Genomic DNA, 72,089 nt, shown 5'->3' with positions numbered 1-72,089 from the left:
GTCAGTTAATAATTAAATAATTAAAAAAATTAAAATTTAATGTATTTTAAAAGTATATTAAATATTATTTGTGTACAAATATGAATACGTATATACGTTAACCATATATGATTAATCCTGGTTAAATATTATATTTTATTAAAATTAATACAAAATAAAAAAAAACTCTTCTCCTTACCCCCACTTTTCCCTTACCCAAAACACGAGTAAAGTTCTTCTGAAACACTTCACCTTCAACCTTTAGATCTGAACCTTCGCCGACTTCTCTCCCACCACCACCGTTCACTATCGCTCACCAACACCACCACATCTCTTCTATCTTTCACTCCTTCGTCTATCTCCATCTCCATCACCGTCTATCCCATCCTTGGCCTCCGTGACCCCGATTTTAACGCTCCTGTTTCTGCCTTCAACACTAGCATCATCGCGTCTCGTCACCGTCTTTCACATCCTGAGCCTCCGTGACCCCTGTGTTCGCCTCATCTGATCTACTAGCATAGCCACGTCTCTATCACCGTCTCTCACGTATACGTGTGACCCCTGTTTGCACCGCCCACATCTGGCTCCTCCAACAGCGCCGTTGCGTCTCGCCATGGCCATTGCATCCGTCATCACTGCCTGCAGCAATCTATTTCTCCCTCCTGAGCCAAGAACACAGAGCCAACGGTGATATTATGTTAGGTTTTCATCCTTCAAATTATTCTCTGTTCACCCTCTGTTCAAACAATGAATTTCATTTTGTTTTTGTTATCTGGGCTTGTTTCGCTTCTCGCATGTTCAAACCATGAATTTCATTTTGTTGACTCCTTCTAGTAATTACCAAATCAATTATTAAGATTGTTATTACATTTAATTTATAGATCAAACTTGCTGCCATGAATACAATTTTTTGAGTTGTATGTCTATATAGATTGATCTTTTAGATTAATTATTCTTTTATAATTTTATATTTAGTTCTACGCCTTCTGTAACTTTGGCATGGCAGATGATTATATCAAGTCATTTAAATAGTTGTTAATATTTTTTTGTCTAAACTTTTAGAAATTTGGTATTTGGCTTGCTGAGATAAAATGGTTTGAGTTCTTGTTGAAGCTTGCATATAAGTATTAGATCTCGAAATCACCAAGAACAATGTACATGAGAATAACCTGTGAAAGTAGACTTTTAAATTATAATTTATATTCAGAATGCATTTGTTTTAGCTTGTTTTTCACACATTTGTTGTAAACTTTGTAATATCTTAATTAATTATTTTGGCCACTTCTATTGTAAGTGAAAATTTGATTAAGAAGGATGCAATATTGAAAAAATATTGTTCAAGAAAGGTAGCTGGACTTAAGTTTTCTTTTATTAGTTGGTGATGTACTGTTCTATTGAGGCATTGACTATGTAGTTGATTGATCTTAGGATAATAGATATAGCCACCACATAGAATTTATGCTCTGAATCATGGTTGAATGCAGCTGAGTTAATCCTTTTCTATTTTTGTTTGAAGTTTTAGAATTTGACATATCATAGCTGTCTAAGTTGTGGCTTTTTATTTGTCTAATATATGGAATTTTAGGGAACTATAGTCATGGAATTTATGCATATTTCATTTGATCTATGCCTTGGATTATGTTTTTTGTGTTTGCTTCTCTAATATAGCATAATTAGCATTAAAAAAAGATTTGATTTCTTTACTACAGATCATTAAATTTGTAACATATTTAACTTTATTCAAATTTAATTTAACTTTAAATTTATTTTTTATCAAGTAGCAGCAAGTATTTGAAGTTATTCACTTTCGAAACTGATTAGTAAACTTTCAAAGTACAAGAGATTAACCTATGAAAGTAAACTTTCAAGTTAGAATTTATTATTCCGAATACATTTCTTTTAGTTTGTTTTTTTTTACACATTTGTTATGATTTTTTATGGGGGTTTTTGAATATGGGGTTTTTGAATCTAACGGATTATAATTGCTTAATTTATGATTTATTTTATTTTGTTAAGTTACCTTTTGTAAAGTTTGTTAGTATCTTAATTTAATATTTTTTTATTTTTTGAATAGAATTTCATCATAAGCATGAACATCGATGACAATAAATTTTTAGAGGAGTCTATTGAATGTGATGAGTTATGTTTTGGGTATGATAGTAGTTCTGATAAAGAAGAGGAAGATATTATCAACAATGAGGGTAAAATTAGTGAATCCATAGAGGTGTCAAATTATAGCTATAAAATTCAAGAAGTTGAGAAGAAGTTAAACGAATTAAGTTATGATGACATGTGGGGTATTGAGTTTGACACCGTTGATCAATGTTGTGATTTCTATAGAAATTATGCTAGAGTGTATGGTTTTGTTGCGAGGCTTGACGAAAAAGTACAAGATTTCAATGGAAACATTAATATACGACATATGGTTTGTAACAGAGAGGGTACACGTAGAAAAAAGTACTTGGAGATGGAGAATAGAAAAAAGGATCATAAGCCAATCACACGTGTAATGTGTCAAGTAAAGATTAGATTTCACTATTACTTGGTTTTACAAAAGTGGTGGGTCACCAAATTTGAAGAGACTCACAACCATGACCTCATCCCACCTAAGTATATCCAGTTTGTTCCGGCATATCGAACAATGACCGACGCTAATAAAGCACAGGCTGATAGTTTGCAATTTTATGGTGTTAGAACATGTCATAGAATAGGGTTCATGGTGGCGCAAAAAGGAGGTCCGAACAGGACGGGATTCACAAAAAAAAATTATACAATCATTTTGACAGATTGAGGCGTGCAAAGATAAAAGATGGTGATGCACATGCAGCATTGAGTTACCTAATTTCTAAGGCAGATAAGGATCCACTATTGCAAGGGAAGTTTACTTTGAAGGATGGTAAGCTTGATAATTTAGTGTGGGCCCGATGGATCTAGCATCACTGATTACCAATGTTTTGGTGATGTGTTGGCCTTCGACACGACATACCAAAAAAACAAGTATAATAGGTTGTTGGTTGTCTTCTCAGGAACAAATCATCATGGACAAACATGCATTTTTTGTTGTGGTTTATTATCCGATGAGAAGCGGGAAACCTATGTTTTGGTGTTGAAGATGTTCATTGTAACACCCTAATTACCCTAAGCTTTACCTCGCGTCGTAAAGCAAAGGTTAATCAAAGGTTATGACAGTTCTAAGCTCATATATATAATATATAGAAGAAAATAATATAATCTAGAAGCCCGATGAAGGATATAGTTCAAAAACAGGATTTGAAAAGTGCAAAACGTAATAACGGAGCTACTAATTTAAAGCACAAGATATAGATATAATATACAAAAGATAAGAGTATAATATCATAAGAATCTAGCCACGTCTCGCGGAGTTTAAGCTGGCTAGCTGTACACAGACATACAGAAACCATACAGTAAAATCAGCTTATACAAGTTTTTCTCTCTCAAATACAAGCCTCTAGGCCCAAAACAAAATACAAAAGTGAGAGATTATAAATAGAATAAATCAAAAAGACTCCAAAATGCATCATGATCCTCTGCTTCTGTCACCATCCAAATAACTCACCGAGGTGGGTTGCGACCTGCATCTAAAAAATAAAACAGAAATATGGTATGAGAACTGGAGGTTCTCAGTATGGTAACAGTGCCCAGTGATGTAGGATATAAGACCCCGAGACGCCAAAGGCAATCCTAGAACTCCATATCCATCTCAAGATAATCTTAAGGCATAACTAAAGTAGTAAAGCATATATAAAACCTTATCATAATAAAAGGGTAATCTAACTTAGGGGATACTCTATTCTAACAGTTTCCGCTATCCCACAGCCTTCACCAACCTATCCTCCATGCGATCCCATCGCCAGCACCTTCTGAACCTCCTCAATCCCAGTAGAAAGCACAATTATATACAATTCAAGTAAAACACAAGTATTGGCATGTAAGGCAAGTAATTCAAGTAGCAATTAGGCATGTTATACAAATAGGCATACAATTACAAGTCGACAAAGCAAACAAACAGATAGAAAATGCACATGATGAATGCCTGTCCTACTGGCTATGATATCACATTATCGGTTCAACTGCCAACCCGACACATCTCCATGGAGATGTCGCCCTTCGAAATCATCATTGGGAACCCCTGAGATATGGTGCTCGGATCACCATTAAGGATTTTGTGCCTACACACTCTATTGATCCGAAGGGATGCGAGCGGGATACTCTTGCCACAGACCTCACATCTCAATGTAAGCGGGATTAACTACCGTCCTTACGCTGCCGCCGCTACCTCGACAGGCGGGATTAACCACCATCCCTGCCGGGCGCATAGCGTCTCATCAATCTCAGTATAAAACAGTAGTTCAGTGGTTTTTTAGAAAACATTTTCAATACATCAATGATTCATCATTACACATTCGAGTCCTAGACTCATCTCAACCACTGTCAAATTAACATTTCCATTCTGAGTCCTCGACTCATCTCAACTACTGTTAATTCTCATTTTCGTTCCGAACTCAACAGTTCATCAGTTCTCATTTCATATACCAATCTACCTTCACACGCCATCAAGCCCATCCTCAATACACCAGAAACCTAATCCTCCGTTCTCTAATTTTTCATAATGATATCAATTAAATCCCTTAGGTTCTTTTCCATGTTCTCATACCCAAACTTAAGCCCAAGAGTCTTAAAATGGTCTCACAGAAGCTTACAATCTTGTTTGGAAGGTGAAATAGTTGAAAACAAAGTTTAAGTTTGAGAAACAAGGCGTGTGCGTGCACACAAGGCTGTGCGTGCGCATGCCCAAGAGAATTTTTAAAGATGTGCGTACGCATAGGCGTGTGCGTACGCACAGGTACAAATTTTTATAATTCTGTTCGCTCACACAAGCTGTGCTAGCGCCCCCAACAGACTGCCTTCCCCAACGTGTGCGTGCGCACAGGTTGTAATTCTTCATTGGTTATGTGCGCGCGCTCGAGCTGTGCTAGCGCTCTAAACAGATTGCCTTCCTCTGCGTGTGCGTATGCGCAGGTCTGTGCGTGCGCACATGTTTAGAATTTCACAGGGGTGTGCGTGCGCATATACCAGAAATCACAAAATTCTGCAACTTTGCAGAATTTCAGATTTTGACACCAAACTTTGAATGGTCATAACTTCCTCTACAAAAATCCAAATTGTACAAACTTTATATCAATTTGAAGAGTTTTCAATATGCTTTAATTTTAAACAAATTTCAACCAATTTTGAAAAGTGAGGCATAAGTTATGATCAGACAAAGTTTACCAAAAACTAACTTTTACCAAAAGTTCACAATTTACCAATTTTCCCATTTTCACAACTCAAACCAACCAAAACCAAATGAAACCTTTCCAAAATTCATTTCCCATCAAAATCTATCCTTTATATCATATTACACCATTATTACTAACTTTTTCTTTACATTTCATCATTCTCAACCTCAACATCAAATGTATCACATTATAATCAATCCTCATTCACATTTTCCAACCACATTACCATTTCATCAATCTCAACATCACCTATATCATTACTATTCACTTTTCAATCCACATAATCATTCATCATCATCATATTATCATCAATCATCATAAGTACTCAAATTCATTAACCCATCATAAATAATCATACATCATCATTCAACAACTCAACAACCATTTAAATTTAAACCTATCATATGGGTCACTAGCCTAAGTGTCCATGAATATTATATACTACATAAAGAAAACCGAAACCATACCTTGGCCGATCCCCAATATGCCAAAAACCCAAAATTGAGCACAATCTATGCTTTCAATCACAAGCAAGCCTCCAATTCCACTCCAATAAGCACCAACAAGCTCCAACAATCTCCAATGATCACAACTTCAAGCTATAACACATAATTTACAATAATTCAACGTAGGGCTCAACATAATTAAAATTTCACAAGAGTTTCAAGATCTCTTACCTTGCCCAATAGTTTTGACAGCCAAAACCAAAGCTAATCAAAGGTTAGAGTGTACCTAAACACCCAATAATTACAAAATTCCACTTAATCTCTAGGATTCAAAATTTTGGAGAGAAGAACTGAGAAGGATTCGTGGTTTCCTTACCAGTTTCTTGGGTTGATTTTGTAGAGCTCTTCGCAAAGAACGTGTAGTAGCAAACGGTGCGGCGATCGGAACTCTGTAGCTCAAGATATGGGCTTGGGAAGATGATGGTGAATAGTGTTTTCTCTTCTCTTCTCCCCTTTCTCTTTCAGCTGGTGGTGTTGTGTTTTGAGTGTTGTTGCTGAAATGGGTTCATTAAATGAACCCTTATATATGTTGGGCTTGGGCCCAACTTGGGTCCGGTCCAACTCGTTAGCGTTTTTACCCCGTTCGACCCAACTTTGGGGCAAACCTTTAAAATTAATGCCCGGTTTTCTATTTCTAGTATTTTTCTAAGGTTTTTGACTGTTTTCACTTTTTCTCGCGCAGTACCGGGCAAACTTGAACCGGTTCGACCGGTTCAACTGCTGGTTCGTGGTTTTTCTTGGTTTTTCGCAGAAAACACATTTTCTGACTCATAAAAATCTACTGAGTCTGAAAATCATATTTAAATCCTTGAATTCTCATGTTAAACTTTCGGATTCTATTTTGAGCAATATTAGTTAAGCTCAGTTTTTACATTCATGGAGATAATGGGTAATAAACAACCTATAGTCATGGTGAAAGATGGAGATCTTGCAATGAGGGAGGCAATAAAAGAAGTTCTTCCAAATACAGCACACCAACTTTGTGCATGGCATCTATACCATAATGCCTGTGAAGCTATAAAGAATTCAAAATTCTTAGATGGGTTAAAGCACCTAATGTATGGAAATTTTTTTCCTGAAGAGTTTGAGAGAAGATGACATAACTTGATATCTGAGTGCGGGCTTTTTGAGAATGAATGGTTGCAAAAGACATACAGGATCAAAAAAATGTGGGCTTCTTCATATTTAAATGATAAGTTTTTTGGTGGAATCAGGACTACGTCACAATGCGAAGGTATCCACTCCTTGATAACGAATTATATTAGTAAAACGTGCTACCTTTTGGAATTAATACACAATTTAATAAGCATTGACGCAGTATCGGACAAATGAACTCTTATCCGATTTTAAATCATTGTTTACAACTCTTGTGTTGACCACGTGTCTTCAAGACATTGAGAAGAAAGCAGCCGATATTTTCACTAGAAGTATGTTTAAAGAGGTAAGGTGTAAGATAGAAAAAGCTGGCAAGTTAAATGTTATAACCCATTCAGTAAGCAACAATGAAGTTAAGGTGAGAATAAATAAATATAGGCAACCCAGGAGGGAATGTGAAGTACAATATGATAAAGCCACTAAAAAATTTGCTTGTCATTGTCGTTTGTTTGAAAGTCGTGGCATTCCATGTTGTTATATTTTCTGTATTATGAGACATGACCACATCGATATCATTCCTGATACTCTTGTCTGCACGGGGTGGACTAAAATTGTTAAGAAGGATTATGTATGTTCAGTTACATCTGCAGAAATTGACTCTGAAAATATTCCAAGTATTAGATATGGTGCTCTAGCAACACTGTGTTTCACATTATGTGAGTCGGCATCAAAGAATCGAGATGACTTCATGGAGATTAGAGATGACATTTTTGGGCTAATCCAAAAGCTTAAAAAGTGACGCGATCCTGACTCCGATGTTCTTTTTAATACGTGTTTGGTCGGTGACCCAACTGTTGTGAAGACAAATGGAGCCCCTCGTCAAAATAGATAGGGGGCAAAATCTCGTAAGTGTTCTCATTGTACACGTGGTCATACGATTCGAAGGTGTTCAGAATTATATAATAGAAACATCCTACATAGTGGTAATCACCAATCGAGTGATGAACTCAATGATGCAAAGGTAATTTTAATTTTCTATTTTATCAAAATTTTTAAAGGTTTCTTATTTATTTATTTAAATATTGTCTAATGTATTTTATTATATTGTAGAGTTATTATGAGGAAAAAACAAATCACCAAAGCAATAATGAGAGCAATGTTCAGAGTGTAGATCACAGATGTTTTAGTGACAATGGAACAAATAAATTAACTACACAACAGAGTAAGAATGGAGTTAAGGCTACCCAAGGTATGTTAATGTGAACTTCAATATATAAACTTGCCTTTCTATTTTTCCATTCTTATTTTCTTTTTTTCTATCTTTACTTCCCTATCTAACCTGAAGTCTTGTATATAACTTTTGTAAAAAAAAAATTTCAAAAACAGTAATTTGTAGCCATTTTATTATATATACATTTTATTTTTAGATTTCATTAGACATATATTTTGTTTTTATTTAGTTAAAATTATACTTACTTAATCATGTCATGTGAGATGCTTGTATGTAGGATACAAGAGTTGATGACACAAGTTTAAAGTCCAAAAAGTATAAGCGAAGGTGTTTTAATATAAATAATGTGCATAAGGTTCGTGTCGGGAATGGATTATACATAATAGTAGTGTTTTTTTTTTTTACTAAAAAGATATTGAAATTTTGTTGCGTGCATTTTTTTAGAATAGGCAACCAAATAGCCATGACATTGGAAAAACATGTCAACTTAATCCAATAGATCCTGTGAAGTTCTAAAACTAGCACTTGAATGGATTGTCTGTATATCTTACATTTTTAGGATTTGTCATTCCACCTTGTCATCCATATAATGGAACACCATTGTACCAGTCATATTCTCTATATTATTATAATGTGCCTAATGGAAATCTATTTTGGAATGGTGTGATTCATGATCTTAATGGAAATAGAAAGCAGTGACCCATTGTTTTTTTTCTAGGTATCAAGAAGGAAGAACATACGAAAAAGTTTTTTTTACGTTTTATATGATGACATTTTATTATTTCATAAGTGGAATTATTTGAATTAATTTTAATGGATAGATTATTGAGATTGATTTATCACTTATTACGGGAATTTTATTTTTTTTGTCAAAATTCTTTGCCAGTTCAAATGTGGCCTATATAAGGTTGGACTTTAACTTAGTTTATGGTGGGAACTATAATTTCATTACCATCTTACGTTTTCAATTTCGTTATCGAGATTAAGCCCATTTGTAACACCCTAACTACCAAAGCTCACGCTTCCGGCTGCGCAATTCTGATAGCTCGGATATTACGACAACACTTATACTATTTAATACTAAAATATGAGCCTGTTTGAAACTTTAAACCGCAATACCGCTCCCAAAAATACTTTCGTTCGATAACATACATCCATAAATATACATAAATATATATAAATAATATTACAAACATAATCCAATACAATCCCTATCCCTCTTACAGAATATATTAAGATAAAGGCGAGGGTACAATAAACCATAACTAAAACAATACAGAGCATCTCAACAACAAATAAATAAACTCTTCGTAACTTCTGCGCCCATATCCTGAAAGGGGAAAAAATGTAGGGGGGTGAGAACATCATCCTCGAAAGGGTTCTCAGTAGAGGGTTTTTGGGAATTACTGTAATAGGATACGTGAAGATAACCGCACCAGTGATTCATAACCGTCTTATGCCTCTTTTCAAAAACAACGGTTTACAATGAAAGTAAAGTCGGAAATCTTTTCGGAAAGAAGAACCGTTCAATTCTCAAAAACTCAAAAGCCTTTCAAAATGGTTTATCTATGCGGAACCAAAATAGCCTTTCATAATTTTATTCCAAACCAGAAACACAAAACCGAAATCAACCATAAGTTCATCCCTTTCCAACCACGGCCCTAGGCCCAAACAATCCAACCAACAACCAATCACCACAATCCAACAGAGTCCCAGATGCAAACACAGATAGGAAGTTCAAGCACAAACAAACAGTTATTACAAGTAGAACAGTTAGCAATTAATCACATAGGCAAACCAAGTATAATATGCACACCCAACCAATGTCACACAAATGCATATGATGCATGCCTGTCCCTAGTGGCTGATGATATCATCTGTCGGTTATAGAGCCAACCCGACAAGTCCTGGTAGCTAACCATTGGACTGTCCCTCTGTCGTGCATCCCCAACTCGAGTTATACTCATCATAAACTTGATCATAATCATGATCCATATCCATCACCCTCACTGGTGAATATTTATCCATCACCATCACTGGTGAATATTTATCCATCACCATCACTGGTGAATATTTATGGGGGCGAGCTCATCCGGACCTTTCACAGTGCCCGGCCACACTTACGACATTGGGTTAACAGAGCTTCAAGTCTCAACCTGGAGCACATGGTGGCTAGCCATTGCTACTACCCAGGGAAACCCTCATCTCCAATAGTGGAAGTGCAAAAATCACAATTATCAATAATTCAGCATATACATGCATTCATTTTCATCCATGGATCAACATCCATCTTAGCCATCCGGCTTACGGTTCAGTCCAGAACCAGCCAATATTGATAATCACACACAACCATTCCGGCTCACGGTTCAATCCAGAATCAGTCAATATTCATAATCATACATAGTCATTCCGGCTCATAATAAAACAGCACTTCCACCATTCAAAATCATCAGATTTATGAAATCGGCATTTAAGCCATAAATCATTTTCTCAATTCATTTCACTTTGAAATCAAGTTTCAACTCTTTTCAGCCTTAGCTTTAAAGATCTCATTTCTCAAATCATCTCAGGCTCATAAGCCACTTTTACTCAAGGTAAATTCCCCTTTTAAAATAATGCCACTCCCGGCATCCTCTTTCCAAAACTTCCATAATCATGGCAAGTTAAAAGCCTCTTTGAGATATTCAAAATCACCCATCCAACAATGGGATTTTATAACAAAAGTTTCTCGGCAGAGTCCCAAGTCTTTAGGGGAGAATAACATAACTCATTTCGCCAAATTCATTTAAAATCATTAAAACATTGGCTTTCCGATTTGAGTAATAAAATAGGATCTAAGCCAAACCGAGTCACATAATCATTTACTTCTTTCAAAGCCGTTTCCTTTACTTAGGAAAAACCAACTTCAACCCCCATGATAAGTTCTAAAGCATTTCAATTGTTCAAGATTGTTTTAGTCTTGCAAAAATTCAGAATTCAAAGAGTACTTAAAACCTTTCTCAAAACATTTCAAAATAAAACTTGTCAATAGACATTCAGGTTCTTTCAAAGTCATTGAAACTTCTTTAATTGAAACCCCCAAGTCAAATTCAAAGGCATAAACCCTTTTCACGTTTAAACAGCTTTAAAACACAAGTTTCATCTAAATAACTTTCTCTTGAAAGAGATACAATGCCTTTCTTAAGAAGCAAGACTAAATTACAATTTCCCCTTTTTCTAACTCATTTCAAAAGCATGAATCATCATTTTCTTGATAATTCAAATAAAATAGTAGAAGTCTTTAACTAATCATTCTCCAAACAACATTTCAATAAGGACTCGGATTTTATAGAAATTTCGGCAGCACCTCCCCTAAAACTTGGACTTTGCCACCCGGTTCGGGTCCCAACTAAACCGTTTCACAATCCTTTTCAACAGCCCAAATTTCAAAATCAGTCCAAGGCAAGCCAAAATCCAACAGTCATCTCAATTCCATATTTCAAGAAAGCCGTTTCAACATCAAATCATCATCAGCCGAATAAACTCATTTTTAAAGCTTTAAAGAAACGGTTCAGCAACAATCATTTATCAAAAACCAGATCATTTAAAGCCAGCCAGGCTGAAATCGAGAGTGTATTCTATTTTACACATTCTCAAGAAAATCCATTCAACTCAAATCAATTTTCAAAGGATTCAACTCGATCTCAAAGCTTTAAAAGAATCAATTTCAAAAGCATTTCGTTTCACAAAGCCACACAACAGTCGAGTTAAACCAACACCCATAATCATACAAAACAACCAAACAATACATAGGACTGATACAATCACCAAATACACATCCTCACATCAGTACCCATATGTAATAATTCCAATATACAAAATATAGTTTTCGGAAAGCGCCCCTACCTCAAAACGCAATTCCATAACCCAAACGCCTCATCAAGTTCTTTTCGCCTCAACTCGAAATCAAAGGCAGCTTCAAAGCACAGCCCCACACATTTTCGCAGCAGCATAATCAGCTCTAATTTACAACAAGCAACCTCAGTTACTAAACTCTAGGAACATTAATAACGTATAGGCTTTAATACACGTACGAGACACTAACGTAGGGCTTTCGAAACATAATCCCTTACCGGAATTTCAACACGAAGCAGTTACAATTTCAAACCGGCCCCGACAACAACTCTGGCAGCGGCCAGAAGCTTCGGTGGATCAACTATAACAAAACCGTGCAACATTAAAACCTTCTCAAGATCCAAAATGACCAAAACTGCAATTTAAAACCCTTACCGGCAGAGTTCTCCGGCGACTGAGCTGCATTCTCCGGCGGCAGAGACGCGGAGCAGTTCGAACGGCCAGCAACAGTGGCGGTGCTAACCTAGCACCAACATCCACCACCGTCACCACTTCCCTCTCCGGTCAAATCCAACGGCCGTAAAAGGATCAGTCCCAACTCGCGACGCCATTTCCTCCTCCGTTCATGCTTGACGGCGGCAGATCTAGTGGAAAAGGGACCCTCGGCGCGGCGGAACGGCGGCGGTCAGTGGCGCATTGACGGCGACTGGACGCAGCTTCTCCAGCTCGCGTCTCCTTCTCTCCCAGCGTCGCCGAGTCTCGGCCTTCCTCCTCCTTCGAGTTCGGCGAAAATGGACCCGCGGCGGCGCTGTGCTTCCTCTACGATTGCGGGCCCGATGGTGGCACAGCAGTGAGGACGACGGAGCTGGCGGCGAGTCCCTCTCTGCGCGACACTGACAGTGCAGCTTCTCCCTTGCTCAAAGCTCGTCTCGATCTCTCTCTTACTCAGGCTAGATCGGTGGCTTCATGGTGGCAATGACAAGGAGGCTCGCGACGGTGACAGGCGGTGATAGACCATGGTAGGGACGAGCTTCACGGCGGCCGGGCGAGCAAGACTGGTGACGGCGCGGCGACGCGACACGATGGGCTTCCCGCCTCCCCTCATCAGCCGCGACTCAGCCTCTCACTCTCTGCTCTATTTCCGTTGGAGGGGTTTGTGTGTGTTGCTACGCTGAGGGAAGGAAGGAGGGTCGGGGTGTGGCTGCTAAGGGCTAGGGAGATTAGGGTTTCATTTCCAAAAGTTAAAATTAGGGGCATTTTAGTAATTTCAAATGAAATTGGGAAAAATATAGTAATTGAAACCCAAATTAAATCCAACACTAATTGTATGTAGAAAATACTATTTGCTCATCAATTTTACAAATTATTTTCCGTAAAATGCCCAAATCAAAATGATTTGAGATAATATAATTAAACTCTTTATTTTTCAAAGTAGCAGTACTAATATTTAAAATATTAATTATTTAATCCAAATCATGTAAAACTCCTATTATTTCATAACTGCTAAATTTATAATCTAAATATAGAAAATAATCCAATAATTATAAAATTGGATAATAATTATAACTTGTCTCAAATCCAATAAATCAAAACTTGCCTTAATCATCTTTAATAAAATGATTTCCGAAATTAAGGCTATAAATAACTATATGATTTGAGACTTGATCATAATAAGACTTTTCAAAAGTTCTGGGTCTTACACCATTTATAAGCACAAGGTTAATCTTGATTTCACGGTTGTTAAGTAATAAGTAATAATCTATGCATCAGTTTTTCGTATCTCCCATAACTCAAAACCTATCACACGATATTAATAATGAATTAATGTGAGGTTAAGCTATAAAAGAAAGAATTAATTAAATAATAAAGTAATTGTTGACCACAAATTGATCTCCAGAGTTGACAATGAGACATTTTTTTTTGGTTTCCCACGGTATCCCCCAATTCGGCAGGCTAAGGACTAATCCGCTGCGGTACTGAGCTCCATTTAAGGGTTTGCCGCTGGCCAATGGGTTGCTGCATGCACAAGGTAGAATTCGACTATAAGACAATTAGTTGAATGAATTGACAATAAATGCATATCTCATAATTGCAATAGCAACTTAATTGTAACGTATTAATAAATTAATAAAGTCTTTTTTAAAAAATAAATAAATCATTTATTTATAGTCACTATCATAGTTATTATTATGTATAAGATTATTTAACATCTATTATTGCATAACACTACAAGAAACATCGTTAAAATCGACGGTTTGTCGTCGATAATATTAAAAATCGACGGTAAAATCGATGATGTTAGCCGTCGCTTTAAAGCGTGTCGATTTTTCAAAAAGCTAATAAAATCGACGGCTTTTGGGACTGTTAATAAACTTTCAATAAAATCGTTGATTACTGTGTCGATAATATATGTTTAGGATTTCTACATATTTAATAAAAGCGACACCTTGGTTGTCGATAATATTATTTAAAATCGACGACAATTTTGTCGATATTTAATTTATTAAAATTGACAACATTGCTGTCGATTTTTATCTATATTAAATTTAAAAAAGCGACAACATTACCGTCGATTTTTATCTATATTAAATTTAAAAAAGCGACAACATTGCTGTCGATTTTAATAGCTATATATTAAAAATGAAAAGTGACTATACTGATTCAAAATAATTTAGTTCAAGTGTTCAACCGATAAATGGTTGGTTGGAGTAGAATTCAGCAAAGAATCAAAGAGGATAACTATGATTCCACCAAGAGATAATTAAGTATATGTAGTTTCTAGGCCTATTGCTCACTCAGTGGTGGTGTTTGGGCAAAATACCTTCCAAAAGCTACGACATTAGCATTAAAAGCTCTTGAATAAAAATTTGCATTCATAAATTACCTGGCAATGGGTTGCAATCCACTTCCCCTGTGACGTACTCTTTAATACAGAGAGCCAAAAACTATATGCATCAGTGGCGGAAAGAAGATCCTATAATAGTTTTAAGTTCAAAATCAAATTACAGCAATAAAAATTCTCTTAGAATAAGGACAAAAGTGTGTATTTCTAAACCACCTATGACTTGGAAGAGTTAGCTATCACAATTTGCTATAAAATAGTGAACCTTTTATGTCTAATGGGAATAAAGAAAACAAAAACGAAAACATCATATGAAGCATGTCAATCATTTTGGTAATCCAAGTCTTCAAAGTTTAAAACATAAAACAATCCTGGAGTATATTTTGGTATAAGAAAAATAATGATAAAGAAGTCCTATTAAGCAAACAAAGTGCACACGAAAAACACCTCTCGCTATCATACCACCATGAAAGTAAAAGAATATCATCCACTCCAACTGGTAAACCTCATCTCAAAATTGAAATTTAGAGCAACAATTTATCAAAAACAAAAATACTCGCCTAGTAGAAAAACCCAAGAACTTTACCACCAGCATCCTTTCTCCTGGCCTCTTCGTGATCCATGATGCCGGCAGAGGTAGTCAACACAATATATCCAAACTGCACAAATTGAGGGATCAATTTCAGAAGTTATGCAAACAATATATATTCAATAGAATGGAGTAATGTATCTCATCAGGTTCAATGATACAAAGTTTAAACTAACTACCTAAGCAACCCAAGTTTTGACTTTTGACTAATCTAGTTCACACATTCATAAGTCTTGCACAATATCACAATATGCAAACAAAAACTATGGAAACATTGTTGACCTGTCTTGAGGGGAGGAGTCTAGCTGCTCAACTTTCGATCTCTTTAACACCGACATCGAATCGGAGACTGATTACGCCACACTTGTTAAACCTGCCATTCAATTCGACGACAATTTTGCCAGTACTATGGTCATCAACATACTCATCAAGTTCCTCTAAAATTAATTAATTGATTACCTTTAGATTTGAGAAAAACCTTAGCTCCAGCATCAAGTTCCTTATTGGCTTCTGCATCTAACATCTCCATTGATGGGGTTGTAGGTTAGTTCATCACAAATCCCTTTCTCACTATCACTTGTATCAACTGTTCCCATCATTGCTCTTATTATAATTATGCTTCTTCTGCACAGAGGTTTATTTGTTTCTTTCTCTGCAGCCAATATTCTAAAGATTCAAATAACCAATAATGTATTAATCATCACATCATATGTTATATATATATATATATATATATATATATATATATATATATATATATATATATATATATATATATATATATATGTATGAATTGTGATGATGGCGTGAACATGGAAATAAAAAGAAAGATAAAGAATGGAGGTTCAAGTTGACATGAATTTTGAAAGAGACCCAACTTAGTTTAGGTTCAGATACATTATTAACTGAACAATATTAAAAGTGATGGTCAAAGAAATAAAACTACACTATTGGAAACTATCTTGGACTCATATTCATATATTTTGAATTTTATATGCGACAAACACATACATGCCAACAACTTGCCACATGATTGTTTTTGTTTTCAGATAAACTATTGCATCACATATTAGATATTTATTTTGTGTGCTTATTTCACATTATTAATATATTGCATAAATTGACCAAATGAAATGGTGCAAGAAAGTTAACATTACCTTCTCTAAAAAATCATGAATCTCAGCTACTAAGAGATCAATGCTAACAACAGATGAGAGACATACTTCACTGCCACTGCAAAAAGGCCAAACACACAGTTATTGAAAAATAAACTTAACTAAGCAACTAACAAATTAGTATTAATGTATTCTAATAACTTTCCAGAATTCCAAGCACACAATCGAGAACATCAGAATAAGTCTGTGTATACCATACAGTGGTGCAATTTGTCAAATAAAAGAGGGATCATACTGTTGTTGGAGCAGATCATGATAACAAAATGTGTTTTTTGCTATTTTAAAATTGGAAAATTCTATATGTACTTAATACTTACACAACTTTTGGTGACGTACATAGATGAAGCATTTGCCAAAACGTATATTCGATGTCTATTTGTTGCCACTATAATGCATAATGAAATCACAGAGAGAAAATAAAGAGTTAATAAAGTAGAAATTAGAACTAAAACATATATCAAGATATATAAATTTCCAGTGTGCTGTTTGAATTTCCTTATTAGAATCATAACACAGAATCCACAACAACGAAAGGCATGCACCTGCTTCATCAGACACAGATGAGCAGTGAATTATGACTATTCAATTCAGAAATTCAGAATCAAATTACTTAATCGAACCTTTTTAGAAGTCACAAAAAAGCACGAGTATTAGAGCTGAACCTATTCGATTTTCCATGCTACTTGAGACTCGAAGAGAAGATGAAGATCAAGCGAGAATCACCGAGAGTCTACATATCTGCTCTAATAATTGACATCTCTGAAATGCTGAAGATATTAACTGAAATCACATACTCACAAGTTACAATTAACAAAACGAATCACATAATCTGAGAAGAAAACGAAACTCAATCAATTATGCAGTGATGAGCGGATAATTTATACGCTTTTTGACATTGTTTTTAGTATATTTTTAGTAGAATCTAGTTACTTTTAGGGATGTTTTAGTTTTTATGTTAAATTCACATTTCTGGACTTTACTATGAGTTTGTGTGTTTTTCTGTGATTTCAGGTAATTTCTGGCTAAAATTGAAGGACTTGAGCAAAAATCAGATTCAGGGGTTGAAAAAGGACTGCTGATGCTGTTGGATTCTGACCTCCCTGCACTCAAAGTAGATTTTCTGGAGCTACAGAACTCGAAATGGCGCTCTTCCAATTGCGTTGGAAAGTAGACATCCAGGGCTTTCCAGCAATATATAATAGTTTATACTTTGGCCAAGAATAGACGACGTAAACTGGCGTTCAACGCCAGCCTTCTGCCCAAATCTGGCGTCCAGCGCCAGAAAAGGATCCAAAACCAGAGTTGAACGCCCAAACTGGCACAGAAACTGGCGTTCAACTCCACAAATAGCCTCTGCACGTTCAACACTCAGGCTCAGCCCAAACACACACCAAGTGGGCCCAGGAAATGGATTTATGCATCAATTACTTACTCATGTAAACCCTAGTAGCTAGTTTATTATAAATAGGACCTCTTACCATTGTATTAGGTATCTTTGGTCTCAGTTTTAATCCATTGTTCATCTTAGGAGACTATTGATCTCGTTTAGGGGGCTGGCCATCTCGGCCATGCCTGGACCTTCACTTATGTATTTTCATACGGTAGAGTTTCTACAATCCATAGATTAAGGTGTGGAGCTCTGCTGTTCCTCAAAGATTAATGCAAGTACTACTGTTTTCTATTCAATTCTTCTTATTTCGCTTCTAAGATATCTATTCACACCCAAGAACGTGATGAAGGTGATGATTATGTGTGACGCTCATCACCATCTCCCCTATGAACACGTGCCTGACAAACACTTCCGTTCTACATGAAATAAGCTAGAATGAATATCTCTTAGATCTCTTAACCGGAATCTTCGTGGCATAAGCTAGAATGATGGCGGCATTCAAGAGAATCCGGAAAGTCTAAACCTTGTCTGTGGTATTCCGAGTAGGATTCAATGATTGAATGACTGTGACGAGCTCCTAACTCGCGATTGCAGGGCGTTAATGACAGACGCAAAAGGATAGTAAATCCTATTCCAGCATGATCGAGAACCGACAGATGAATAGCCGTGCCGTGACAGGGTGCGTGAGCATATTATTCACTGAGAGGATAAGATGAAGCCATTGGCAAGGGTGATGCCTCCAGACAATTAGCCGTGCCGTGACAGGGCATTGGATCATTTTCCCGTGAGATGACCGAAAGTAGCCATTGACAGTGGTGATGTATCACATAAAGCCAGCCATGGAAAGGAATGAGACTGATTGGATGAAGATAGCAGGAAAGCAGAGGTTTAGAGGAACGAAAAGCATCTCCATTCGCTTATCTGAAATTTCTACCAATGATTTACATAAGTATCTCTATCCCTATTTTATTATATAATATTCGAAAACACCATTATCACTTTATATCTGCCTGACTGAGATTTACAAGGTGACCATAGCTTGCTTCATACCAACAATCTCCATGGGATTCGACCCTTACTCACGTAAGGTATTACTTGGACGACCCAGTGCACTTGCTGGTTAGTTGTATCGAAGTTGTGACAATTATGAATTAAGATCAGAGCACCAAGCTCTGGAGCCATTACCAGGATTTGTTCAAGCCTGGAGATCACAATTTCGTGCACCAAGTTTTTGGCGCCATTGCCGGGGATTGTTTGAGTTTTCGGCAAGCTTTTGGTCCGGTAACATCAGTGCCAGATTCCCTTTTGATCCGGCAACAGCACCAAGTTTTTGGCGCCATTGCCGGGGATTGTTTGAGTTTGGACAACTGACGGTTCATCTTATTGCTCAGATTAGGTAATTTTCTTTTTTTTCAAAAATATTTCTAAAATTTTCTCATCTGTTTTCGAAAAAAATAAAAAAAAATGTTTTCAAAAAATATTTTTCTTCAGAATTTTTAAGAATGAATTCTAGTGTTTCATGAAGCATGTGAAGCCTGGCTGGCTGTAAAGCCATGTCTAAATTTATTTGGACTGAGGCTTGCAATTTGTTATCAAGAGCAATATACTCTGGTGTTAAATGCTGAAGCTTGGCTGGCCATTGGCCATGTCTAGTGTTTTGGACTGGAGCTTTCTTTGAAAGCTTGGCTGGCTAGTGAGCCATGTCTAATTCCTGGACTGATGCTTTAGACTAACATGGCAAGATTCCTGGAATTCATGTTAAAAATTTTGGAATCCTTATTTTTTCTTTTTCAATTAACTTTCGAAAAAAAAAATCCAAAAAAAAAATTAGAAAATCATAAAAAGCAAAAAAAAAATAATTCATGTTTCTTGTTTGAGTCTTGGGTCATGTTATAAGTTTGGTGTCACTTGCATATGCATCTTGCATTTTTCGAAAATTTCATGCATTCATGGTGTTCTTCATGATCTTCAAGTTGTTCTTGGTAAGTCTTCTTGTTTGATCTTGATGATTTTTTGTTTTGTGTTGTATCATGTTTTTCATATGCATTCTTGAATTCTTAGTGCGTAAGCATTAAAGAATTCTAAGTTTGGTGTCTTGCATGTTTTCTTTGCATTAAAAATTTTTTCAAAATTGTGTCTATGATGTTCATCTTGACATTCATAGTGTTCTTGGTGTTCATCTTGACATTCATAGCATTCTTGCATGCATTCATTGTTTTGATCTAAAAATTTCATGCATTGCATAATTTTCATGTTTTTCATAAAAATTTCAAAAATCAAAAAAATATCTTTCCCTTTTTCTCTCATCAAATTCGAAAATTTGGATTGACTTTTTCAAAAATTTTTTAAAATCAAATTGTTTCTCATGAGTCAAACCAAATTTTCAATTTGAAAATCTTATCTTTTTCAAAATCTTTTTCAAAAATCAAATCTTTTTCAAAATTCTTAGTTATTTTCGAAAATTCCAAAAATATTTTTCAAAAATCTTTTTCTTATTTTTATACCAAATTTTCGAAAATAACATAATCAATTAATGTTTTGATTCAAAAATTTGAAGTTTGTTACTTTGCTTGTTAAGAAAGATTCAAACTTTAAGTTCTAGAATCATATCTTGTGATTTCTTATGAATCAAGTCATTAATTGAGATTTTAAAAATCAAATCTTTTTCAAAAACTAATTTCTATCATATCTTTTCAAAAATATCTTCTCATCTTATCTTTTTCAAAAATATCTTTTCAAAATATCTTTTCTAACTTCCTAACTTCTTATCTTTTCAAAATTTGTTTCAACTAACTAACTAACTTTTTGTTTGTTTCTTAACTTTTTCAAAACCACCTAACTAACTCTCTCTCTCTCATTTTCGAAAATATCTTCCCCCTTTTTCAAAATTTCTTTTTAATTTATTAATTATTTTAATTTTTAAATCTTAATTTTCGAAAATTACTAACATTTTTTCAAAAACCATTTTCAAAAATCACTAACTCCTTTTCAAAATTAATTTTCGAAAATTCCCTCCTTCTCTTTCATCCTATTCTATTTATTCATTCATTAACTAACATCTCTTCCTCACATCATCACCAAATTCGAACCCCCTCTTCTATCTGTGTTCGAATTTCTTCCTCTTTTCTTCTACTAACAATAAGGATCCTCTTTACTGTGACATAGAGGATTCCTCTTCTTTTCTTTTTCCCCCTTCTTTCTTATGAGCAGGGACAGAGAAAAAGGCATTCTTGTTGAAGCTGATCCAGAACCTGAAAGGACTCTGAAGAGAAAATTAAGAGAAGCTAAAATACAACAATCCAGAGACAACTTAATTGAAAATTTCGAACAGGTAAAGGAGATGGCAGCCGAACCCAACAACAATGCAAGGAGAATGCTTGGTGACTTTACTGCACCTAATTCCAATTTACATGGAAGAAGCATCTCCATTCCTGCCATTGGAGCAAACAACTTTGAGCTGAAACCTCAATTAGTTTCTCTGATGCAGCAGAACTGCAAGTTTCATGGACTTCCATCTGAAGATCCTTTTCAGTTCTTAACTGAATTCTTGCAGATATGTGATACTGTTAAGACTAATGGAGTAGATCCTGAAGTCTACAAGCTCATGCTTTTCCCTTTTGCTGTAAGAGACAGAGCTAGATTATGGTTGGATTCTCAACCTAAAGACAGCCTGAACTCTTGGGATAAGCTGGTCACGGCTTTCTTAGCCAAGTACTTTCCTCCTCAAAAGCTGAGCAAGCTTAGAGCTGATGTTCAAACCTTCAGACAGAAAGAAGGTGAATCCCTCTATGAAGCTTGGGAAAGATACAAACAGCTGACCAAAAAGTGTCCTTCTGACATGCTCTCAGAATGGACCATCCTGGATATATTCTATGATGGTTTGTCTGAGTTATCTAAGATGTCATTGGATACCTCTGCAGGTGGATCCATTCACCTAAAGAAGACGCCTGCAGAAGCTCAAGAACTCATTGACATGGTTGCTAATAACCAGTTCATGTACACTTCTGAAAGGAATCCTGTGAGTAATGGGACGCCTATGAAGAAGGGAGTTCTTGAAGTTGATACTCTGAATGCCATATTGGCTCAGAACAAAATATTGACTCAGCAAGTCAATGTGATTTCTCCGAGTCTGCATAGAATGCAAGCTGCATCCAATAGTACTCAAGAGGCATCTTCTGAAGAAGAAGCCTATGATCCTGAGAACCCTGCAATAGCAGAGGTGAACTACTTAGGTGAACCTTATGGAAACACCTATAACTCAACATGGAGAAATCATCCAAATTTCTCATGGAAGGATCAAAAGCCCCAACAAGGCTTTAATAATGGTGGAAGAAACAGGTTTAGCAATAGCAAGCCTTTTCCATCATCAACTCAGCAACAGACAGAGAACTCTGAACAAAATGCTTCTAATTTAGCAAATCTAGTCTCTGATCTATCTAAGGCCACTGTAAGTTTCATGAATGAAACAAGGTCTTCCATTAGAAATCTAGAAGCACAAGTGGGCCAGCTGAGTAAAAGGATCACTGAAATCCCTCCTAGTACTCTCCCAAGCAATACAGAAGAGAATCCAAAAGGAGAGTGCAAGGCCATTGACATAAGCATCATGGCCGAACCTGTGAGGAGAGGAGAGGACGTGAATCCCAAGGAGGAAGACCTCCTGGGACGTCCAGTGGTCAATAAGGAGCTTCCCTCTGAGGAACCAAAGGACTCTGGGGCTCATTTAGAGACCATAGAGATCCCATTGAACCTCCTTATGCCCTTCATGAGCTCTGATGAGTATTCCTCTTCTGAAGAGAATGAGGATGTTACTGAAGAGCAAACTGCCAAGTTTCTTGGTGCAATCATGAAGCTGAATGCCAAACTATTTGGCATTGATACTTGGGAAGCTGAACCTCCCTTGTTCATCAATGAACTGAGTGATCTGGATCAACTGACATTGCCTCAGAAGAGACAGGATCCTGGAAAGTTCATAATATCCTGTACCATAGGCACCATGATCTTTAAGGCTCTATGTGACCTTGGTTCAGGAATAAACCTCATGCCCCTCTCTGTAATAGAGAAAATGGGAATCTATGGGGTGCAGGCTGCTAAAATCTCACTAGAGATGGCAGACAGCTCAAGAAAACAGGCTTATGGACAAGTAGAAGATGTATTAGTAAAGGTTGAGGGCCTTTACATACCTACTGATTTCATAGTCCTGGATACTGGAAAGGAAGAGGATGAATCCATCATCCTAGGAAGACCTTTCCTAGCCACAGCAAGAGCTGTGATTGATGTTGACAGAGGTGAAATATTCCTTCAATGGAATGAGAACTCCCTTGTATTCAAAACTCAAGGATCTCCCTCTGCAACCATGGAGAGGAAGCTTGAAAAGCTTCTCCCAAAGCAGAGTCAACCAGAGCCCCCACAGTCAAACTCTAAGTTTGGTGTTGGGAGGCCACAACCAAACTCTAAGTTTGGTGTTGAACTCCCATATCCAAACTCTAAGTTTGGTGTTGGAAAGTCTCAACAAAGCTCTGCACATCTGTGAGGCTCCATGAGAGCCCACTGTCAAGCTATTGACATTAAAGAAGCGCTTGTTGGGAGGCAACCCAATGTTTATTTATCTAACTCTATTATTATTGTTTTTCATATTTTCTTAGGTTTATGATCATGTGGAGTCACAAAATAAATAGAAAAATTGAAAATGGAATCAAAAATAGCAGAAGAAAAATCACACCCTGGAGGAGCATCTGTCTGGCGTTCAGTGCCAGAACAGAGCATGGTTCTAGCGCTGAACGCCCAAAATGGGCAGCTTCTGGGCGCTGAACGCCAGAACAGGCATGGTTCTGGCATTCAACGCCAGAAATGGCACACAGATGGGTGTTGAACGCCCAAAATGGCCACCAACCTGGCGCTGAACGCCCAGAGTTGGGTACAAAGGCATTTTTTACATGCCTAATGGTGCAGGGATGTAAATCCTTGAACACCTCAGGATCTGTGGACCCCACAGGATCCCCACCTACCTCCACTCACTTCTTCTCACCACACTCTTTCACACAACCCCATAAACACTCTTCCCAAAAACCCTTCACCAATCACCTCAATCTCTCTTCCCCATCACCTCTTCACCACTCACATCCATCCACTCTTCCCCATAAACCTACCTCATAAACCCCACCTACCTTCAAAATTCAAAACCAATTTCCCACCCAAACCCACCCATATGGCCGAACCTTAACCCCTCCTCCCTTCCCTATATAAAGACCTCCATTCTTCATCAAATTCACACAACACACCCCTCTACACTCTTCTTGGCCGAAACCACATCTCCCTCTCCCTCTCCATATTTCTTCTTCTTCTTCTTCTATTCTTTTGTTTATTGCTCGAGGGCGAGCAATATTCTAAGTTTGGTGTGGTAAAAGCATAGCTTTTTTGTTTTTCCATTACCATTGATGGCATCTAAGACCGGAGAATCCTCTAGAAGAGGGAAAGGGAAGACAAAAGCTTCCACATCCGAGTCATGGGAGATGGAAAGGTTCATCTCCAAAGCCCATCAAGACCACTTCTATGACGTTGTGGCCAAGAAAAAGGTGATCCCTGAGGTCCCTTTTAAACTCAAAAGAAATGAGTATCCGGAGATCCGACATGAAATTCAAAGAAGAGGTTGGGAAGTTCTAACAAATCCCATCCAACAAGTCGGCATCCTAATGGTTCAAGAGTTCTATGCCAATGCATGGATCACCAAGAACCATGATCAAAGTAAGAACCCGGATCCAAAGAACTATGTTACAATGGTTCGGGGGAAATACTTAGATTTTAGTCCGGAAAATGTGAGGTTGGCGTTCAACTTGCCATACATGGAAGAGAACGCACGCCCCTACACAAGGAGAGTCAACTTTGATCAAAGGTTGGACCAAGTCCTTATGGACATATGTGTAGAAGGAGCTCAATGGAAGATTGACTCCAAAGGCAAGCCGGTTCAACTAAGAAGATTGGACCTCAAGCCTATAGCTAGAGGATGGTTGGAGTTTATTCAATGCTCAATCATTCCCACTAGCAACCGGTCTGAAGTTACTATAGACCGGGCCATCATGATCCATAGCATCATGATTGGAGAAGAGGTGGAAGTTCATGAGATTATACCTCAAGAACTGTACAAGGTGGCTGACAAATCCTCCACTATGGCAAGGTTAGCCTTTCCTCACCTCATCTGCCACCTATGCAATTCAGCTGGGATTGACATAGAGGGAGATATCCTCATCAAAGAGGACAAGCCCATCACTAAGAAAAAGATGGAGCAAGCTAGAGAGCCCAGCCATGGAGCTCAAGAGGCGCAAGAAGCTCATTTCCATGAAATCCCTGAGATGCCTCAAATGCACTTTCCTCCACAAAACTATTGGGAGCAAATCAACACCTCCCTAGGAGAATTGAGTTCCAATATGGGACAACTAAGGGTGGAACATCAAGAGCACTCCATCATGCTCCATGAAATAAGAGAAGATCAAAGAGCAATGAGGGAGGAGCAACAAAGACAAGGAAGAGACATAGAAGAGCTCAAGGACATCATTGGTTCCTCAAGAAGGAAACGCCACCATCACTAAGGTGGATTCATTCCTTGTTCTTATTTCCTCTATTTTTCGTTTTCTATGTTATGTGCTTATCTATGTTTGTGTCTTCATTACATGATCATTAGTAGTTAGTAACTTTGTCTTAAAGATATGAATGTCCTATGAATCCATCACCTCTCTTAAAAGAAAAATGTTTTTAATTCAAAATAACAAGAAGTACATGAGTTTCGAATTTATCCTTGAACTTAGCTTAATTATATTGATGTGGTGATAATGCTTCTTGTTTTCTGAATGTATGCTTGAACAGTGCATATGTCTTTTGAAGTTGTTGTTTAAGAATGTTAAATATGTTGGCTCTTGAAAGAATGATGACTAGGAGACATGTTATTTGATAATCTGAAAAATCATAAAAAATGATTCTTGAAGCAAGAAAAAGCAGCAAAGAACAAAGCTTGCAGAAAAAAAAAATAGGCGAAAAAAAAAAAAAAGCAAGCAGAAAAAGCCAAAAGCTCTTAAAACCAAGAGGCAAGAGCAAAAAGCCAATAACCCTTAAAACCAAAAGGCAAGGGCAAATAAAAAGGATCCCAAGGCTTTGAGCATCAGTGGATAGGAGGGCCTAAAGGAATAAAATCCTGGTCTAAGCGGCTAAACCAAGCTGTCCCTAACCATGTGCTTGTGGCGTGTAGGTGTCAAGTGAAAACTTGAGACTGAGCGGTTAAAGTCAAGGTCCAAAGAAAAAAAAGAGTGTGCTTAAGAACCCTGGACACCTCTAATTGGGGACTTTAGCAAAGCTGAGTCACAATCTAAAAAGGTTCACCCAATTATGTGTCTGTGGCATTTATGTATCCGGTAGTATTACTGGAAAACAAAGTGCTTAGGGCCACGGCCAAGACTCATAAAGAAGCTGTGTTCAAGAATCATCATACTGAACTAGGAGAGTCAATAACACTATTCGAAATCTGAAATTCCTATAGATGCCAATCATTCTGAACCTCAATGGATAAAGTGAGATGCCAAAACTATTTAAGAGGCAAAAAGCTATAAGTCCCGCTCATATGATTGCAGCTATGTTTCATTGATAGTTTGGAATTTATAGTATATTCTCTTCTTTTTATCCTATTTGATTTTTAGTTGCTTGGGGACAAGCAACAATTTAAGTTTGGTGTTGTGATGAGCGGATAATTTATACGCTTTTTGACATTGTTTTTAGTATGTTTTTAGTAGAATCTAGTTACTTTTAGGGATGTTTTCATTAGTTTTTATGTTAAATTCACATTTCTGGACTTTACTATGAGTTTGTGTGTTTTTCTATGATTTCAGGTAATTTCTGGCTGAAATTGAGGGACTTGAGCAAAAATCAGATTCAGAGGTTGAAAAAGGACTACTGATGCTGTTGGATTCTGACCTCCCTGCACTCAAAGTGGATTTTCTGGAGCTACAGAACTCGAAATGGCGCGCTTCCAATTGCGTTGGAAAGTAGACATCCAGGGCTTTCCAGAAATATATAATAGTCCATACTTTGGCCAAGAATAGACGACGTAAACTGGCGTTCAACGCCAGCCTTCTGCCCAAATCTGGCGTCCAGCGCCAGAAAAGGATCCAAAACCAGAGTTGAACGCCCAAACTGGCACAGAAACTGGCGTTCAACTCCACAAATGGCCTCTGCACGTGCAACACTCAGGCTCAGCCCAAACACACACCAAGTGGGCCCAGGAAGTGGATTTATGCATCAATTACTTACTCATGTAAACCCTAGTAGCTAGTTTATTATAAATAGGACCTCTTACCATTGTATTAGGTATCTTTGGTCTCAGTTTTAATCCATTGTTCATCTTAGGAGACTATTGATCTCGTTTAGGGGGCTGGCCATCTCGGCCATGCCTGGACCTTCACTTATGTATTTTCATACGGTAGAGTTTCTACACTCTATAGATTAAGGTGTGGAGCTCTGCTGTTCCTCAAAGATTAATGCAAGTACTACTGTTTTCTATTCAATTCTTCTTATTTCGCTTCTAAGATATCTATTCGCACCCAAGAACGTGATGAAGGTGATGATTATGTGTGACGCTCATCACCATCTCCCCTATGAACACGTGCCTGACAAACACTTCCGTTCTACATGAAATAAGCTAGAATGAATATCTCTTAGATCTCTTAACCGGAATCTTCGTGGCATAAGCTAGAATGATGGCGGCATTCAAGAGAATCCGGAAAGTCTAAACCTTGTCTGTGGTATTTCGAGTAGGATTCAATGATTGAATGACTGTGACGAGCTCCTAACTCGCGATTGCAGGGCGTTAGTGACAGACGCAAAAGGATAGTAAATCCTATTCCAGCATGATCGAGAACCGACAGATGAATAGCCGTGCCGTGACAGGGTGCGTGAGCATATTATTCACTGAGAGGATAAGATGAAGCCATTGGCAAGGGTGATGCCTCCAGACGATTAGCCGTGCCGTGACAGGGCATTGGATCATTTTCCCGTGAGATGACCGAAAATAGCCATTGACAGTGGTGATGTATCACATAAAGCCAGCCATGGAAAGGAATGAGACTGATTGGATGAAGATAGCAGGAAAGCAGAGGTTCAGAGGAACGAAAAGCATCTCCATTCGCTTATCTGAAATTTCTACCAATGATTTACATAAGTATCTCTATCCCTATTTTATTATATAATATTCGAAAACACCATTATCACTTTATATCTGCCTGACTGAGATTTACAAGGTGACCATAGCTTGCTTCATACTAACAATCTCCGTGGGATTCGACCCTTACTCACGTAAGGTATTACTTGGACGACCCAGTGCACTTGCTGGTTAGTTGTATCGAAGTTGTGACAATTATGAATTAAGATCAGAGCACCAAGCTCTGGAGCCATTACCAGGATTTGTTCGAGCCTGGAGATCACAATTTCGTGCACCATGCAGCCAAGAGAAAAATTAGAGAACAAAAAAAAAGAAAGAAATCAACAATTTGTAGAGCAGAGAAAAAGAATTCCATTCAAAAATTGGAAATTCGAAATCACAATTCACAAAACCAGGAAAACAACATAGAAAAGTAAAAAGAAAGGGAAAACCGAACCTAATTCGATGTTGCAAGACTAATGGAACTGTGAAATCATGTGGTGCAAATTAAAGTAGCACTCGAAATAGTTCATGTGACAAATTGCCAGAGATTCATACGAAGAAGAAAGTGCTACGACAGTTTTTTTTATTTGAAACAGGGATGGAGGGACGGCGGCGCGAGTGTGATGGGGCGACGACGGGTGCGGGAGCAGCAAAGCAACCACACCGTGGCATCGGAGCGAAGAGGCGCGACAGAATCTGATAGGGAGGTGTTGGTGAAATGGCAAAGGTGAAAATGGAGAAGGCACAAATTGAGGTGAATTGAGGTGAATTGGAGGCAAAACCAGGATCACACGGAGTATACGCGGAAAAAATTTTTTGTTGATAAAAATCGACAGCACCACCGTCGATTTTATTTGAAAAAAAAAACCAACGCCTTCTTCATTTATTTTATATGATAAATCTGAACCCTCCATGTAATTCTGAAAAAGATCTTCATCGTTTAAATTTTTCGACGGACAAAGGTCGTCGATATAATAAATATTAAAATCGACGATATCTTTGTCAATTTTAAAAGAAAAAATATGTTACCCATCTTTTGTGATGCTAAGACTAAGATACTTTAAGTTTCTAAAATTATAGACGACTTTGTCGTCGGTTTAAATATTTTATTTTAAATTTTAAATTTTTTGTTTTATCGATATTTTAAATAATAAGATAGACGCCATGTTCGTCAATTTTAATTTGAAAAAGCAACACCCAAAGTGTCTATTTTATACATTAAATCTACACCGTTTATTTGATTTTAGAAAACAATCTAGACAGTTTATATTTATCGACGGATTTGTTGTCGATATTTTAAATAATAAAATAGACGCCATTTTCGTCGATTTTAATTTAAAAAAGAGCAACATCCTAAGCGTCTATTTTATACATTAAATCTACAATGTTTATTTTATTTCAGGAAGTGATCTAGACTGTTCAAATTTATCGACAGTAATATTGTCAATATTTTAAATAATAAAATTGACGCCATTTTTGTCGATTTTAAAATAAAAATATTTTTCATCCGGGTCTCGTCGACAATGTGACGGTAATAGACAAGAGACTAATGTATCATAAAAAAATCGACGACCAAACTGTCGATTTTATTGTTTTATTTTTAATTATCTTTTTTTTAAAATATCGACGGCCAGATGTCGAAAAATATCGACGGAAGAGATAGCCGTCGATTTTTTGCGTCGATAAATTCATTTTTACTTGTAGTGATATCAAGTAGTAATATATTGGTAACATGAACCAACCTGGGTTGGTCGAGTGGTCAGCTCACTCGTCCGCTTAAGCAAGTGTCGAGGGTTCGAATCCCGCCTTGTGCATGTAGCAATCCATTGGCCAGTGGCAGACCCTTAAATGGAGCTCAGATCCACGACGAATTAGTCATTGACCTGTTGGGTTGGGGGATACCGTGGACAACCAAAAAAAAATATTGGTAACGTATATATAAGGTTATTTAATATTTATTTTTCTAATCGTATAAGGTTAATTAATATTTATTTTTCTAAGCATATATCAAGGTGTAACGTATTAATAATTTTAGAATATATCTTAAAAAAATAGCATAAATTATTTACTTAAAAATCTTAACCCTAATGTTAAAAAAGGATAGCATAAACTGTTTATCTTAAATACTAACTCTTAACTTCTAAAACAAAAATCATAAAAATCAAAACCCTAAAATTGAAAACTCTAAACTCTTAAATCATAAGCTATATACCGTAAATTCCAAAATTTAAATCCTAAACCCTAATCGAGTATGTGAATAAATGGTTTATAATTTAGGGATAGGATTTAAGAGTTATTAATTTTTAAAATTAATATAAATTAGGGTTTATGATTTACGAGTATACGGTTTAACATTCAGAGTTTGTTTTAAATTTGAATTACATCTAATAACCTATTAGTAACTATTGGACATTATTATAAGAACCATTCAACCTTAAACTCTAACACATAAAACTTATTAAACTTATTTAACATCTAGATATAAACTATAATTATTAAATATTACTATAAATGTCAAATTTGCAACCCTAAACCCTAATCAAGTAAGTGAATAATGGTTTAAATTATTACTATATGCTTAAATTTGAACTACATGAACTAGTAGATTTGAATTGCATGAACTTAAAACCTAAACCCTAATTATTAATTCATAAATCATAAACCTTAATGCCAAACTCGTAAACCCTAAACTCTAATATCAAAAGTCTAAACCCTAAACCCAAGATTCTGAAAATCGGTTCGAATTGGCCAGTCAAACTGGTCGAATCGTGAACTGGTGAGGATTACGATTCAGTCAAAAACCATAACCATCTTTTTTGAAAATCGTTATTGGATCGTCAACTCGGCCGATCGAACCAAACCGGAACCCATCCAGTTTTCATATTTTTCACCAAAACGGTGCCGTTTTGTTCATTAATAAAGAAAACGGTAAACTCCTAAACCCTAATCCTCTTCCCCCTTCATTGAACACTCACTCACTCACTCACTCTCGTCCTCTGTCACTCTCATCCACTATCGTCTCCATCACTCCGTCACTTGTCCTCGTTTCGCATCGTTTCTTCATCGCACAGAGCCGCTAGTCCACTGCGCAACTCCAGCCCTTCTCTGCTCCATCCATCCGATTCTCCCTCACCTCTGTGCTTTAGAAGGCACCCTCATGCCCTAACTCTGTAATGGAGCCTCACTTGTCCTCATCTTTTATAAGATTATAAGATTTTGGTTGATGATATTTCATGTAATGCTTTAAATTTAGCTGATATTTAAAGTTTATATTATAATATAATTATGTTTTAGGATGTTTATTTATAATTTCTTTATTATTTTATTATAAAATGATTTTTTTTGGTAAAACTACGGTTGAACTAGTAAACCAATGACTAGAACAGTTCAATAACCGGTTTGGTTTTCAGAACCTTGCCAAAACCATAAATCTTATACCCTAAATTCTAACCTTTAAAACATAAACCATAAACCCTTCATAAATTCTAATATCAAACTCCTAAACCATAAACTATAAACTCCAAAGTCTAAACCTTAAACCATAAATTCTATACCTTAAAGTCTAACTTCTAAAACATAAACCGTAAACTCAATTTGAATTACATCATCTAGTAAATTTGAATTACATGAACTTAAAACCCAAACTCTAATTATTAAATTATAAATCATAAACCCTAATGTCAAAACTTCTAGACCTTAAACTCTAAAGTCTAAATCTAAACCCATAAACAACGTATGTTAAGTAAATAATTTATATTAAATAATCTTATATATAATTCTAATAATTTCTATTAATCTTAAAATATTATATTTTAGAATATTTAAGAATTTATTTAATCCTTTCAAAAAAGTTAATTAAAATAATATTTAAACTTTTTATAATTGATTTAAAAAATATATTAATATTAAAACATAGATCATATATTTTTTATATAAAGTAAAAATTTATTAACGTAAGATTATATAATTCACATTTTAAAATTTATAAACCATATATTCCTTATCTTATGGTTTTATCGTACTAGAACATATCCCTTTTAGTAAACTTTCAAAACAATTTTTACACTAATAAAGATAAAATAGGAAACCTACAAATTATATGTAATTATGATAGGTCAAATTCAGAAACTTTAAAAATAAATATAGAAAATTCTATGCGGTAATGTATAACGGATTAAAATCAATCAACTTACCTAAAACAAAAATGGAAATGGACTTTTAAAAATATGCACTAAGCCACACTATAAAATTAAATGTCACTAATGTAACACCCTACCATACAAAGTCTTATGCTTAAGTCATAATTCAGAGATGGCAAGGTATTACGACCTCTAAAACAAAAATTTAGTACGTATAGTAGTATGAATAATTGATTATAACTAGGAGCCTTTGTAGAAAAAGGGGGTAAACAAAAACCGTAACTCGAACGGGCAACACTCCGATCGATAACGTAACGAACCGGGATAAGCTAACGCGAGATCATATATATAAAGAGTGTCAAAAACAAGAATATCAAGACTCAAAATCCGGCTACGAAGAGAACCGGTCCGAGCATAGCAATATATACATATGATAAAATAAGGAAACCCCAAAGGAAACCCAAAGGGACACAAATACAGAAAACCTATTCTCCAAAAATCCCCTCTAGAAGGAGTCATCACAGTTTGTATTATTTAATGGAGATAAAAGTATCTAAACAAGATATATAACCCAAAACAGAGTCCCGAGAACAAAGGATCTTCGCTAATCCAGAAGTCTCCAGCATGCCTCAACGAGAAGCCTCGCGTCCTGCATCTGAAAACCACAAAATCCGCATGGGTGAGAACCAGAGGTCCCCAGCACGGTAACAGCTTCCACATATATAATACATAATAATAGAGGAAAGCCGAAGGCAATCCTAGAACTTCCTTCAGATAATGTCAAAGCTTATAAACAAGCTAAACCGTAAGTGGCAACTGACTAAAGATTCTTCAGTCTAACTAATACTTCCCTTTCCAATTCCTTCAGACCTCCCAACCACCAGCAGGAATATAATATAGCAAACACAGTTATATCAGACAAGAGATTTACAAATAGGAACAGATAAGGCATTTAGGCAATTAGCAAGTAATATGCAGTCAAATAGGCAATCTCAAACAATTCATGTAGTATGCTTATGATGCATGCCTGTCCCTAGTGGCTGATGATATCATCTGTCGATTATAGAGCCAACCCGACAAGTCCTGGTAGCTAGCCATTGGACTGTCCCTCTGTCGTGCATCCCCAACTCGAGTTATACTCATCATAAACTTGATCATAATCATGATCCATATCCATCACCCTCACTGGTGAATATTTATCCATCACCATCACTGGTGAATATTTATGGGGGCGAGCTCATCCGGGTCTTTCACAGTGCCCGGCCACACTTACGACATTGGGTTAACAGAGCTTCGAGTCTCAACTTGGAGCACATGGTGGCTAGCCATTGCTACTACCCAGGGAAACCCTCATCTCCAATGGTGGAAGTGCCAACATTCACAATTCATTCAACAGCATATATGCATTTATACTTAGCCATAAACATGGCTCCGCCGCCACACGGCATAATCTAGCCATCCGGCTCACGGTTAAATCCATAACCAGCCAATTCATTAACAATTACGGCCATTCGGCCCATGGCATAACAAGCACTTCCACCGCCATCCTCCACATCTCACATAATCATCTTTGATCCTCATGGATCATTCATTTTTCCATTGCTTCACTCGCAAGTTACCACATTCACTAGCCCTTTTCCTGATGCTAGGCATATCATAATGATTTAAGACATAAGTGGTGAGATTGGAGGCTTAGAAGTATGAAGTTTGGCTTTTAAAACTCAAAAATCAAATTTGGGATGAAAACAGGGCCACGCGTACGCGCACGCGTGGATGATGCTTTCTCGAAGAACGGCGCATACGCGCCAAGTGCGCCTACGCGCGAGGGGTCATTCTGCTAAAAATTTTCTAAGTTAAAAGCTGCAGAATTCACAGATTCAACCCCCAATCTTCCGACGGTCATAACGCTCTCATTTTAAATCATTTTTCACCCGTTCTTCGAACGGCATGGACATCCCGGATCCAATTTCATTTCTAAACAGAATTGGCACAAATCAAAGATCCGTAGTCCCAGTTATGTCCCGTCAAAGTATGCCCAAAAACCATATTTTTATTCAAAACCACAAAGTGCCATTTTCAAAACAAGCCACTTTCAACTCTTTTCAAAATCAATTAAAACATGCCAATTTCATCCCTTTTCTTTGAAATCAATCAAAGTGTACCAAATTCAACAACAAGCCATCCTCAACTCACGCATTGACATTTTACCAAAATTCTCAAAACTATCTCCAACCATTTTAACACTTCTCAATCAAAAGGCCAAAGGATAAACACAATATTATGTCATACATCCTTCTCATCCCAATTTCTAACAATATCAATTTCCAATCAACCATCATTATACATAATCATCATACTCACCAACAATATGGCACCACCCATCAATTCAACCTCAATCATTCATCAAGCATATATCACAACATGCATTTTCTCACATATCACACAATCAAGGCATCAATATTCATAATCACACATATGATCACATCATATATCTCAACCATTCTACAACATCATCAATTCAATGCCTATCTTAGGGCCTCTAGCCTAAGTATTTCCTACCACATTACATATTAGATACGGGAAACCGAAACCATACCTTAGCCAATTTCCCAAGCTCAACCGGAGCACTTCCAAACCACTTGTCCACAAGCTCTCAAGGTATCAACACCTCCAAGAACAGATTTTATCACACAAAACTCTCTTCCAAGCTTTCCAAAATCACCAATCAAGCTCCAATATTCACATATACACAACCTAAGCCACAATCATCATACCCATACACAACATCTCAATGCCCAAATCTCATAGAACAACAAATTACACTAGGGTTGAGAATCTTACCACACCCAAGGTCCAAAGAAACAAGATTAACCTTCTCCTTCAAGAGAGTTGGGTCCTATAACATCAAAGAACCCAAAATCTCAACATTTTTACTCATGAAACTCGAAATCAAGGGCTGGAATTTCGAACAGTAAAACGTGGCTTACCTCAAGATTAATTGTATGAGTTTTGTAGAGCTCTCCGCGGTGAACGCGTGGCCGCAAACGGAGCGGCAATCGGAGCTCTAGATCAAAAGTTATGGTGGTTTGAAGATCAAGTGAGAGATAGAACTTGAGAGAGTGTTCTTCCCTCCATGGCCTCCATTTCAGCGTGTTTAGTGTCTCAAATGAGGAGAGAGAGTACTGAAAACTAGGGTTTTGGTTTAGTTTAGTTGGGCCAAGGGCCCACTTTGGGTCCGGTTGGCCCGGTTTGGCCCGTTCGGTCCAATCTTGGTCCGATTTCTATAAAATTGGTACCGAAATTCTCGTCTCAATTTCCTCTATCATATTAAGCCATAAAAATAACATTTTTGGCTTTCTAGAATAAATTCTCATTTATGGGTTAATTAGCCGTTAATTAACCGGATCTTACAACTAATACACATATTTTTCCAAATCATTTCATTCTTTTCATTTACTTTCATTTACGAGAATCCATGGATGGAGATAGAGTTAGCGAAGCTATGTCCAAATAAGCTAAGATTGATGTCCAAATTGATCCTATTGAGATATCTTCCAAGTTTTTTACATAATATTCTTTTGTAATAATGTATTTTTTTTAACAAAATATTAAGTACTAATATAATTAATGATGTAACTTATGATTTTTTTTCATACAGTCACGATAACACAATATTGTTTGAGCACAAAGAAAAATCAATCATGAAAGAAGAAGAAACCAAAGCACCAGAGATGAAGTTTATCACTTAATTTGCCGTTTTTTGTTTTGGGGACTTGTTTTAAAATTTTCTTTTGTTAAAATATAATAAGTTAATTTTTTTTTATTTTTTATCCCTTAGTTTTGTATTGTGATATTAAATCTTATTGTTTTTGCCATTCATCGTATTCTAGTTCCTTCATAATTTTGGAATTTTTCTTTTGTTTTTACTTGGACTTTTGATTCTATAAAATATGAGATACAATTTGTAAAAATTAATTAATTTGGACTATGAAACCTATTTTAATAAATCAATCAAGTTTTTTAAATACAAAAATTTGCAGATGAAATTTATTTTTGACAAACGAATAATAACCTATCTTAAAATAATTTCATATTTTTAATAGGCAAACAATAAAAAAAATAAAGAAATGGATACACAACTCAAACAAATAGAACAAACTGTTAATAATCTTCAAAAGATGTATTCCATCAATCAACAAAATTTTTCTATTCGTTTACCTCAACCCATAATGCCTTTCTTCCACCCCAAACTTTTATGGTCCTTTTCCAGGATTTACTCAAACCTCACCTCCATGTACATCTCATTCGATTCACATGCATATGCCTCCATACCCTCCTTCCTTTGCATCCCATATTCCCAACACATTATTAACCGATGCTATTATGGAAAAACTGTAGACAAAAGTGCTAAAACAATAGTCAAGAAGACTAATACTGGGCGTAAAAAAGAATTACCACGCAAAGGTTCAGTTTCAGTTGGGAAAAAATTCTATTCTCCAAAGTTGTCGCCAACTGAAATTCCAAAGTCTTTGTTAGATAAGGGTTCTCCAACTGGATATTCCATCAACTATAACATTCCGCCCAAATTAAATTTGTGCCAGAACGATTCTGGAATTGAAGCACCATTTGTAAGTTGCAATTTTTTGTTCTCTTTTTTAATTGAATCTTTTGAAGATTTCATAATTTATTTCTATGTATTGGTTCAATTACAGTGGCTTCCGGTTATATTTAGACCACCTGTTAAAATAAAATTAAATGAAACAGACATATAAGTGGCCACATATATATTTGGATCTAATAAAGAAGATGAAATTAATAGGTAGATATGATATCAACCATATATATAATTTACATTTTTTTAGTATTTTATAACATTATATATAAGACTTTGAATAATTAATTTTTTTTCATAAAAAAATCATAATAGACATGAAATTTTAGTAAGAGGTTTCAAGTTTGATGCAAATAGGGATAGTTTTTCAACTTAATTCCCAAGGGATGGATTGATGAAGATGTAAGTATTTTTTTCTTAATTATTACTTTTTTAAAAAATAATAAATATAATTATATTCATTTTCATGTTTTGTTGTCTAAACAAAGGAACCAATTGAATATGATCTTTTTGTATTTAGATACTATGTGTGTATGCTCATATGCTAACTAATGAGGAGAGGTCAGATCTAGGGTGTCTAAGACACTGGTATATGCCTATTGTATTTTCTGTAAGTAATTGATTATTGAGTAAAGTATCGTTTTTGTCCCCAACGTTTGGGGTAAGTCTCAAACTTATCCCTAACATTTGAATCGTCCTATTTAAGTCCTTAACGTTTCAAAATTGACTCAATGTTGTCCTACCATTAAAAATCTGTTAACAGAATTACGGCAGGACAAAATTGAGATGATTTTAAAACGTTAGGGACTTAAATAGGATGAAAATATTGGGGACAAAAACGATACACAAAAATAAATTTTAATTTTATCCTTCACCAATATCAATCTTTTACGATACATAGTTATTCAATTATTTTTTAATCATATTTAAGTAAATTACACTTAATCACATTACTTTGATTCTAAATAAATTTATTTTTTTTTAATTTTACTCTTAAAGATTTTTACTCATCATGAAATATTTGTAAAATGTTTAGAATCGCATTACTTTATTGTATATGTATCATTTTTTTTCACAAGTTTATGTACTAGTCATTCTACAAACATTTTATGATGAGTAAACATTTCTAAGAGTAAAATTATAAAATATAAATAAATTTCTTTAGAATAAACTTAATGTGATTAAGTGTAATTTACTTAGATGTGATTAAAAAATAATTGAATAACTATGTACCGTAAAAAATTGATATTATTGAAGGATAAAATTAAAAGTTATTTCTATGTATCGTTTTTTGTCCCCAACGTGTTCGTCCTATTTAAGTCCCTCACGTTTTAAAATGGTCTCAATTTTACCCCACCGTCAATTTCGTTAACAGATTCTTAACGGCAGGAGAACATTGAGTCAATTTTGAAACATTAGGGACTTAAATAGGACGATTCAAACGTTAGGGACAACTTTGAGACTTACCCCAAACGTTGGGGACAAAAACGATATTTTACTCTTGAATATTAATTACATGTAATTGACTTATTTTATTCTTATATATTATGTTACATATTATTAATGTATATTTTTCTATTGTTTAGAGACTTGCACTCATGGAAAAAAAATCCTCCTTCCAAAATGATAGTACAATATCAAAAATTCTTTATGAAAAAGATAGAAATCCTTCATAAGTTAAAAATACTTTAACTTGAACTAAATATAACTTCAATATTCCATACTTACTTTTATTAAAATTTATTTAATTTGATTTCATAATTAGATATTTGTGCCTATCAATGAGGACAACATCCATTGGTATCTTGTTGTATTTGATATGTACGAATGTTAAATAATTTAGTTGGACTCTAAGCCAAATTATGAAAAGATGGAGAAAAATGATTTTAATATTAGGAAGCTGGTAATTATTTAAATCTTTAACGTTAACATCTATGATTCATATGTAAGCGTTTTATTGGAGTAGTGTTTATAATAATTTAACTTAACTAATTAACAGGTTATGTATATTGAAGAGATGTTTCAAGATGACTCATTTTATGATCTTGAAACCACTATTAGGCCAAAAGTTTCTCGTTTCACTGATCCAAAGCATATAGAAATAGGAGAACAAAAAATTGGCTCGTAATGATCTAATCTTATGTTTATTTTATTTCTCTTAATATTATGTTGTATACTTTTTTATCTGTAATTTTTTATTTTTTACACTATTAAAATAGTAATGATTGTGGAGTTTGGGTAGCAACTTGGATGAAAGATTGTGCTAAAAGTGACAATTATTCTATCAAAGTACGCACACTTAAATATTATTAAATAATTATTAATTAGTTTTAAATTTATGACTTGTTACTTACTATTTTATATTTTAATTTTAAATTGACAACACAATAAGAATGTGCATTGTTCTTGATTTGGTTATCAAACCATATAATACAAAACAAAGAATCATTTTAAAAGCTACAGAAAAAAACTACAAGAAGATTGAAGAGAAAAATAAAAATTCAGTTAAAAAGTAATTTTGTTTGAGTTTAAATTTTTTTGGAACAATGTGGTAGAATTGTTGACATCGTTATGTGCAGTTTTTAATTTTTGTCGTTTTTGGAGTTTGAAATACAAGTTTCCTTACCTTTACAAATTGTAAATTTTTAATAAATATTTTTTTAGAAATTAAATGCTTAATTTGAGTATTACTTTTCATAAGTCATGATTTGTTAATACATGTATGTACAGTTTCAATTTCATGATGGACTCATGCATTTGAATGAATTCAATTCAATTAATGACTTATTAATATGTGTACAGATTCAATTTCATGATGAGTTAGATGAGCATGCAAATATTAAAAGTTTTTAAATCTATTCACACCCTTCTCAAATTATGATCCATGCATATCTAGTGGCATAATACAATTGAAGCCATTGCTTATATGCCCCAGAATTAATGCCTTTAATTATATTTTTTTATTTCAGAAATTAACTATTTTTCTTTAAAGATACATTAATTTAATTTATTGTCTTTAAATATACCTTATTAAATTATTAATATGTTACTACTTTATATTTGATTAGTGAGAATAAATGTTAAATAATGATTATTAATGATTATGATGACAATAAGTAATTAATACGATACTAATCAATTTCAATTTAAATTTCAAAACATAAATTATTATTTGTTTCTATAATACCTTTTCAAAAGAATAATTTCAAAAAAGTAATACTAGTAAGATTATATGATAATTTTTTTATTAAATATAAAAAATAATATAAATACATTAAAATTATTTTTTAGAAATTACACGTTTATTAAAAATATATTTGAACTATTAGCATCATTACTCAAGTAAATAATATACAATTAGCTTTTCAACTTTGCTTGATAAAACTCTTAAATGACATAATATTTTGCTTCATCATTGTCCTTAATAATAATGATGACAATAAATAAATAATATGTTACTAATCAGTTTTAAAAGTGAATAACTTCAAATACTTGCTAATTTAAATATATTACAAAAATAAATAATTGATCCCCAATCTCTTCCTTTTTTCCAAACTTAGGTCGTAGCCCACAATGTTCCTTCTATCTTACATATAAGCTAATTCACAAAAATAAGCCAATTTTGGCTGACTAAAAGTGAAACTAGCATTCTTATGTACATTACCAAAGAAAATGAGTCAATTTTGTAAATTCTCTCTCCTTTTTATTTGAGTATGGTTTGTAAATTGACAATGGAAATGTAATGGATTGAAACCAATAAAATCTCCACACAGTTCATGATAACCAGGGGAGAGATACCACATGAACTAAATATGAAACATTTTAAATGTCTATAGCCATGGGAGATGAAAGACGAACACAACCAAATAAAATTAGATACAAGAAATTAAGAATGGAAAGGATGAAGCTGCTTTCAGACACAAAAAAAAACTTAAATTAAATTAGATAGCCATGATATGTCAAATTCCGAAACTCCAAACAAAAATGAAAAAAGCTTTACTGAGCTTTATGATATGTCAAATTCTGAAACTTCAAACGAAAACAAAAAAGGATTAACTCAGCTGCATTCAACCATGATTCAGAACATAAATTCTATATGGTGGCTATATCTATTATCCTAAGATCAATCAACTACATATTCAACGCCTCAATAGAATAGTATATCACCAACTAATAAAACAAAACATAAGGCCATCTCCCTTTTTTGAACAGTATTTTTTCAATATTGCATCCTTCTTAATCAAATTTTTGCTTACAATTGAAGTGGCCAAAATAATTAATCAAGATACTTACAAAGTTTACAACAAATGGTAAAAAAACAAGCTAAAACAAATGTATTATTCTGAATAATAAATTATAATTTGAAAGTTTACTTTCACAAGTTATTCTCATGTACGTTGTTCTTGGTGATTTCGAGATCTAATACCTATATGCAAGCTTCAACAAAAACTCAAACCATTTTATCCCAGCAAGCCAATTACCAAATTTCTAAAAGTTTAGACAAAAAAATACTAACAACTATTTAAATGATCTAATATAATCATCTGCCATGCCAAAGTTACAGAAAGCGTGGAATTAAATATAAAATTGTAAAAGAACAATTAATCTAAAAGATCAATCTATATAGACATACAGCTATTCATGGCAGCAAGTTTGATCCATAAATTAAATATAATGGCAATCCTAATAATTGATTTAGTAATTACCAAAAGGAGTCAACAAAATAAAATTCATGGTTTGAGCATGCAAGCAGCGGAACAAGCCTAGATAACAAAAATAAAATGAAATTCAATGTTTGAATAGTGAACAGAGAATAATTTGAAGGATGAAAACTTAACTTAATGTCACCGTTGGCTCTGTTTTCCTGGCTCAGGAGGGAGAAATAGATTGCTGCCGACAATGATGGCGAACGTAGTGGCCACGGTGAGACGCAACGACGCTATTGGAGGAGCCGGACGCGGGCGGTGCGAATAGGGGTCACGCGTGTACATGAGAGACGGTGATGGAGACGCGGCTATACTGGTGGATTGGATGAAGGGGACATAGGAATCACGGAGGCTCAGGACGTGAGAGACGGTGGCGATGGCAAGACGCAACGGCGCTGGTGTTGGAGGCAGAAACAAGGGCGTTGAAATCGGGGTCACGGAGGCTAAGGACCGGATAGATGGTGATGGAGATGGAGATAGACAAAGGAGTGAAAGATAGAAGGGATGTGGCGATGTTGGTGAGCGGTGGTGAACGGCGGTAGTGGGAGAGAAGCCGGCAAAAGTTCATATCTGAAGGTTAAAGGTGAAGTGTTTCAGAAGAACTTTACTCGTGTTTTGGGCAGAGAAAAAGTAAGGGTAAGGAGAAGAGATTTTTTTATTTTGTATTAATTTTAATAAAATATAATATTTAACCATGATTAATCATATATGGTTATCGTATATATGTATTCGTATTTGTACACAAATAATATTTAATATATTTTTAAAATATATTAAATTTTAATTTTTTTTAATTATTTAATTATTAATTAACTGAGACTAATGATGCCACATGTTTATATTGTATTGGTCTACATAAATAGGATATGAACTCTATCACAAATTTTGAAGCATGGGAGTAGTCACCTTAATTTTAATATATACAATAGTTTTAATTTGGCTGTTTATTTTTTTCTCTCAATCAACCGAGCACATGTAGGCTATGTTTGGTTGGACAAAGAAAAGAAATAGAGGGAAAAAAATAGAAAGGAAAGAAAGGAAAGGAAAGAAATCGAGTAAATTTTTATTTTTTTTAGATGTGTTTGGATTGAAGGAAAATAAGAAAAAATGTTATAAAAAGACAATTTTATCTTTATATTATAAAATATACTAAAAAAAGTGAAGGGGTAGTATTGGAAGTATAGAGAAAAAAAATTAGTTTTTTCTCGATTTTCTTTTCAATGTTGAAGAGAAAAAAATTGGTAGATCCTACCAATTTTTTTTATTTCTTTTTTTTCTCTCTAGTTTTTCTCCTCAACTAAACAATAAAAAATAATTATTTTTCTTTCCATTTTTTTTTTCTTTTTCTTTTCTTCTATTTTTTCGTCAAATAAACATAGTCGTAGTGTTCTAATATTCACATATTTCCCTTCCTCTCATTTGAATCCAAATTAAGGAGGCTCAATGCTTTTGCAAAGGATCTCTCACCTTCAAGTCTACGGCATTATATCTTTATCGAGGCCTCTAATTCTAACATCCTTCCCTTTATTTTATATTTTTATTTATATCAAATTAAAATGTGTTCTTTTACTTAAAGTCACATGAATTACGCAGTAGCAATAGTATTACTTCTTACATGTATAATGGGTTCCTTAAACAATAACTGTGTAGTTATTACTTAAGATTATAGATGTAAAAATAAGGTTAGGTAGTCAAAATACTATAAATAATAAATAAAAATATATGATCAATAATATTTATATTGATAAGAGACTGTAAATTATTTTCTTAATTTAGTTGATGTAATTAATTTTTTATAATTATCTTCTCTCATTTAATTATATCAAAAATTAATTTTAAATTCAATGTGAATTAAATCTCAAAAATTTTTTTTATTATTACATTCATATATAACTCTATAATTTTTTTCAAATAAAAATTTTAAATTTTAATATTTTTAATCTTAAATCATCTCAATACATTTTATAAAAATTAAAAACATCTTAAATTTGATTAGTCTCTATTTATTGAAAATAAAAAATATACAAAATTATTAATTTTTGACCTGTAAAATAAAATAATAAATAATAAATTAGTACCAATTCATTGATTATAGATATTATGTGTTTAAAATTATAGATATTATACATATAAAATTATGAATGTTAAATTAAAAAATTTTAACAACTTCTACTATACAATGCATATTTTACATATAGACTATTAGAAAATAAAAAATAAAAAATAAAATATAGACAAAAATTAAGAAACAAATTTTTAAAAGTAATTATTAACTCATCATATTAAAATCAATAAATAAACATATATATATATAAAATAAAAATATTAAAATAATTAAAATTATGATCTATTAGTGTACATATGAGATAATTTAAAAATACAATAAGACACATAGTTTAAAATTTATAATATTACTTATAAAAGTTTATTAATTATAGACATCATATGTATGAAGTTATGAATGTTATGAGTACGGAATTATAGATGTTATTAATATGAAATTATGGATATTATGTGTATGAAGTTATAGATGCTATGAATAAATTTATCAATTAAATAAATTAATTTAAGTATTTGATATTTTTTTCAAATCTATGGTAAAATTTGAAACATCTGTATTAAAAAATCAAAATAAATCATTATTCCACTTTAAAAAATATGAAACAAATTTTTAAATTATCAATGACCATATGTTAATCGAAAAAATATTTTCGATAAGGGTGAATTGTTCGAATTAATAAAGTGGTCGAAAACATAAGCAGTGACACGTGTGTAAGTGTTAGATAGAGGTTCTTAACACGGATTTGATTTTGAAGCTTCCTGATAAATCGAGCAAGTCAATCGAATAGGATATTTGAATTGATTATTCGAAAAAGTTTATTCGAGTAGTTGTAGTAGTGGGGAAGTTAAAGGTTTTCGTCATGCGAGAAAATTATGGGTAATGTGGACAATCAAAAGGCAGGAACAGTTACCAAGGAGAAAGCATTCGAAATTTCAAATCTATAGTTAATTGTAATTAATTGTAATTAATTGTCAGTTACCAAAGGTAGATTATAAATACTAGGAAGCCTTAGGAAATTAGGGTTGGAACTTCGTTTCAGAAATACACTCAAGCACACTCACATCCCCAGAGCATTTCTGAGTCTGCATTCGAGTCCAATTTCTGTAGGGTTCCTTCCATGTTTTTAATCTTTCATTTACATTTTCTGCAAATTCTATTTTCAAGTAAATTTATCTTTTAAGCAATCTTTAATTTCCATGTTCAATTTACACTTCAGTACCTTTACTTTTTATGTTTAAGCCCTTTGACTCAGTTGAAGGCATTTTATTGTCTTGTTTAATTTCAACGCATTTTCTTCATTTCCAGTTAATACTTTGTTTTTCGCAAAATTTTATTTTGTCATCTTTTATCTTAAATTACATAATTTAATTCGTCTTTGTTTCCAAATCCCATCTAATCAAAGACACTTTGATGCACTTCTAGAAAACTGGTACCTACAAAGAGGAGTAGGTTTCGCTCCCAGACCACTAGATATCAAACCACCATCGATTTGCTAAAAATCGACAAAACAAATTGGCATGCCCGGTGGGACAGTTTTAAAATTTTGAAGTATGTCAAGTAAACATTTTGTGGTGTCATTCAGTGTATGCGATTATGAAGTGGAAAGATCATTCACATGACTGATGAAATGTCAAATGTGAATGGTGGTTCAACCACCAGTGATAGTATACCAGTGTCTGTACAACAAGCGGATGTGACATCACGTTCGGAGAATACAATTAGAACAGAGAGTATAGCAGTTACGACTGTTCAAACTAGAAATGCTGGAGTAATACTTGTCCACGTGGTACTATACCACCATTCCAGCCTCCATTGACCATTGGTTGGCCTCCATATGGTCTTCCTCCTGGTTATACCCCATCATTGGGTGGTTTTGTTCCACCTATTCGTTTTGGGAGTTCAAATGGAGGGAGTAATTCTCAAAATTCACAGCAACATTTTGAATATTCTTGTGATTATAATGTGGGCTCTACTTTGAATGCTGCGAATTCAATGGCAGTATATCGTCAACAAGTAGAGGAAAGTCATCATGACTTGGTTAATTTATTGACTTAACAAATGACTACAATTCTGAATCCTATGATGACTGATCATGAATCGAAATTCGAACGCCTCGCTCGACAAGTTGAACGAATTGCTCGAATTGTTGATTATGATGAGGGTGAAAGGCATAATGCCAGGGGAAATAATGAGGGGTTTGAAAATGTTTTTCAAAATGATAATGTTGTTAATAGAGAGATTACTCATGTAGTTCCCCGGAATCAAAATGCTGATGACTTTTTAGCCAGGTTACGTAATAATCATGGCGGTGAACATTATCAAATCACCAAAATTGTGGAGGGGGTGTTGAATAGAGTTGGTTTGAATGTTGGTTTTATGAACCAACCTCATTTTGTGTCTGCTTTTTCCCAAGTTGTTCAAATGGCTGAAGTGTCAAGAGGGGTGAAGAATCCAAAGATTATCACAAAATTTGCTAGAGAAGTTGGAGAATCAACTACTGAGCATGTTGCCCGATATTTGGTGGAGATTGGAAATTTAGCCAATGATGAAAATTTGAAAATGAAATTTTCCCTTCTTCGTTGATGAAGAATGCTTTTACTTAGTTTTCGAATCTTCGACCAAATTCGGTAACAACATGGGCTCAGTTAGAAACTTCTTTCCATGCACAGTTTTATCGAGGGAAAATGAATGTAGCAGTTACTGACTTAGTAGCCTTGAAACGTGAAGATAGTGAAACCATTTATGATTACTTGATACGTTTCAAGAATACTAGGAGCAGATGTTATGTTTCATTACCTGAGAATGAAGTGGTAAAGATAGCAACTATGGGGTTAGGGTTTTAGATGTGTAGGAAATTACTTAATGTGCATATTCCTGATCTAGCTCATTTGGCTGAAAAGGTTCGTCAAACCGAGCTTATGAAAAAAGAGAAAGAGAAGTATAGGAGTGAGCAACGATCGAAGAGTAAACCCTTTACTCGAAAAGAAAAAGTTGCTTATGTGACTATGGAGTCCTCTGAAGAGGAATTTGACTTCGAAACTGAAGTCGATTTGGCTGAACTTAAGAAAGGCCCTCCTTATGTTTGTTCCCTACTCAAAAAGCTTCCTGGTACTGAAAAGTCGAATGATTCAAAACTAAAAAGTGAAAAGAAATGTAGTTTTGATATTTCAAAATCTGATCACATTTTTTATGTGTTGCTTAAAGATAAACAATTAATTTTTCCTGAGGGAAAAACTTTACTTTCGGTAAAAAATTTGAAGGGAAAGCTTTATTGTAAATTTCACCAAGCCACAAGTCATTCGACTAATAGTTGTGTTCGTTTCAGGGATCTAATTCAGGAAGCAATTATGGAGGGACGACTGAAGTTTAATGATGGCAAGAAGGAGATGAAGGTCGATACTGATCCCTTCGAAGCAGATGCTGATTTTGTGGAACCATGTTTTGGAGTTAACATGGTTGGCATGTCCTATGATTTTGATCTGACTCTTGACGATTTTGAGTCACAGGTTCGGACAGTGTATTCCCAGGCGGGAGACGGTTTGCTGGATTTTCTAGTTCAGCAGAAGATCAAAGACTGGGACGTATCTCTGTGTCCACGGTGTAATGCCGTTTTTTATGTCGAAGCAGCGGTGATCTTTGAGAAGGAAAGAATGAAGAAAGAGTTGGCTCACAGATAAGAGCAAGCACGCCAGAGACAGCCTATTCGGCGTCTTGAGGGTCAACCTGTCGCACCTCTAAGCCGATTCCAGGCTATAAGTGTTCAGTGGATTCGAAACTGTCAGGAGTTTCAGAAAAGAGATCATCTGTATCGGCATAATCCACAGTGGGGACATTGAGGGCCTCCCCAAAATCAATACCCCTGTTATCGTGGATGGGTGGTGCACGAAATTGTGATATCTGATAACTGCACTAGAAGACTTGATACGCGCGATCCTGATCTCAACTCTTCTTCACAACTCCACACAACTAACCAGCAAGTGCACTGGGTCGTCCAAGTAATACCTTACGTGAGTAAGGGTCGATCCCACGGAGATTGTCAGCTTGAAGCAAGCTATGGTCACCTTTGAAATCTCAGTCAGGCAGATTAAATTGGTTATGAGGTTTTGATAATTAAAACATAAATAAAGCATAAAATAAGATAGAAATACTTATGTAATTCATTGGTGGGAATTTCAGATAAGCGTATGGAGATGCTTTGTTGCATCTGAACCTCTGCTTTCCTACTGCATTCTTCCAACCATGCGTTACCTCCTTCCATGGCAAGTTGTATGATCCTCTCGGATGAAAACAAATCCATATGCGCTATCACTGCATGGCTAATCATCTGTCGGTTCCCGCTAGCGTCGGAATAGGACCATTGTCCTTTTGCGCACTGTCACTTGTGCCCCACATTCGTAGGTTTGAAGCTCTTTATAGTCATCCCTTCCTAGATCCTACTTGGAATACCACAGACAAGGTTTAGACTTTTCGGATCCCAGGAATGCTGCCAATGGTTCTAGCCTATACCACGAAGATACTAATCTCACAGACTTGATCCCCTGTATTAGATATCAAAGAGAATACTCTCCAGCTGGCGTCCAATGACTACGTTGAATATCATGTAGACCGCTTTGTGGTTGTCAGGCACGCGGATCTTGGTTAAGCGAGTAACGAAGATTGGATGATTGTCACGGGTCACCCCTTTATTCTGACTTAACTGAATTAAGAACAAGAGTATATCTTGGAGAAGAAGTAGGCATGAATTGAAGGAAAAACAATAGTACTTGCATTAATTCATGAGGAACAACAGAGCTCCACACCTTAATTTATGGGGTGTAGAAACTCCACCGTAGCAAATACATAAGTGAAAATAGGGTAGGCATGGTCGAGTGGCCAGCCTCCCATGGAGGTTTCAAAGTGTAAAAGTTACATAATATGGTCCAAGACTGTAAAATAAATCTCTAAAAGTAGTTTTTATACTAAACTAGTTACTAGGGTTTATAGAAAATGAGTAACTAAGTGCAGATAGTGCAGAAATTCACTTCTGGGACCCACTTGGTGTGTGCTTGGGCTAAGCATTAAAGCTTTTTCGTGCTTAGGCTATTCCTAGAGTTAAACGCCAGCTTTGGTGCCAGTTTGAGAATTTAACGCTGGTTTTAGTGCCAGTTCTGGCGTTTTACGCCAGAATTCCTTAGGCTGACTTTGAACACCTGTTTGGGCCTTCAAATCTCAGGCAAAGCATAGACTATTATATATTGCTGGAAAGCCCAGAAAGTTTACTTTCCAACGCAATTAAAAGCGTGACAATTGGACTTTTGTAACTCCAGAAAATTCACTTCGAGTGCAGGGAGGTCAGAATCTAACAGCATCTGCAGTCCTTTTTCAGCCTCTGAATCTGATTTTTGCTCAGGTCCCTCAATTTCAGCCAGAAAATACCTGAAATCATAGAAAAATAAACAAACACACAGTAAAATCCAGAAATGTGATTTTTGCATAAAAACTAATAAAAATATAATAAAAACTAACTAAAACATACTAAAAACTATGTAAAAACAGTGCCAAAAAGGGTATAAATTATCCGCTCATCACAACACCAAACTTAAATTGTTGTTTGTCCCCAGCAACTAAAAACAAAATAGGATAAAAAGAAGAGAATATACAATAAATTCTGAAAACATCTATGAAGATCAGTTTTAATTAGATGAGCGGGGCTAGTAGCTTTTTGCTTCTGAACAGTTTTGGCATCTCAATTTATCCTTTGAAGTTCAGAATGATTGGCATCTATAGGAACTCAGAATTCAGATAGTGTTATTAATTCTCCTAGTTCAGTATGTTGATTCTTGAACACAGCTACTTTATGAGTCTTGCCCGTGACCCTAAGCATTTTGTTTTCCAGTATTACCACCGGATACATAAATGCCACAGACACATAACTAGGTGAACCTTTTCAGATTGTGACTCAGCTTTGCTAGAGTCCCCAGTTAGAGGTGTCCAGAGCTCTTAAGCACACTCTTTTTGCTTTGGACCACGACTTTCACCGCTCAGCCTCAAGCTTTTCACTTGACACCTTCACGCCACAAGTACATGGTTAGGGATAGCTTGATTTAGCCGCTTAGGCTAGGATTTTATTCCTGTGGGCCCTCCTATCCATTAATGCTCAAAGCCTTGGGTCCTTTTTATTACCCTTGCCTTTGGTTTAAAGAGCTATTGGCTTTTTCTGCTTGCTTTTTCTCTTTTTTTTCGCATATTTATTTTTTTTTCTGCAAGCTTTTGCTTTTCACTGCTTTTTCTTGCTTCAAGAATCAATTTTATGATTTTTCAGATTATCAATAACATTTCTCTTTTTTATTATTCTTTCAAGAGCCAATAATTTTAACATTCATAAACAACAATATCAAAAATATGCACTGTTCAAGCATTCATTCAGAAAACAAAAAGTATTGCCACCACATCAAAATAATTAAACTATTTTAAAATTTGAAATTCATGTACTTCTTGTTCTTTTTCAAGTAAAAACATTTTTTTTATTTAAGAAAGGTGAAGGATTCATAGGACATTCATAACTTTAAAGCAAAGGCACTAGACGCTAATGATCATGTAATAAAGGCACAAACATAGATAAACATAAAGCATAGGGGATGAAAAATAGAAAAATAAGAACAAGGAAATTAAAAAATGGGTCCACCTTAGTGATGGCGGCTTGTTCTTCCTCTTGAAGATCTTATGGAGTGCTTGAGCTCCTCTATGTCTTTTCCTTGCCTTTGTTGCTCTTCTCTCATGGCCTTTTGGTCCTCTCTAAGTTCATGGAGGATGAGGGAGTGTTCTTGGTGCTCCATTCTTAGTTGCTCCATGTTAGAACTCAAATATCCTAAAGAAGTGTTGAGTTGCTCCCAATAGTTATGGGAGAAAAATGCATCCCTTGAGGCATCTCAGGGATTTCTTGATAAGGAATTTCCTCATGCTCTTGTTGAGGTCCATGAGTGGGCTCTCTTGTTTGCTCCATCCTTTTCTTAGTGATGGGCTTGTGAGATGAATCTCTCCATCTCCCATGACTCGGAGGTGGAAGCAATTGCCTTCCTTTTCCTCTTTCTAGAGGTTTCTCCGGCCTTAGGTGCCATTAATGGTTATGGAAAAACAAAAAGTGGGGCTTTTCCACACCAAACTTAAAATGTTTGCTCGTCCTCGAGTAAAAGAAGAAAGAAAGGAGGAGAAGAAGAAGAAATGGAGGAGATGGAGATGTGTGGTGGGTTCAGTGATGAGCGGATAATTTATACGCTTTTTGGCATTATTTTTAGTATATTTTTAGTATGATTTAGTTAGTTTTTATTATATTTTTATTAGTTTTTAATTAAAAATCACATTTCTGGACTTTACTATGAGTTTGTGTGTTTTTTTATGATTTCAGGTAATTTCTGGCTGAAATTGAGGGACCTGAGCAAAAATCTGATTCAGAGGCTGACAAAGGACTGCTGATGCTGTTGGATTCTGACCTCCCTGCACTCGAAGTGGATTTTATGGAGCTACATAACTCCAAATGGCACGCTCTCAATTGCGTTGGAAATTCGACATCCAGGGCTTTCTAGCAATATATAATAGTCCATACTTTGCCCGAGTTTAGATGACGCAAACTGGCGTTCAATGCTAGCTCTCTGCCCAATTCTGGAGTCAAATGCCAGAAACACATTGCAAAGCAGAGTTAAACGCCCAAATTGGAACCAAAGCTGGCGTTTAACTCCAAGAAAAGTCTCTACATGTTTAAAGCTCAAAGCTCAGCCCAAGCACACACCAAGTGGGCCCCAGAAGTGGATTTCTGCATCATTTACTTATTTTTGTAACCCTAGTAACTAGTCTGATATAAATAGGACCTTTTACTATTGTATTAGACATCTCTGGATGTTTAGTTCTTAGATCATGGAGGCTGGCCATTCGGCCATGCCTATACCTTTTTCTTATGTATTTTCAACGGTGGAGTTTCTACACACCATAGATTAAGGTGTGGAGCACTGCTGTACCTCGAGTATTAATGCAATTACTACTATTTTCTATTCAATTCAAGCTTATTCCTATTCTAAGATATTCATTCGCACCCAAGAACATGATGAATGTGATGATTATGTGACGCTCATCACCATTCTCACCTATGAACGCGTGCCTGACAACCACTTCCATTCTACATGCAAACAAGGCTTGAATGTGTATCTCTTAGCCTCTTGATCGTGAGATCAGAGTCTTCGTGGTATAAGTTAGAACCCATGGACGGCCATTCCCGAGATCCGGAAAGTCTAAACCTTGTCTGTGGTATTCCGAGTAGGATCTGGGAAGGGATGACTATGACGAGCTTCAAACTCGCGAGTGCTGGGCGTAGTGACAGACGCAAAAGGATAGTAAATCCTATTCCAGTATGATCGAGAACCGACAGATGATTAGCCATGCAGTGACAGCGCATTGGACCATTTTCACTAAGAGGGCGGGATGTAGCCATTGACAATGGTGATGCCCAACATACAGCTTGCCATGGAAGGGAGTAGGAATGATTGGATGAAGACAGCAGAAAAGCAGAGGTTCAGGAGGAACAAAGCATCTCCATACGCTTATCTAAAACTCTCACCAATGAATTACATAAGTACCTCTATCCTATTTTATATTTTATTTCTATTTTAATTATTAATTCACCATAAACATTTGAATCCGCCTGACTGAGATTTACAAGATGACCATAGCTTGCTTCAAGCCGACAATCTCCGTGGGATCGACCCTTACTCACGTAAGGTTTATTACTTGGACGACCCAGTGCACTTGCTGGTTAGTTGTGCGAAGTTGTGACAAAGAGCTAAGATTATGAACGCGCGTATTGAGTTTTTAGCGCCGTTACCAAGGAATGAACGATCACGATTTGATGCACTTCTTCATTTTTCACAAATTAATTTTCGAAAAACACCAAAAAATTTAATAAAAACATAAAAACCAAAAATATTATGTTTCTTGTTTGAGTCTAGTGTCAATTTTTGAGTTTGGTGTCTATTGCATGTTTTGAAAATTTGTGCATTTTTCGAAAACTCATGCATGTGTTCTTCATGATCTTCAAGTTGTTCTTGACAAGTCTTCTTGTTTGATCTTCATGTTTTCTTGTTTTGTGTCTTTTGTTATTTTTCATATGCATTTTTACATTCATAGTGTCTAAGCATGGAAAATTTCTAAGTTTGGTGTCTTGCATGTTTTTCTTTTCTTAAAAATTTACAAAAATAAGTTCTTGATGTTCATCATGACATTCAAAGTATTTTTAGTGTTGATCTTGACATTCATAGTGTTCTTGCATGCATCCTTTGTTTTGATCCAATATTTTAATGCATTGAGTCTTGTTGATGTTTCTCTCTCTCATCATTAAAAATTCAAAAATCAAAAAAATATCTTTCTTTTTTTTTATCTCATAATTTTCGAAAATTTGAGTTGACTTTTTTAAAAATTATTAAAATTTAGTTGTTTCTTATAAGTCAAATCAAATTTTCAATTTAAAAATTCTATCTTTTTCAAAATCTTTTTCAAAAAAATCAAATCTTTTTCATTTTTTTCTTTCATATTTTCGAAAATTTCAAATTAATTTTCAAAATCTTTTTCTTATCTTTATTTCATAATTTCAAAATCTTCACTAACAATTAATGTGATTGATTTTTAAGTTTGTTACTTGCCTAGTAAGAAAGATTCAATCTTTAAATTTTAAAATCATATCTTTTTGTTTCTTGTTAGTCAAGTAATCAACTTTAGTTTTCAAAATCAAATCTTTTTAAATTTCTTTTACAAATCTTTTTCAAAATAGATTTCAATCACATCTTTTCAAAATCAATTTCAAAATCTTTTCTAACTTCTTATCTTTTCAAAATTGATTTTCAAATCTTTTTCAATTAATCTTATCTTTTTGTTTGATTCCTATCTTTTTCAAAACTACCTAACTAATATTTTCTCTTTCTAATTTTCGAAAATCCCTTCCCTCTTTTTCAAAATTCAATTTTAATTAACTAATTGTTTTAAATTTTAATTTAATTTAATTTCAATTTTCAATTTTCGAATTTTAACTTTAAATTTTATTTTTATTTAAATTTTTTAATTCTTCTCTTTCTCATCTCCTTCTATTTATTTATTCATCTACTAATACTTCTCTTCCACCCAAAATTCGAACACCATCTCCCTCTTTGTGTTCGAGTTTTTCTCTTCCCCTTCTTATATTCTTCTCTTCTTATACTTGCATAAGGAATCTCTATACTGTGACATAGAGGATTCCATATTTTCTTTTGTGTTCTCTTCTTTTTCATATGAGCAGGAACAAGGATAAGAATATTCTTGTTGAAGCCGATCCTGAACTTGAAAGGACTCTGAAGAGGAAGCTAAGGGAAGCTAAAGCACAACTCTCTGGAGAAAATCTGACAGAATTTTTCGAAAAAGAAGGAGACATGGCTGAAAATAATAATGCAAGGAAGATGCTTGGTGACTTTACTGCACCAAATTCCAATTTACATGGAAGAAGCATCTCAATCCCTGTCATTGGAACAAACAATTTTGAGCTTAAACCTCAATTAGTTTCTCTGATGCAACAGAACTGCAAGTTTCATGGACTTCCATCAGAAGATCTTTTTCAGTTCTTACCTGAATTCTTGCAGATATGTGATACTGTTAAGACCAATGGGGTTGATCCCGAGGTCTACAGGCTCATGCTTTTCCCATTTGCTGTAAGATACAGAGCTAGAATATGGTTGGATTCTCAACCTAAGGATAGCCTGAACTCTTGGGATAAGCTGGTCACGACTTTCTTAGCCAAGTTCTTTCCTCCTCAAAAGCTTAGTAAGCTTAGAGTGGATGTTCAAACCTTCAGACAAAAAGAAGGTGAATCCTTCTATGAAGCTTGGGAGAGATATAAGCAACTGACTAAAAAGTGTCCTTCTGACATGCTTTCAGAATGGACCATCCTGGATATATTCTATGATGGTCCGTTTGAGTTATCAAAGATGTCACTGGACCATTCTGCAGGTGGATCCATTCACCTAAAGAAAACGCCTGCAGAAGCTCAGGAACTCATAGACATGGTTGCAAATAACCAGTTTATGTATACTTCTGAAAGGAATCCTGTGAGTAATGGGACGCCTCAGAGGAAGGGAGTTCTTGAAATTGATGCTCTGAATGTCATATTGGCTCAGAATAAACTATTGACTCAGCAAGTCAATATGATTTCTCAGAGTCTGAATAGATTGCAAGCTACAACCAATAGTTCTCAAGAGGCATCTTCTGAAGAAGAAGCTTATGATCCTGAGAACCCTGCAATAGCAGAGGTGAATTACACGGGTGAACCCTATGGAAACACCTATAATCTCTCATGGAGAAATCATCCAAATTTCTCATGGAAGGATCAACAAAGGCCTCAACAAGGCTTTAATAATGGTGGAAGAAATAGGTTTAGCAATAGCAAGCCTTTTCCATCATCCACTCAGCAACAGACAGAGAATTCTGAGCAGAGTCCATCTAGCTTAGCAAATATAGTCTCTGATCTATCTAAGGCCACTTTAAGTTTCATGAATGAAACAAGGTCCTCCATTAGAAATTTGGAGGCACAAGTGGGCCAGCTGAGTAAAAGAGTCATTGAAACTCCTCCTAGTACTCTCCCAAGCAATACAGAAGAAAATCCAAAAGGAGAGTGCAAGGCCATAACCTTGCTTGGTGTGGCCGAATCCAGAGAGGAGGAGGAGGAAGTGAATCCTAGTGAGGAAGACCTCCTGGGACGTTCAATGACCAATAAGGAGTTTCCCTTTGAGGAACCAGAGGAATCTGAGGCTCATCTAGAGACCATAGAGATTCCATTGAACCTCTTTTTACCATTCATGAGCTCTGATGACTATTCATCTTCTGAAGAAGATGAAGACATTGTTGAAAAGCAAGTTGCTCAATATTTAGGAGCAATCATGAAGCTGAATGCCAAATTATTTGGTAATGAGACTTGGGAGGATGAACCTCCATTGCTCATCAAGGAACTAAATGCCTTGGTTCAGCAAACTCTACCTCAAAAGAAACAGGATCCTGGTAAATTCCTAATTCCCTGTAACATAGGCACAATGACCTTTGAGAAGGCCTTGTGTGACCTGGGGTCAGGCATAAACTTAATGCCACTCTCTGTAATGGAGAAACTTGGGACCCTTGAGGTACAGGCTGCCAATTTCTCATTAGAGATGGCAGATAAATCCATGAAACAGGCTTATGGATTAGTAGAGGACGTGTTAGTAAAGGTTGAAGGCCTTTACATCCCTGCTGATTTCATAATCCTAGACACTGGGAAGGATGAGAATGAATCCATCATCCTTGGAAGACCCTTCCTAGCCACAGCAAAAGCTGTGATTGATGTGGACAGAGGAAAGTTGGTCCTTCAACTGAATGAGGACAACCTTGTGTTTAAGACTCAAGGATCTCCTTCTGTAACCATGGAGAGGAAGCATGAAGAGCTTCTCTCACTGCAGAGTCAACCAAAGCCCCCACAATCAAACTCTAAGTTTGGTGTTGAACCCTCATATTCAAACTCTAAGTTTGGTGTTGGGAGGTCCCAACAATGCTCTGAACATCTGTGAGGCTCCATGAGAGCTCACTGTCAAGCTATTGACATTAAAGAAGCGCTTGTTGGGAGGCAACCCAATGTTATTTAATTATGTTTATTTATTCTCCATTGCTATTTTATGTTTTCTGTAGGTTGATGATCATGTGAAGTCACAAAAATTACTGAAAAATCAGAAACAAAATGAAAAACAGAATGAAAAACAGCACATCCTGGAGGAAGAGCTTACTCGCGTTTAAACGCTAGTAAGGCTAGCAGAATGGGCGTTAAACGCCCAGTCTGGCACCATTCTGGGCGTTTAACACCAGAAATGGGCACAAGACTGGCGTTTAACGCCAGAACAGAGCATGAAACTGGCGTTAAACGCCAGAAACAAGCAGCAGTCTGGCGTTTAAACGCCAGGATTGCACTCTGAGGAAAGCTGGCGTTAAACGCTAGAAACAAGCATAGAGCTGGCGTTTAACGCCAGAAACAAGCATGAAAGTGGCGTTTAACGCCAGAAATAGGCAGCAGTCTGGCGTTAAATGTCAGGATTGCATACATAGGGCGTTTTACATGCCTAAAGGGTGCAGGGATGTGAAATCCTTGACACCTCAAGATCTGTGGACCCCACAGGATCCCCACATACCTCAACTCACCTTCTCTCTTCTTCCTCACACAATCCAATAACCCTCTTCCCCAAACACCCATTCACCAATCACCTCAATCTCTCTTCCCCATCACCTCTTCACCACTCACATCCATCCACACTTTCCCATAAACCCCACCCACCTTCAATATTCAAAATCTCTTTCCCACCCACACCCACCCTAAATGGCCGAATCCTAACCCCCCTCCCTCCACTATATAAACCCCTCATTCTTTCTTCATTTTCACACAACACAACCCTTTCTTCTTCCCTTGGCCGAATACACACCTCTCTCCCTCTCCTCCATTCTTTTTCTTCTTCTCCTTCTTTCTCTCTTCTTTTGCTCGAGGACGAGCAAACATTCTAAGTTTGATGTGGTAAAAGCATAGCTTTTTTTGTTTTTCCATAACCATTGATGGCACCTAAGGCCAGAGAAACCTCAAAAAAGAGGAAAGGGAAGGCAATTGCTTCCACCTCTGGGTCATGGGAGATGGAGAGATTCATCTCAAGGGTCTATAATTCAGTGGTAGAGCATTTGACTACAGATCAAAGAGCCATGAGGGGGGAGCAACAAAGGCAAGGAAGAGATATAGAGGAGTTCAAGAGCACCATTGGTTCTTCAAGAAGAGGAAGACGCCACCCTCACTAAGGTGGACCCATTCCTTAATCTCCTTGTCTATTTATTTTTCTGTTTTCATTCTCTATGCTTTATGTTTATGTTTGTGTCTTTACTATATGATCATTAGTGTCTAGTAACTATGTCTTAAAGTTATGAATGTCCTATGAATCCATCACCTCTCTTAAATAAAAAATATTTTAATTACAAAAGAACAAGAAGTACATGAATTTCAAATTCATCCTTGAAATTAGTTTAATTATATTGATGTGGTGACAATACTTTTTGTTTTCTGAATGAATGCTTGAACAGTGCATATGTCTTTTGAATTTGTTGTTTATGAATGTTAAATATGTTGGCTCTTGAAGAATGATGAAAAAGGAGAAATGTTATTTGATGATCTAAAAAATCATAAAATTGATTCTTGAAGCAAGAAAAAGCAGTGAATACAAAAGCTTGCAGAAAAAAAAAAAGAAAAAATGGCGAAAAAAAAGAGAGAAAGAAAAAGAAAAAGCAAGCAGAAAAAGCCAATAGCCCTTAAAACCAAAAGGCAAGGGTAATAAAAAGGATCCAAGGCTTTGAGCATCAGTGGATAGGAGGGCCCAAAGGGATAAAATCCTGGCCTAAGCGGCTAAACCAAGCTGTCCCTAACCATGTGCTTGTGGCGTGAAGGTGTCAAGTGAAAAACTTGAGACTGAGCGGTTAAAGTCGTGATCCAAAGCAAAAAGAGTGTGCTTAAGAACTCTGGACACCTCTAATTGGGGACTTTAGCAAAGCTGAGTCACAATCTGAAAAGGTTCACCTAGTTATGTGTTTGTGGCATGTATGTATTCGGTGGTAATACAGAAAAACAGAGTGCTTTGGGCCACGGCCAAGACTCATAAAGTATATGTGTTCAAGAATCAACATACTGAACTAGGAGAATCAATAACACTATCTAAATTCTAAGTTCCTATAGATGCCAATCATTCTGAACTTCAAAGGATAAGGTGAGATGCCAAAACTATTCAAGAGGCAAAAAGCTACTAGTCCGGCTCATCTGATTGGAGCTAAGTTTCATTGATAGTTTGGAGTTTATAGTATATTCTTTTCTTTTTATCCTATTTGGTTTTCAGTTGCTTGGGGACAAGCAATAATTTAAGTTTGGTGTTGTGATGAGCGGATAATTTATACGCTTTTTGGCATTGTTTTTAGTATGTTTTTAGTATGATCTAGTTAGTTTTTATTATATTTTTATTAGTTTTTAATTAAAAATCATATTTCTGGACTTTACTATGAGTTTGTGTATTTTTCTGTGATTTCAGGTAATTTCTGGCTGAAATTGAGGGACCTAAGCAAAAATCTGATTCAGAGGCTGACAAAGGACTGCTGATGCTATTGGATTCTGACCTCCCTGCACTCGAAATGGATTTTTCTGGAGCTACAGAACTCCAAATAGTGCGCTCTCAATTGCGTTGGAAAGTAGACATCCCGGGCTTTCCAGAAATATATAATAGTCCATACTTTGCCCGAGTTTAGATGACGCAAACTGGCGTTCAACGCCAGCTCTCTGTCCAATTCTGGAGTCAAACGCCAGAAACACGTTGCAAAGCAGAGTTAAACGCCCAAACTGGCACCAAAGCTGGCGTTTAACTCCAAGAAAAGTCTCTACACGTTTAAAGCTCAAAGCTCAGCCCAAGCACACACCAAGTGGGCCCCAGAAGTGGATTTCTGCATCATTTACTTATTTCTGTAACCCTAGTAACTAGTCTGATATAAATAGGACCTTTTACAATTGTATTAGACATCTCTGGACATTTAGTTCTTAGATCATGGAGGCTGGCCATTCGGCCATGCCTAGACCTTGTTCTTATGTATTTTCAACAGTGGAGTTTCTACACACCATAGATTAAGGTGTGGAGCTCTGCTGTACCTCGAGTATTAATGTAATTACTACTATTTTCTATTCAATTCAAGCTTATTCTTATTCTAAGATATTCATTCGCACCCAAGAACATGATGAATGTGATGATTATGTGACACTCATCACCATTCTCACCTATGAACGCGTGCCTGACAACCACTTCCGTTCTACATGCAAACAAGGCTTGAATGTGTATCCCTTAGCCTCCTGATCGTGAGATCAGAGTCTTCGTGGTATAAGTTAGAACCCATGGACGGCCATTCCCGAGATTCGGAAAGTCTAAACCTTGTCTGTGGTATTCCGAGTACGATCTGGGAAGGGATGGCTGTGACGAGCTTTAAACTCGCGAGTGCTGGGCGTAGTGACAGACACAAAAGGATAGTAAATCCTATTCCAATATGATTGAGAACCGACAGATGATTAGCCATGCAGTGACAGCGCATTGGACCATTTTCACTGAGAGGACGGGATGTAGCCATTGACAACGGTGATGCCCAACATACAGCTTGCCATGGAAGGGAGTAGGAATGATTGGATGAAGACAGCAGGAAAGCAGAGGTTCAGGAGGAACAAAGCATCTCCATACGCTTATCTGAAACTCTCACCAATGAATTACATATGTACCTCTATCCTATTTTATATTTTATTTCTATTTTAATTATTAATTCACCATAAACATTTGAATCCGCCTGACTGAGATTTACAAGATGACCATAGCTTGCTTCAAGCTGACAATCTCCGTGGGATCGACCCTTACTCACATAAGGTTTATTACTTGGACGATCCAGTGCACTTGCTGGTTAGTTGTGCGAAGTTGTGACAAAGAGCTAAGATTATGAACGCGCGTATTGAGTTTTTAGTGCCGTTACCAAGGAATGAACGATCACGATTTCGTGCACCATTCGGCCAAGGGAGGGTGAAGTGTATTTGATGGGTTGGGTTTGGGAGGAAAATAGTTTGAATTTGAAGGGTGAGGTAGGTAGGGTTTATGATAGATGGATGTGAGTGGTGAAGAGAGTATAGAGAAGAGGGTAAGATTTGATAGGTGAAGGGTGTTTGGGGAAGAGGTCTTGAGGTGATTGGTCAAGGGTGTATGGGGAAGAGTGTCATGAAAAGGTGTGAAGAGGAGAGAAGAAGAGATGTGGTAGTTAGGGATCCTGTGAGGTCCACAGATCCTGAGGTGTCAAGGAATTCTGCTCCCTGCACCATTCTGGCGTTTAAACGCCCATTGTGTGCCAAATCTTGCGTTTAACACCAGCTCTGCTCACTTTCCTGGCGTTGAACGCCAGTCTGCTGCCCCTTTCTGGCGTTTAACACTAGCCAGACACCCTTTTCTGGCGTTAAACGCCAGTCTGTCTGCCATTTCTGGCGTTTAACACCAGCCAGATGCCAGTCACTCTTTTCTGGCGTTAAACGCCCAGAATGGTGCCCATTCTGGCATTTAAACGCCAGTAAGCCTGTCCTCCAGGGTGTGCTATTTTTCATGCTGTTTTTGATTTCGCTTTAATTTTTTTGTTGTTTTTGTGACTTCACATGATCATCAACCTAAAGAAAACATAAAATAACAATGGAAAATAAATAAATATAATTAAATAACATTGGGTTGCCTCCCAACAAGCGCTTCTTTAATGTCAATAGCTTGACAGTGAGCTCTTAGAGAGCCTCACAGAGATTCAGAGCTTAATGGTGGCCTCCCAACACCAAACTTAGAAGTTGAGTGTGGGGGCTCTGTTTGACTCTGTATTGAGAGAAGCTCTTCATGCTTCCTCTCCATGGTTACAGAAGAAGATCCTTGAGCTTTAAATACAAGGTATTTGATAAAACACTATTTTATGGTTTATCTTGTGCTTAATTGAGTGGTTTTTATCAACTCTTTACCCGCTTATTCATACTATTTGCATGGTTTTACTTTTTCCTTCCGAATTTTGTGCTATGATTGAAAACATGCTTCTTTGGGCTTTAAATTGCTTATTATTAATCCTCTTTTATTATCATTCGATGCCTTGATATGTGTGCTAAGTGATTTCAGAGATTATAAGGCAAGAATAGCTTAGAGGATGGAAAGGAAGCATGCAAAAGTGGAAGGAATACAAGAAGCTGAAGGAACAGCTAAGCTGTCCAGCCTGACCTCTTCGCACTCAAACGATCATAACTTGAGCTATAAAGGTCTAAATGATGCGGTTCTAGTTGAGTTGGAAAGCTAACGTTTGGGGCTTCGAAATGATATATAATTTGCTATAGTGGCCGTACATCTAGGCAACACGAACGCGTGCTCCACGCAGAGGCATCGCAGTGACGAAAAACCAGCGTGGCAGATTTTACAACCAGCGATTTCTGGGCTATTTTTGACCCAGTTCTCGGCTCAGAAAACACATATTAGAGGCTATAAAGTGAGGAAATGCATCCATTCATCATTGGACAATTTCATACAACATACATTCATACATAATTTTAGGATTAGATGTAGTTTTTAGAGAGAGAGGTTCTCTCCTCTCTCTTAGGATTAGGATTTAGGATTTAGGATTTCTATTATGATTAGGCTACTTCTCTTCAATTACAGGCTCAATGTTCTTTAATTTAATATCTCTTCTACTATTATTTATTTTATTATTTAGTTATTTATTTTCCCAAATTTGATTTATGAACTTTCTCGTGTTAGATTTGAATATTTTATTTAATATAATTTGAGGTATTTCAGATTTAAGATTGTTTTATTTTATTTATGTTATGAATGTTTTCGATTTATCCAAATTATTTTCATTCGAGTAGATTTTCTTCCCTTTTGACTTTGGTTGAGTAATTGGTGACACTTGAGTTATCAAACTCAGCAGAAGATTGAGATTTGGGAATTGTTGATTAATTTGGATCGCTCTAAAGCTAGTCTTTCCACAGGAGTTGACTAGGACTTGAGGATCAAATTAATTAGTCCACCTAACTTTCCTTTGTTTAGTAAAGGTAAACTAAGTGGGATTAAACCCAATTCTCATCACACCTGATAAGGATAACTAGGATAGGAATTCCAATTCTTATACCTTGCCAAGAGATTTTCTTAATTATTAATTTATTTTTCCTGTCATTTAATTTACTTGCTCCTTATTTCAAAAACCCAAAAATTCTACCTTTTCCATAACCAATAATAAATACACCTCCCTACAATTCCTTGAGAGACGACCCAAGGTTTGAATACTTCGGTTATAAATTTTATTAGGTTTTGTTACTCGTGACAACCAAAACTTTTGTACGAAAGGATTCTCTGTTGGTTTCGAAACTATACTTACAACGCGATTATATTTGTGAATTTCTTTACTGACAGAAAACCAGTTCGTCAAAATGGCGCCGTTGCCGGGGAATTGCAAATGTGTGCCTTATTATTGGTTATTGTAAATATTTCTTTTCTTTTGCTTGTTTATTTATTTTTTTTCTTAATTTTTTATTATTAGCTATTATGAATTCTCACCCTTTTGGCTATGAGTTTGGTTATAATCATGTTACAGGAAGAGGAGATTTCAATGAAAGCTTGGGTCATGGATGAGACAATCAAAGATGGGAGGAGCCATAAGGATTTGATCAACCCTCTTGGCAACAACCACCTCCAAGGCACTATCAACAACCATTCTATGATACGCACCAAGACAATGGTTATGGTGGACCTCTTCGTGACAATCAGTAGTCATCATTCAATTGAAGGACTAACTCTCCTCTGTCCACATCAATCACAGCTCTTGCTGTGGCTAGGAAGGGTCTTCCAAGGACGACGGATTCATCCTCATCCTTTCCAGTGTCTAAGATTATAAAATCAGCAGGGATGTACAGGCCTTCAACCTTCACTAAGATATCCTCTACAATTCCATAAGCCTGTTTCCTTGAATTGTCTGCCATCTCTAGTGAGATTCTTGCAGCTTGCACCTCAAAGATCCCTAGTTTCTCCATTACAGAGAGGGGTTTGAGGTTTATACTTGATCCCAGGTCACACAGAGCCTTCTCAAAGGTCATGGTGCCTATGGTACAAGGTATTAAGAACTTTCCAGGATCCTGTTTCTTATGAGGTAATTTCAGTTGAACCAGATCATTCAGTTCATTGATGAGCAATGGTGGTTCATCCTCCCAAGTCTCATTACCAAATAGCTTGGCATTTAGCTTCATGATAGCTCCTAGATACTGAGCAACTTGCTCTTCAACAATGTCTTCATCCTCTTCAGAGGAAGAATACTCATTAGAGCTCATAAATGGCAACAGTAAGTTCAGTGGAATCTCTATGGTCTCTGTATGAGCCTCAGATTCCTTTGGTTCCTCATGAGGGAACTCCTTAGTGGCCAGTGGACGTCCCTTGAGGTCTTCCTCACTGGAAATCACTGCCTCTTCCTCCACTCCAGGTTCGGCCGTGTGGGGTATGTTAATGGCCTTGCACTCTCTCTTTGGATTTTCTTCTGTATTGCTTGGGAGAGTACTAGGAGGGAGTTCATTAACTCTTTTACTCAGCTGACCCACTTGTGCCTCCAAATTTCTAATGGAGGACCTTGTTTTAGTCATGAAACTTTGAGTGGTCTTACTTAGATCAGAGATTATGGTTGCTAAGTCAGAGAGGCTCTGCTTAGAATTCTTTGTCTATTGCTGAGAAGAAGATGGGAAAGGTTTGCTATTGCCAAACCGTGTTCTCCCACCATTATTATTATTGAAGCCTTGATTAGACTTCTGTTGATCCTTCCATGAAAGATTAGGATGATTCCTCCATGAAGAATTGTAAGTGTTTCCATAGGATTCTCCCATGTAATTCACTTCTTCCATTCCAGGATTCTCAGGGTCATAAGATTCTCCTTCAGAGGAGGCTTCCTTAGTACTGCCGGATGCAGCTTGCATTCTAGCCAGACTCTGAGAAATCATATTAACTTGCTGAGTCAATATTTTGTTCTGAGCCAATATGGCATTCAGAGTATCAACCTCAAGAACTCCTTTCTTCTGAGTCATCCCATTATTCACAGGATTTTCTTCAGAAGTGTACATGAACTGGTTATTTGCAACCATTTCAATGAGTTCCCGGGCTTCTTCAGGCATCTTCTTCAGATGAAGAGATCCACCAGCAGAGTTGTCCAATGACATCTTGGACAATTCAGACAGATCATCATAGAATATACATATGATGCTCCATTCTGAAAGCATGCCAGAAGGAGACCTTCTTATCAATTGCTTGTATCTTTCCCAAGCTTTATAGAGGGATTCACATTCCTTCTGTCTGAAGGTTTAGACTTCCACTCTAAGCTTACTCAACTTTTGAGGTGGAAAGAATTTTGCCAAGAAAGCATTGACTAACTTTTCCCAAGAGTTCAGGCTTTCTTTAGGTTGTGAGTCCAACCATGTCCTAGCTTTGTCTCTTACAGCAAAAGGAAAAAGCATAAGCCTGTAGACCTCAGGATTAACCCCATTGGTCTTAACAGTGTCACAGATTTGCAAGAATTCAGCTAAAAACTGATGAGGATCTTCCAATGGAAGTCCATGAAACTTGCAATTCTGCTGCATTAGAGAAACTAATTGAGACTTAAGCTCAAAGTTGTTTGCTCCAATTGCAGGAATTGAGATGCTTCTTCCATAGAAGTCAGAAGAGGGTGCAACAAAGTCACCAAGCATCTTCCTTGCATCTCCACCATTGTTGTTGGGTTCGGTCATGTCTCCTTCTATTTCGAAAATTTCTGTAAGGTTATCTCCAGAGAGTTGTGCTTTAGCTTCCCTTAGCTTCCTCTTCAGAGTCCTTTCAGGTTCAGGATCAGCTTCAACAAGAATGTCTTTATTCTTGTTCCTGCTCATATGAAAAAGAAGAGAATAAAAAAGAATAGGAATCCTCTATGTCACAGTATGGAGATTCCTTTATGTGAGTAGAAGAAGAGAAGAATAGAAGAATGGTATAGAGAGAAGAGATGAAGAATTCGAACACAGAGAGGGAGATAGGGTTCGAATTATAAGAAGAGACGTGTTAGTAAATAAATAAAATAAATAGGAAGAGATGAGAGTAGGAAGAAATCGAAAATAATTAAAAATATTTTTTTATTTTAAATTAAAATTAAAATTCGAATTTATGAAAAGGAATAAAATTAAAATTTAAAACAATTAGTTAATTAGAGAGAGGAAAGTAGTTAAATGGTTTTGAAAAAGATAAGAATTTTAAAATCAAACAAAAAGTTAAGTAGTTAATTGAAAAAGATTTGAAAATCAATTTTGAAAAGATGAGAAGTTAGAAAAAGATTTTGAAATTGATTTTGAAAAAGATATGATTGAAAATCATTTTGAAAAAGATTTGAAAAGGAAATTAAAAAGATTTGATTTTTGAAATTAAAGTTGATTACTTGACTAATAAGAAACTAAAAGATATGATTCTTAGAGTTTAAAGATTAAATCTTTCTTAATAGGCAAGTAACAACTTGAAATTTTTGACTCAAAACATTAAATGTTAGCATTAATTTCGAAAATATGAAATAAAAGTAAAAAAAAGATTTTGAAAGTTAATTTTAAAAATTTTCGAAAATTTTTAAGTAAAAAAATGAAAAAGATTTGATTTTTGAAAAGATAAGATTTTTAAATTGAAATTTTGACTTGACTCATAAGAAATAACTAAATTTTAAAAATTTTTGACTAAGTCAATCCAAAATTTCAAAAATTAGGAGGAAAATAAGGGAAAGATATTTTTTGATTTTTGAATTTTCAATGTTGAGAGAGAAAAACACAAAATTGAAACAAAACATAAAAATTATGAATCAAAACAGCTAATGCATGCAAGAACACTTTGAATGTCAAGATGAACACCAAGAACACTTTGAAGATCATGATGAACACCAAGAATATATTTTTGAAAATTTTTAAGAAAAGAAAAACATGCAAGACACCAAACTTATAAATTTTTAATGTTTAGACACTAATAATTCTAAAATGCATATGAAAAACAAGAAAAGACACAAAACAAGAAAAATTAAAGATCAAACAAAGACAATCATCAAGAACAACTTGAAGATCATGAAGAACATATGCATGAATTTTCGAAAATTTAAAGAAAAATTAAAAAGATGCAATTGGCACCAAACTTAAAATTTGACACTAGACTCAAACAAGAAACACAAAATATTTTTGGTTTTTATGATTTTATTAAATTTTTTTTTTGGATTTTTTGAAAATTAATTTTGGAAAAACGAAAAGGAAGAAAAAAATTTGAAAGATTTTTGAAAAACTTTTTGAAAATAAAATAAAGGTTGACAAGAAGAAAATTACCTAATCTGAGCAACAAGATGAACCGTCAATTGTCCAAACTCGAACAATCCCCGGCAACGGCGCCAAAAACTTGGTACACGAAATTGTGATCTCTGATAACTGTGCTAGAAAACTTGATACGCGCGATCCTGATCTCAACTCTTCTTCACAACTCCGCACAACTAACCAACAAGTGCACTAGGTCGTCCAAGTAATACCTTACATGAGTAAGGGTCGATCCCACGGAGATTGTCGGCTTGAAGCAAGCTATGGTCACCTTGTAAATCTTAGTCAGGCAGATTAAATTGGTTATGAGGTTTTGATAATTAAAATGTAAATAAAGCATAAAATAAGATAGAAATACTTATGTAATTCATTGGTGGGAATTTCAGATAAGCGTATGGAGATGCTTTGTTGCGTCTGAACCTCTGCTTTCCTACTGCCTTCTTCCAACCATGTGTTACCTCCTTCCATGGCAAGTTGTATGATCCTCTCGGATGAAAACAAATCCATATGCGCTATCACCGCACGGCTAATCATCTGTCGGTTCCCGCTAGCGTCGGAATAGGACCATTGTCCTTTTGCACACTGTCACTTGCGCCCCACATTCACAAGTTTGAAGCTCTTTACAGTCATCCCTTCCCAGATCCTACTCGAAATACCACAGACAAGGTTTAGACTTTCCGGATCCCAGGAATGCTGCCAATAGTCCTAGCCTATACCACGAAGATACTAATCTCACAGACTCGGTCTCCTGTATTAGATATCCAAGAGAATATACTCCAGCTGGCATCCAATGACTACGTTGAACATCATGTAGACCGCTTTGTGGTTGTCAGGCATGCGGATCTTGGCTAAGCGAGTAACGAAGATTGGATGATTGTCACGGGTCACCCCTTCATTCTGACTTAACTGAATTAAGAACAAGAGTATATCTTGGAGAAGAAGTAGGCGTGAATTGAAGGAAAAACAATAGTACTTGCATTAATTCATGAGGAACAGCAGAGCTCCACACCTTAATCTATGGGGTGTAGAAACTCCACCGTAGAAAATACATAAGTGAAAATAGGGTAGGCATGGCCGAGTGGCCAGCTTCCCATGGAGGTCTCAAAGTGTAAAAGTTACATAATATGGTCCAAGACTGTAAAATAAATCTCTAAAAGTAGTTTTTATACTAAACTAGTTACTAGGGTTTACAGAAAATGAGTAACTAAGTGCAGATAGTGCAGAAATCCACTTCCGGGGCCCACTTGGTGTGTGCTTGGGCTGAGCATTGAAGCCTTTTCGTGCTTAGGCTGTTCCTAGAGTTAAACGCCAGCTTTGATGCTAGTTTGGGCGTTTAACACTGGTTTTAGTGCCAGTTCTGGCGTTTTACACCAGAATTCCTTGGGCTGACTTTGAACGCCTGTTTGGGCCATCAAATCTCGGGCAAAGTATGGACTATTACATATTGCTGGAAAGCCCAGGATGTCTACTTTCCAACGCAATTAAGAGCGCGCCAATTGGGCTTCTATAGCTCCAGAAAGTTCACTTCGCATGCAGGGAGGTCAGAATCCAACAACATATGCAGTCCTTTTTCAGCCTCTGAATCAGATTTTTGCTCAGGTCCCTAAATTTCAGCCAGAAAATATCTGAAATCACAGAAAAATACACAAACTCATAGTAAAGTCTAGAAATATAATTTTTGCATAAAAACTAATAAAAATATAATAAAAACTAACTAAAACATACTAAAAACTATGTAAAAATAGTGCCAAAAAGGGTATAAATTATCCACTCATCAATGGGCTAGAGGGTATCCGAGAGGCAGAGGAGGTAGGAAAAATATAAATCAGTAGAAGAAGCCTCAATCAGAAGTAAACAAGGGGGCAACTCCTTCTGTGCATTCCCGAATTGTCTTCCCTTCCGATGGGGAGACTTGCCCGAAAGGAATTCCTTCTCCCATGAAGATAGAAAAGGGTAAGGCAATAGCTCAATCTTCTGGGGTTGATAAGAACAAGGAAGTTGATGTTGATGAAGAATATTTTGATGAGGGGGACGATGACATGGTGGGGACAATTTCGATCATTCCAATTGAATATTTGGGGGAGTATGAAGGTGACTGGTGTACGAAATTGTGATCATCAATGGCGCCATCAACATGGTACGCTCAATTGTAATCTCAACTCTTTATCACAACTCGCGTAAGGGTCGATCCCACGGAGATTGTTGGTATGAAGCAAGCTATGGTCATCTTGTAAATCTCAGTCAGGCGGATTCAAATGGTTATGGAGGATGAATGATTAAAAGATAAATAAAAACATAAAATAAAGATAGAGATACTTATGTAATTCATTGGTGAGAATTTCAGATAAGCGTATGAAGATGCTTTGTCCCTTCCGTCTCTCTGCTTTCCTACTGTCTTTATCCAATCCTTCTTACTCCTTTCCATGGCAAGCTGTATGTTGGGCATCATCGTTGTCAGTGGCTACAATTCCATCCTTTCAGTAAAAATATTCAACGCACTCTGTCACAGCATGGCTATTCATCTGTCGGTTCTCGATCATGTCGGAATAGAATCCAGTGATTCTTTTACGTCTGTCACTAACGCCCCACAATCACGAGTTTGAAGCTCGTCACAGTCATTCAATCCTTGAATCCTACTCAGAATACCACAGACAAGGTTTAGACCTTCCGGATTCTCAAGAATGCCGCCATCAATTCTAGCTTATACCACGAAGATTCTGATTAAGGAATCCAAGAGATAAACACTCAATCGAAGGTAGAATGGAGGTGGTTATCAGGCACACGTTCATAGGTGAGAATGATGATGAGTGTCACGGATCATCACATTCATCAAGTTGAAGAACAAGTGATATCTTAGAATAAGAACAAGCTGAATTGAATAGAAGAACAATAGTAATTGCATTGATACTCAAGGTACAGCAGAGCTCCACACCTTAATCTATGGTGTGTAGAAACTCCACCGTTGAAAATACATAAGAACATGGTCTAGGCATGGCCATGAGGCCAGCCCCAAAACGTGATCTAAGGTAGCATAGAACTACTCAAAGATTCCTCTCCAATTCTCTTAATACAATAGCAAAAGGTCCTATTTATAGAGAACTAGTAGCTTAGGGTTTACAAAAACTGAGTAAATGACGTAAATATCCACTTCCGGGCCCACTTGGTGTGTGCTTGGGCTGAGCATTGAAGCATTTTCGTATAGAGATTTTTCCTGGAGTTAAACACCAGCTTTTGTGCCAGTTTGGGCGTTTAACTCCCACCTTGGTGCCAGTTCCGGCGTTTAACGCTGGGAATTCTTGAGCTGACTTTGAACGTGGGTTTGGGCCATCAAATCTCGGGCAAAGTATGGACTATTATATATTGCTAGAAATCCCAGGATGTCTACTTTCCAACGCAATTGAGAGCGCGCCAATTGGGCTTTTGTAGCTCCAGAAAATCCACTTTGAGTGCAGGGAGGTCAGAATCCAACAGCATCTGCAGTCCTTTTTCAGCCTCTGAATCAGATTTTTGCTCAGGTCCCTCAATTTCAGCCAGAAAATACCTGAAATCACAGAAAAACACACAAACTCATAGTAAAGTACAGAAGAGTGATTTTTATTTAAAAACACAATAAAAACTAACTAAAATATACTAAAAACATACTAAAAACAATGCCAAAAAGCGTATAAATTATCCGCTCATCAGTGACCCCAATGAAGATTATGATTCGGAGGATGAAGAAGCCTTTTCCTTTATCCGAATTGAAGATGAGCCTGGTTATTTCTTGCGGCCTACTGAGAAACAGATGTCTCATCTTCTCCCACTTCATATAACAACTACTTTGAGTGGGATAAGGGTAAATAAAGTCTTGATCGATGGTGGTGCTGCGATCAGTTTATTGTCTGAGAAGATGTTAATCAAGGTGGGTAAGCATCTTGACGATTTAATCCCTACAAATATTACTGTGACAGATTTCAGTGGGACTTCGACTTTGGCCAGAGGGTTGGTTACTCTGACTGTGAAGGTTGGTTCATCTGAGCGTAATACTATCTTTGTGGTGGTTCCATCAAGAGCAAGCTATAATACTTTGTTGGGGTGATATTGGATCCATGGTGTAGGTGCACTTCCTTCTACTGTGCATCAGAGTGTTCTTCTATGGAAAAAAGATGGTAAACCTGAAGTCATCAAGGCAGATTCGAACCTTTATGTCGAACAGCTGCATGTTGATTTCAGGATGTACAATTCTAAATTGAAGCCTCTGAATGTTGATCCGACACTAAATTCTTATAATTGTGAAGGTTACTATCTATCATCTGAAGGTCTTTCAGTAAATTTGCGTTACCCAGAGTTGGGATTTGAGCCAACTGGCTGGGACTTTTTGTCTTAAAGATCTCTTGAAGGTGGAGTTATAGACCAGGTTGAGGAAGTTTCTAATTACCTAGTAATTTTACGTAATTATTTAAGTAATTCTCATCTTGTAGAAAATAAAGTTGGTTCATCTGATAAAGTTGGATCACATAGGAATATTAGTTGTTCTGATAAATATTGTATTAACTCAATTTCTTTAGTCGAGTCTTGTTCAAATGTTTTAAATATATGTACTGAAAGTAATGCTTCGAGTTCAATGGCTGAGCTAATAGTAGAAGTGCATTACATTGAAAATCGAAGTAATATTGATAAAATAAATAATTCAGTGTATTATATTTCTCATGATATTATTGATTTCACTTTTGATTGCATCTATGATCTAGAACCATTGGGTTTCGAGAAATATTCGGTAAAAGATGATAATCATTATAAAGGGTTCGAATCTCAAGATCCTTTAGAGGAAGTAAATTTGGGGACTCTTGAAGATGTTAGAATTACATATATATGTAAATATCTAGTTGATCCTTTTCGAACCGAACTTTATAATCTTTTACATGAGTTTAAGGATTGTTTTGCTTGGGATTATCATGAGATGCCTGGTCCTGATCGTTCACTTGTAGAACATCGATTAGCATTAAAACCAAATGCTAGACCTGTGAAACAAATCCCAAGGCGCTTTGCTCCAGAAATCAATGAAAAAATTAAAGAAGAAATAGAATGCTTGATTAAAGCGAAGTTTATTCGAACTGCACGATATGTTGAGTGGGTCTCGAATATAGTTCCATTAATGAAGAAAAATGGGAAGTTAAGAGTATGCATTGATTTTTGAGATTTGAATAATGCTACTCTAAAAGATAAATATTTTATGCCAATTGCGGATATGTTAATTGATTCTGCAACAGGAAATGAAATCCTTAGTTTTATGGATGGTTATTCAGGATATAATCAGATTTTTATTGCGGAAGATGATGTGTCTAAAACTGCTTTTTGTTGTCCAGGGGCGTTAAGTACTTATGAGTGGGTGGTTATGCCTTTTGGTTTGAAAAATATAGGTGCAACATATTAGAGGGCAATGAATGCTATTTTCCATGAGTTTATTGGAAAATTTATGAAAGTTTATATTGATGATGTCATGGTCAAATCGTCTTCAGTAA

At 35.9% G+C, this 72,089-nt stretch overlaps 1 non-coding gene across 1 annotated transcript; it reads right to left on the bottom strand.

Moving 5' to 3' along the window:
• Positions 1-54,454: 54,454 nt before the first annotated feature.
• On the bottom strand, positions 54,455-54,562 carry LOC148547888 (small nucleolar RNA R71). Its single transcript, XR_015897742.1, has one exon. It is a non-coding gene; the product is annotated as a small nucleolar RNA R71 (small nucleolar RNA).
• Positions 54,563-72,089: the final 17,527 nt, after the last annotated feature.

This window comes from Arachis ipaensis, chromosome B8, assembly GCF_059453495.1.
Source record: "Arachis ipaensis isolate K30076 ecotype BB chromosome B8, ASM5945349v1, whole genome shotgun sequence".
Classification (NCBI taxonomy): Eukaryota; Viridiplantae; Streptophyta; class Magnoliopsida; order Fabales; family Fabaceae; genus Arachis; species Arachis ipaensis.
Note: the sequence above shows the minus strand (reverse complement) of the source record. Positions and strands in the feature narration are given on the sequence as shown.